Genomic DNA, 72089 nt, shown 5'->3' with positions numbered 1-72089 from the left:
ATTAACCTCTAGCAAATCACATACAAATCGTCGGCGTCGGAAAGATCTACCTTCGTGCACGCCTCCACGAACGTCTCCGGCCTGAACTCCATCGGCTCCTCCCACACCTCCGGATCCCAATTCATGTCCGCCACCATGAAATTCACGTAGGCATCCTTAGGGATTCGGTAACCATCCAGATCTACCTCCTCCTTCAACCTGTGCGCCAACACAAAGTGAGTCGGTGTATGCTGCCGCAGCGCCTCCAGCACCACCGCCTTCAGATACGACAGCTTTTGCATATCCTCATCCTCCACCACGTCGCCCTCCACCATGCCGATGATCTTCTGGTACAGTTTCTCCTGAATTTCTAGGTGCTTTACTAAATTCGCCATTATCCATTGCAGCGCCGTCGATGTGGTGTCGGTGCCGGCGGAGACGAATTCGCTGCATATGCTCACGATTTCTTCTTCGCGAAGCTTCCTCTTCTCCTCCGGTAGGATCAGATCCGCGAATGTGTCCACGTATGCTACCAATACGTTCGAATTCCTCGTATTCTTCGATTCAATTCGACCTTGATGAGCGAAACCATGATTCTATCCTATTCGCTGCAGATTTCAATCAGCTCCTTCCACCGCTTCCGGAATATGATCCGCCCTAGCCGAGGCCAGAAATTGAACGGCGAATCTCTGGAAATTCAACAGATTTTTGCTGGATCGCTTCGATCTCCTTGATTTGACTCTCTTGCAGTTTATCCCTAAAACAAAGTAGCACAAGTAAACATAACATAGCGTACTGGAAGTGATCAATCAACCTCACCGGTGCAGCAGAGGAACGACGACTGAATTACCGAAAATCGTCGGCGGCGGATGTAAAATTTGATGCCAGTGCAATTTTTCGTCAGATATCAGTATGAAGTAGAAGGAGAGAGGAGGAAGGGGAGGGGTGTTTTAGACAACCAGATGTTTAGCACACAATTTGGATCAGCAACATAACTTCAATCACAACCTTCAGCATGGTTAGGCGTATATGAAAATTGTAGATAGCGATCATAGATTTTTCCGTCATTGAGTTTATACCGGGTACTCGTGTAGTTATATCATACCAATCAAAAACTAGATAGAACCTAGATAGCAGCCTATATCTAGGGCTATCATACCACACAAACGCCCCCTAGTAGTACATCTTTTTGGAAAGTGTTTGTGTAATTGTAACACAATATCACAGATATTCCTATATTTTTCTTGATTCGCATCGTGCAACTTATTTATATGAATAAGATTAACTAGGATTGTATGTTGAGTAATTCACTTCTTAAAAGAGAAAATACTAATTTCATTAAAATGATATGCTACATGTATTATATGAGCACTAATCTTTTTAATGGGATTCAATTTAATTAGTTAAATGCTAAATAGGTGTGGCCTGCATTAAAAATATTTCTGATTGATCCCAATATGTAACTTAAAAAATAGAAGAATAAAGGAGCGACAGTTTGTACACACTGTAATTTTCGTCTCTCTCTCCAGACGACACATTCTTCCTTTCCACTCCATGTGGGATTTCTATCTCTTCTTTATTTAAGTCCTATATATTTTAACAAGATCAGCTCAATGTGATATGACAATACTGTTTGGGAACCAGTTAGAAGATATGTGGCTTGGTATTGAAGATCATCACGTGGAAAAATAGTGAGCCATCTACGTTTCTTTGGAGAATAAAAAAGGTTATTAATTCTCTCCGTAAAAAGCATACTTGAAGTTTCAATTAATCAAAAACATGACTTAATTCAAGTTTTATGCATAATACATGTGATAACTGGACGAATATAATTAGTCTAAATAATCTATTGTATAGATCTAGAACTCTGCTTTATTTATTTTTCGGCTGCAGACCCCATCAGACAATTGAAATTACGAAGACGGTCATTTATGTATTCTAAACCTCCTTATGGACAATCTCGATTTGTTGATCACATTCGAGGGCCGATATAAAACATAATATATTGCAACTCCAAAAAAATCTTAGGTTCTCCCTCGTCCTCAGTAGTTAGTCTCAAACGTCTTAGTACTATTTATCTATTTTTCTAGCATGCTACTCCTCTTTTAAAATACATAGCATACCACTTGATAATCCCATAATTTGTAAGAAATTCAGACACATTATCCCACGATAATGGATAAAATAAAACTAGGTCCCGATTTCAAACATAAAAAATTAAATAATGTAAGAGTAGCTACAATAAAATCCTAGAATTCTATAATTTAGTTTTCTATAGACAGGTGCACAAAAATCATTGTTAAAAACAATACATTGTTAAATACTAGACAAATCCCGTCGGTTTTATTTAGAAATTTTCAATCTTATTCTCATTGCCTTGAAATTTCGTCACTGATTGCTCTTTGATAATTGATATCTGATTTTTAACAATAGTCTTGAATGGGGAATGTAGGGTTGGAAATCGTCCAATTCGAATTGGGATAAGCTTGGACTGCAAAGGATATGATAACTTTGAAACCTAGTCGAAATTGGATGAACATGTCAATTTTAGCGGACCATTGATTTCACCCTGCGTCCAACTGGGCGGACTGCTGGATGGGTTCTTCTTTGACCGCTGATACGCCGGTGGACCGCCGAGTTCGACTGTCATTAGTCCTACTCAAAGGACTGCTAACCGGTGTACGGTTATCAGTTTTACTCCGATATGTTCATTCACATTGCATTTAAAACAACTTATGTGTAACAATGTTAAATTATATAAATTCCATGTTTATTAGTTCTTGCTCATTGGAACGGATGTTGCGGTGAAGTGTTTAGTACTATTATCTTTATTATATACTCCATCCGTCCACGATTAAAAGTCTCATTTCTAAATGTTGCGGATTTTTAAAGGGTTTTTGGCTTTTTAAACCAAAATCTTTCTCCGAATTCCGGTTTTTCCCATGAATTATGAGATTTGTTTTTAAAACCACGAACTTTCATTTCGTTAGGATTTTCCCCCGGCGGATCAACGACGAAACTCGGGTTGTCTACATGTTAATTTTAATCCTATTTGTCACTAAATTGATTACTTGGTACCTATTTGGCACAATAATACATATAGTCACAATTATTACATAACAAATGACAACTTTTGAATAAACAAAACATAACTTTAACATTTTGAATTATGCTATTCGGGTCGGGTTGGGAAAATCCTAACGAAATGAAAGTTCGGGGTTTTAAAAACAAATCTCATAGTTCATGGGAAAAACCGGAATTCGGGGAAAGATTTTGGTTTAAAAAGCCAAAAACTCATTTTAAAATGTTAAGAAAAAAGTGGGTGGAAGAAAGTTAGTGTAATAGGGGTCCCACTTGTATATATTAGTTTTAAATGATACTTCTATGTGAGTGGAATGAGTTAGTGGAATGTGGGGTCTCTTTACCATTTATGGTAATTATGAACCGAGACTCTTATTCGTGGACAGACCAAAATGGAAAAATGAGACTCTTATTCATGGACGGAGGGAGTGTTTCAATAGATTGTTAAAATTTGATTTGAGTTATTTCTATTTATTTCCATGCCCGATGGATATCTTATTGGATTCCCATATATTATAAATATATGTGAAGAATTTATTAAGAATCAAGAATCAAGAAATAAATTTTTTTTATCATTCTCTTATTTACGATTTCTCATAAACTATCTTTCTCCTTTTACCAAAATCGTCGCCACTTCCCTCTTGGAAGATGAATATTTCTTTTCATTATTTTATGATCACTTTATATGTTAATTTCTATTCCCTCCGTCACCTATTAGGAGTCACACTTTGACCGTGCACAAGTTTTAAGAAATGTAAAGAAAAGTTGGTTGAAAAAGTTAGTGGAATGTGGGACACATTTTTTTATATTGGTTTTATAATAAAATGTGAGTGAATTGAGTTAGTGGAATGTGAGACCTACTTACCATTTAATTATGGTAAAAATAAAGTGTGACTCTTAATTGGGGATGAACCGAAATGAAAAAGTGTGACTCTTAATAGGGGACGGGGGGAGTAATTTAATACGTATCAATTATTTGGGGAATGGATCCCCTGCTGTGCAAAATGCCACAGCAGGGGATGCTGGGTCAATCTTCACCCTATAAATGAAAACAAATCAAAACAATCTAAGTATTTGAAAATTAATAGATGCTGAAGATTGACACAACATTTCCTGTTGTGGCATTTTGCACAGCAGGGGATCCATTCCCCAAATTATTAGTATCATTCATGTTCTCATTCGACTTTCTTCTTCTCCAATCTTGTAATCAACATCTTCAATGCCTCCCGTGACCCGTCACTCCAAAGGAGCCATAAAGAATCTCGCGGCAATAATGTGCACATAAATATTTATACTCTTTCTGTCTCACAATAAGAGTCACTCTTATTGTGGGCATTAGTTTTAAAAATGTAGACACAAGTAATTGGTACATGAAATAGATACTTATATATTCTTTAATTCTTGTTTCTTTTATGAACAAAGAAGAGTACTATTTATAAAAAGTTTATATCAAGTTGGGAAAGTAGAAAATTTGGACAATTCGATCTCATTTGAAAATGCGGAAGAATTGAATGTTTCTAGAGGATTTGAGTGGATTTTTATGCCGTAAAACCTAAGAAATAAATACTTTAATTCGCTCCTTTACCAAGCTATAAAGAAAAATAAAATTGTACATTTTCCACTGTGACAAGACAGCACTACCCATTTAACTCTTTATTACTTTTCATATATTCTACCTTTGACAATATACGAGTCATCTACGATTTTCATTCGACGAAGAAAATTAGTTGCTTTTTTGAATTTGAGTATTTATGTTTACGAATAACTTTGAAAATTTCTAGCTATTCCAAAATGGAGTAGTTAAACTTGATGCAAATTTTATATTTGTTTGATTTTTCTTTTCCCACTATGCATCCAAACTTAATTAGAATAGTTTTGATTATATCTATGTCTAAGCAATTAATTAATTTTGGTGTATATATTTAATTTAGGACGTTGGGCGTTATAATTTAGGGGTGGATCGATACGATATATCGTATCGAAAACGTTGTATCGTGTATCGTATCGAAAATATCGATATGAAAGAATTTCATATCGTTATCGTATCGAAAGTTTTCGATATATCGAACTTTCGATATAAAAAAATTTCATATCGTTATCGTATCGATATTTCGATATATCGTACCGAAATTCGATATATCGTTAAATATCGATATATATCGAAAATTTCGATATATATCGATGTATATCGAAAATAAAATATCGATATATATCGAAAATATCGATCTATAAAATTTTTTCGATATATATCGTATTTTCGATATAAAACGATATATCGCGATATAAGGAAATTCATATCGTTATCGTATCGAAAACTAACGATACGATATCGTATCGTATCAAAACTTACGATATATCGAAAATTCGATAATTTTTCGATATTTTTCAATACGATACGAGCGATATATCATTTTTTCGGTATTTTTCCCAGCCCTATTATAATTCAACCCAAATTTTACTTTTCGATGTGTAAAATTTATTATAAATTTAAATATTGTCCCAAGCCCTTCAGGCTGGATGAGCATCCAATTAAAGTTCTTCGAATAAAGTATTTTATTGTTTAATTTGAGTCTTGATGTCAAAAGTTTGAATGTTAGACTATTTTTTTGTGGGAAAGACTGAAGCCATACCAAATACTATATGTCTTGATCTTGTGAGTTTTATATATTTCCATTTGCCGAACAAATTTTCATCTTCACCTCCTTTAAAAAGTACAATAAAAAAAGTTGAAAAGGTCAACATAATTAGACATTTTCATCAATATCGCAAGACCGTCTTGAAAATTTATAACCCTTTCATATTATTTTACTGGAAAAGCATGTCAGGAAATCGTCGTCAATTTAATTTTAGAGTTTATGTTAGAGTTTATGTTACTCGAAAGAGTAGTCAATTTCAATTTAATTTTAGAGTTTATGTTAGAGTTTAGAGTATCTTCGATGCAAATAGGTCAACTATAAGCTAGCCACTCTCTCTCCCTGCCATATCAGCAGTACTAAAAATCCACTTGCCACATCATATTTAGGCCAGTCATAGGCAAGCCGCAATAAAAATAATTCAAGAAATACTACATTTACGGAATTAAAATTACGATTAAATTACGGAATTAAATTTACGAGACATATACGGAAAAATTCATTAATTGCATTAAAAAAAAGGTACATAGATAAAAAAAAAATTACATAATAAAGAAAAAAAACTATCGGCGTGCAGTCCTCCGTACCCACGACTCTTCAAATATATCCTTTTGGAGTTGAATATGAGCATCCACTTGGCGCATGTCGGCATATTCCTTGAGGCGGTCGACTTCATCGAGAGGTACCCCACGTCGTATGCTAGGGGTGGCCATTCCGTGGCTTGGACCGGCTTCATCGTCATTGGCCCAACTAGTCAGTTGTACGCCTTCGTCTTCGACGATCATGTTGTGCATGATAATGTAGGCGCACATTATTTGGGAAACGCATTCGACATCCCACAAACGCGTTGGACCCTTAATTGCCGCCCATCGAGACTGGAGCACACCAAATGCGCGCTCCACGTCCTTGCGCGCCGACTCCTGCCTGTTCGCAAAGTAGGCCTTCCTTTCATCACTTGCGTGCCTGATCGTCTTCACAAAGACAGGCCACCTAGGGTATATCTCATCCGCCAAGTAGTAGCCCATATCATGCCGGTTGCCGTTGGCCACAAATGAGACGGCTGGACTGATGCCCTGACACTTCTCGTTGAAGAGGGGCGACGAGTTCAGGACATTGATGTCATTGTTCGACCCGGCTACCCCAAAAATACGCATGCCAGATCCACAGCCGGTAATCAGCTACGACTTCGAGGATCATCGTGGGATTCTTTCCCTTGTAGCCGGTCGTGTAGGCCCCCTTCCAGACAGTCGGACAGTTCTTCCACTCCCAATGCATACAATCTATGCTGCCTAACATCCCGGGGAACCCATGCTGCTCCCCGTGCATCTGCATCAAATTATGACAATCTTGGGGAGTAGGGCTTCGAAGGTACTCCTCACCGAAAATGTTTATCACGCCCTGACAGAAAAACTACAGACATTCCAGAGCAGTCGTCTCACCGATGTGGAGGTACTCATCCCACATGTCTGCCGCGCCTCCGTAGGCCAACTGCCTGATTGCCGCCGTGCACTTTTGAATAGGGGTGTGGCCGGGTCTGCCAACCGCATCGTGCCTGAAGCGGAAATACAGATATCGACGCTCCAAAGCGTCAACGATACGCATAAACAACTCCCTGCGCATTCTAAAATGCCGGCTGAACATGTTTGCGGGAAACCGCGGGTTCTCTGAAAAGTAGTCGTCATATAGCCGCTGATGTGCAGCTACGTGATCCCGATCAATCACTGCTCGACAGTGGACAACCCGTGGAGGGCGAGGTATCGCCTGCTGTTCCACCCTACGCATGTACCGCTCCATCTCGCGGTTCATGTAGGTCTCCGTAGCCTCGTTCATCCTCTGTTCGTACTCCCCAGCATCCCCACCACTACCACCACTGCTACCACTTGCTTACTCATCGCTCGATGATGCTCTTGTACAGAAATTTAGAGAGAGAGAAAACTCGTTAAAACAAGTGGTGCAAATGAAAATGAAACTAAAATCGCATTTATATAGGTTTTCAAAAAAAACAAAAAAAAAACGGAAAAGGGCGCTGGGCGATCGGCACGCCACAATGGCGGCCAGCGCATCGGCCAGCGTCAGGCGATCGGCTAGCCCACGCCGCTTTTTTCGACGATTTCGGGCTGGCCTGCTGCAATGGTTCGGCTAGCCGACCGACTAGCAACGTGAATCGACTAGCCAGTTGGCTAGCCGGCATTGGAGATGATCTTATGTTATTCCGGCTAAACAAAAACTGGTCAATGTTAGAGTTTATGTTACTCGAAAGAGTAGTCAAAATAGTGGATTTTATTGGAAAAGTGAAATCATAATTAGGTAGGGCAATAGACATTTTGAAATGAAAATAGAATTTAATCTAGGAAAATAAAAATAGAAAAATATGAGGTGGTGTCAATAAATTGCAGTCAATAGACATTTGTTTTAAATTGGTATTTTTCCAGGAGCTGAATGTCCACTACATTTAATAAATTGCAGGTTTGATTTTGACCCAAATCTACATTCATGATCACCTTCACCAAATGAGGAGTTGCATTAAATTGCGTAACATAAATCCATTTATTTATCACCCTTTAAAATTTTCAGTACCTAATAGATCAAATTAGTGACTTGACATGCATGCATAAAGATGAACTTTTTCTATGACAAGTAAGTTCAATGATGTCATTTGAAGGTATAAAAATGAAAAAAAGGAAAAAAAAATGTAATTTCCTCATAGGTTATGGAAAAAAATTTACGTAGGGAATTGAATTGCATATTTATCGTAGTTTGTGTCTCATAAAATCGATAGATGGCTCTTTTTATTAATGGCATAAATTTCATGAAAAGTGTGTGTTTTGTTGTTGGTGGAAATAAAATAAAGGAAGTTGATAAAGTGTTTTGTTGTTGGTGGAAATAAAATAAAGGAAGTTGATAAAATAAAATAGAGATAAATGGAACAGTTGAAAATAGATCTAAATAATTTAAAATTTATGATATATTTCTGCATTTGATCTATGATTTTGTTAACTTGTAAGTGGATTACTAATAGTGTGGGAAAAGGAATTTATGAACTTACAAGTTATAATAATTTAATGTACTAAAATTATACGACGGATCAAAATGAAAAAATGTGACGATTATTATGGAATGGAGGGAGTATTTTATTTCATATAAATGTTTTCAATGATCCTATTATATACATATCAAATTATTTTCCAAATGTTAGATGCCAAAATATTGATTATAACATCAGAACATTTTCGACTGATACTTTAGACATGATATAGAAAAGAAAGAAGATAGTACTACATCCGTCCACCAAAATAAACTAAATTTACCGTTTTGGACCGTCAACCAAAATTTGACAAATTCTAAATATGGAAAGTCTAAAATAAATATTATTCCTATACATCATTCTAAATATGAATTCCATAATTCAGTAACACTACTTCATCCACATTTTTTCTCTCTTGTATCTTATTTTACTAATTGAGCATTAAAATACGTATCATATTTATAATTTATTCTATTTATTTTTTGAACGGACGTAGTATGATATTATTTGCAATCCCACGCGACGACCCAATAGAATAGCCCATTAGATTAATAGAATCAATCATTAAAGTGGGCCTAATCTCTATGAAACCCCATTAATTCTAAATCCATATTTAGGCCCAAGAAATCTCCGACTTATTCTAGTAGTAAAAGGCGTCAGTTCCACGTCTAAATAGTTAAAGTTATCACTTTCTCTCAGTTTACCAATTATACATTAAAACTAGTGTCAAACTAAATGTTCATATTTTTCCGGCAATGAAGGAAGTAATTGATATCACAAATATAAAATTTCTAATTGTTTTCGATCCAAAGAACTGAGGAGGTATATTCGCCCTGATTATATTTGGTTCAATTTTTGTGGTGAGGTTGTAATAGTAATTTGAAAGTAAATAGTACCCCTTCATGCCCATTAAAGATGACCCACTTTATTTTTTGGTTCGTCCCAACAAAGATAACTCATTACTAAAAATGAAAACATTTTTATCTTTATTTTTTGTCTCTCTTTTACTCTATTCTCTCCGCTTAACACTTTGTGGTTATATTTAGTATTCCCTCCATCTAAGAAAAGTATGAACATTGTTAGTTCGTCACATATTTTTATGTATAACTGGTAAAGTAAGATAGATAAGGAGTAGTGTAAGTAGTGTTAATGGAAATATTAACAAGTCTTGTTTGAGGATTGGTCTCGTAAGAGGATTATCGTTGTTTTTTCAGTTTATATTTCTATTTCTGTTTTCATGGCTGTTTGTGTTATGCTTATTATGCGAACATTAGCAAGTGAATTCAGTGGTGACAAAATTGTGTTATTATGTTCTCTACTATGACAGCATACTCAAAAATCATGCATGTCCTGGAGAAATTTTGGATTTGATGCATTTTTTATCTTTTGGATATATACAGATGGTGTTTATGGTTTTCTAATGGTATGGGCCAAGCATTTTTGTGATCATTGACGTTAGTGATGATGAGGTTAAGGATCAACCTTCGTTGGCAATCAGCAATCTGAACACATTTCTGGCCAATATGAATGGACCAAGGGCGAGTTAGATTGCAGGTTAATTCTTAAGAGACTGATATTAAAGGTTGCATTAGATCGTGATTAATGGCATGATTTGTGAGAAATAATGGAAGCTTTTGTAGTAGAAAACAAAATGGAAACTTCTCTTTTTAGGAATAGGATGGATATAAATGAGCCTTTGGTTTTCATCGGTTCTCAATTTCTCGTAATACATTGACTCTTTCGTAATTTTGAGGTGGGACATTTATAAAGGAAACAAAATTTTGTTTTTAAATTGAATAACAACTTAGTGAGAAGGGGCAATTTATAATACCCAAATAAATCCACCATTGATTAACATATCGGAAAATGACTCAACTATAAGAAAACATTCTGATATGAAAAAACAACCCATCTATTAAGGAATGGTGGAAGTAATTTTTTATCAATCATTAGGCCATTTACAGTAGAACTCTTAAAATTTGTGCTATAAATTCGTTCATCCCCGTTTTCCCCCTGTCACGTTGGCATTTTATCTTCCTATCCCAATACCTGCAATAATGCTCTAAATTCAACCCTTAAAATCTGCATATCCTCATTTTTTTTAATGTTTGTGTTACCAAATAAAATGAAATAGCAAAATAACATAAATTGAAGGAGGGAAACATCGAAGTTTTGTTGGGAGATTACCAGGATTCACTTTTTCGCTCCTTAAGAGAGATAAATGAGTTGCATGAGATAAGAGACTAGAGTGAAGGGTGCTAAATGTGGTGTAACTATGGTGTGTAGAACATCCACAATGGGGGGTCCTATACTTCACCACATAAGCATTTTATCCTCCATCCCATTTATCTGCAGTGGGGCGCCCTATAGCCCGGCCCTATAGTGCTAAAAATGAAAATGTGTTGTATCGTTCGGACCTATCCGGACCTCCGAAATGGGGCGGAGGATAGGCGCGGATGCAAAAAATGGTTCATCATCCGTGGATGATGGGTGAGCATCCTCCCGCCCAACCTGCAGTGGCGGAGGATAGGGCAGAGGATGCATCGGGTGGGCTCCGCCCATTGTAGGTGCTCTTATAGAGTGAGAGTAATTCAAATGAAAAAATTAAATGAAAATCAACAAAATTTTCGGCCGAAGGCACTACAATAACGCCGATCAATCTGCACTGTCCCAAGAGCGAACGTCTAGACGGGTTCATTATCCGAACCCGTGCAATAGCACCTATAAACTCACCAATGCTTAGGACGGATTTATGAGCGCTATTTTCAGTGGCCTTAGTGAGAGTCGGATGAAAGGGCCTACTAATTTTGGTTGTTAGGACGCGTAACATCTATATATATTGCATGCACAAAGCATAACATAAGTGAAAGAAGTCGGTAACTAAAAAAAGAAATTTTTCTCTTAAATATGTATCTACTACTTAATTACGTTATCAAGTTGTTCCTGCAATCAGTGGTGAAGCCAGAATTTTAAAATTGGGGGCCCAACTTACTCTTCTTGGTTGTGAGATATTTTTTTTCTTTCGTCGTCGCCAAAAATTGATGCAACCTAAGTGGAGACTTCAAGCAAGATGGATAATATGTGCGAAATAACTTTAAAATTGAAACAATTAATAATATTTATAAGATAAATTTATGGAATTCTTAGATTTCTATGAAGCAAAAAGTAAGGATAAAACTTAAAAAATTGGAAATTTGTGAGCTACAACAAACAAAATATATATAAATTTTTTTTAACATTGTGGCTTATAGGAGTCAACCACTAAATTTGATCTAATAGGAAAAAAGGGCAAAGCACAATCAACCATCTGCACTATGCATCCACATTTGTGTTATTGATAAAAGTATATATAATATACTCCTCCATCTAAAAAATATATGTGCATTTGAAATGATACAGAAATTAAGAAAAAATTGGTAAAGTAAGAGAGAGGATAAGAATGGTATGGTAAAATAAGAGAGAAAAGGAGAATGATAATTAAAGTAGTATTAGTTGATAGTGGGACCTACGTTATTCAATTGATAGTATAACTTTCAAAAATGGAATCCACATAGTTTTGTGGGACGGACGAAAATGGAAAGTGCACATATTTTTATAGGACGAAGGGAGTAGTAAATACTTAAATTGGTGGGGGTACCATGGGCCCCCCCGGCCCCTCATGTGGCTTCGCCGGTGCCTGCAATGATTATTATAAAGAGTCGTGATTGTCAACTACTCCCTCCGTCCGCGAATAGTAGTCCCGTTTTTTCATTTTAGTCTGTCCGCGAATAGGAGTCCCGGTTCATTAATACTATAAATGGTAAAGAGACCCCACATTCCACCAACTCATTACACTCACATATAATTTAAATACTAATTTATACAAGTGGGTCCCATATATACCACTAACTTTCTTCCACCCACTTTTCTTAACATTTCTTAGAACTCGTGTCGGAATGAAATGAGACTCCTATTCGCGAACGGAGGGAGTATATTTTAAGGACGTGTTTGGTAAGATAATAATATCAAAATAGAGAATTATTCTTGGATAATTCTAATTGTTTATTATCATATTGAAGATTAACTCAAAGCCTAATATAAGACAATGGCCCGCCTCAATCTTGCCAAAATTATAACTTTAATCATGTTTCTATAACCACCAATTTGTCAAGTTAAACCGTTGTTATCTAATACTACTATATAAATTTAGATAATTTCTTTTCTATTAAGAACAATGAAATTTTTTTATCTCCTCATATCTTGACGTGAAACCCAGATTTTTTTATCTTGTTTTACATATCTTTTAATAACCCATCTACCCAGATTTTTTATCTTGTTTTACATATCTTTTAATATCCCATCTTTCTTATCAAACATGGCTAATAATATTAAATTATATTATTTAATCCAAACTATAATTACGCTTTCCTGGGATTGAGTAATGGAAGCCCAATCATGTCCTTAAAAAAAGTGAATTAAAATCCACAAATTTATTTTACCACTACTCAAACCTCAACCTCAGACCTCTCACTATTCATAGAGAAGGTTCACTCCTTAGATGTCTCCAAATGGACGTTGCTCACCACACCATCGTCGTCGTCATCCGAACACTCGTCTTGAAGAATGACCGCGGACCCCTTAATAATGTCGAGCCATTTCTTGACCTCGAACTTCTTTTGCGAACACGGCTTTCCAGAGCCTACCGTGGTTATCTCGATAGATTCGCAAAACCAACTATCGAAACCATCTAGCACGATAATTATGCTGCAGACGGGGCCACGTAAACACGGGCCTTTGCCGGCGAAGAGGTCCACTTCCCCGTGCCCAAAGTAGTTGTAGGAAGAGCCCATTAAGCCCCAATCTTTAAGATTAACAATGGGGAGTTGGGCCTTTGTGCTGTCGCTTAGGAAGAGGGTTATGTTAGATTTTGTTCCAGCCAATGGGATATTGCCAGTTTCCACATAGATGGTGTAAACACAATCTAATGCATTTCCCTGCTCACACAAATCAACATTTTTCATAATCAATCAAATATGCTACTACTACTATTCTTACATAACACTTTTAGCCTCAAACATTAACTTTATATTTCTTTTATATTAATGATAGATTAATATATTAAGATGACATTTGATTTTCTAAATTAAATAGTATCAAGATATAATTTATGAGTAAATTATGAGATTATTTTAATCGGAGGGGGTTGACTATGACCAATTATCACATGACTATATACACATCTAGGATTGAGTTATGGATTCAATCTCATGAACCAAACACATTACATATTTAATCACGAGATATAATTTTGCAAATCAATCAGTCCCTTAAGTGAGCTAGATACTGGCACACACATGTATTCTCATGATATGAAGTTATACTTAATTTCATCATGTATTTTTATGTTCTATGCGTTGAGAAGGAAAAAAAGGTTAAGGTTTATTTCTGTTCGAAACGAAAATAAGTAGTGGCAGAAGTAGAGTGATACTTACATATGTGTAGGCGATGCAGGAGAAAAAGATAAGGAGTTTGAGGCTAAGTTTGATCTCCATTTTTCTGCGTGAATCTTGTTTCACTAAATTACTGGGAAAAGTATATATAACTTGGTTTGCTCCCTTACCAATAAAAGGTCAAAAATAATCATCTATCGTATATTTGTCTTAAGGACAGAATTAAAATTGGGCAATATACTTGTCACTCTACAGCTTCTATAGAGAGGATAATGATATAGACTTCAGTTAAATTTAGGCCACATATTAAACAAATATATATTATTTCTGCCGACGCCATATTTCAGATCAATGATTGCGTTTCCAAACAATCTAGATACACAAAACATGTGAATGCTCCATTTCTAGAAAATTTTTTGTGTTTTTGCCTTGGTGATTTACATGTAATACAGTTTTGTAATTCGAATTCCTTTCGTTCACAATTTTAGCTCGTTGTCATCGATTTTTTTTTTAATTGACAATTAAGGACTTTTAATGGCTAATTGTGTTTTTGATAATTTAGTGTAATGTGAATATAAATTAGGGAGTATGATGTCCAACATTAAGCATCCAATAATAGAATACTATATGATCTCATATGGAGTATATAGTTTAAGAGATCAAACACACACAATACTTACAAAATTTCCTAAAATTTTGAATTGAATTATAATGAGCATATTGAAATATATTTCAAATAAGGTGTTTTAGTTTTGTTTGTTTCCATTCATTGCATAGTTATCTAATTTTTGTGAATACATATGCGAATAAAAATGTAGAAACTTGATGATATTTATATGAAGTACTAACAATTTATGTGTACAATTTCATGTATTGGCTAGATGGCTCTTTATCCATTATTTTAAGTGGACTATAGGTTCTAGTATTAGAATTTTCTCGAGGTGTGCAGAAAATCTAAATTGAAGAATAATGAAATAATATAAGAACTTGTTAGAAAGAGGGTCACTACAACGTTCACATCAAGGAACAGCAAAATATGGGATATGTGAATTGAAATATGCCACCGCTTTATTGATTGATTGAAAGCCAGAAGACTTTCAATAACTTAGACAAATCAACATTATTTTTTCCATGCATGTTAATCAACACATATAAGGAGAATCACTAAGAAAAACAATATATGTAAACTCCAAAACCCTAAACATTTTTAATTTCCACTCCTCAATCTACTTAAAGGGGCTCCATCATCTTCACTTCACTTACACACTCATCTTGAAGAATGAGGGCTGATCCCCTGTTGACGTCGAGCCATTGTTTCACCGCGAAATGCTTCTGAGAACACGATTTTCCAAGTGCCACAGTTGTTATTTCAATCGAGTCGCAATACCAATTATCGTAACCACTTAGCACGATTATTAGTCTACATACGGGCCCACGTAAACATGGGCCTTTCCCCGCGAAGAGGTCTGTTTCTCCAACCTTAAAGTAGTTGCCGCCAGGGCCCATTAGACCCCAATCTTTGAGGTTGATGATAGGGAGTTCGTCGTTGTAGCTGTCCCCGATGAACACGGTTACATTCGATTTAGTACCGGCCGACGGAATATCGGCGGTTTGCACATAGATTGTGTAAATACAATCTGAGGAATTGGCCTGTATGGAGTCAATTAAAAAAATGTACTAAGAACAAATATTATTATATACATATAAAAATGTGACATGCTCGAACAAAATATTATTGTATACATATAAAAGCACTGATTAAGAGAAGTAGATTGATACTTACATTTGTGTTGATAATGAAGGAGAATATGATAAGGAAACTGAAGATGAGATGTTTGATTTCCATGTTTCTTTGGATATTCTTATTCTGAGACAATTATTGGAGTATATATAATTAGGTTTTCCTTTTATAATTATAATTACCAAAAGTTGAAAAATATTGAAAATGAAAGTGAACCTGTAACGTCGCACTCTATATAGATAATATAGATTTTTGTTAAAAGGTAGTCCACATATTAAACTATAAATGATCCTATTATTATCTTGCAAAACAGTAGTATAACATTTTTTCGTCCTTTCACTAAAAAGTTTTCTTATTGATTTGATTATTTATTTATTGTGTTGAAGAGATTTCTCACGTTTTATTTTGTTGCATAACCGGTCGAGCTGTCATCTGGTTTTTATTTCATAACAATTAACAAGGTCATTTTTAATACTACTAGTAGTATTTTACAAGAATATGAGGAAAATAGATGAATTATGAAAATTTATGTTCCTCTATAGATCGAATAATAAATGTCAGGGCCATAGCTACTTTGGAATATGATTAATTGATAACTATCTTAAATTATTAACTGACAAGTATATCAATAACTTATATTATGAATGACAACACAAAGATATTTGTATGTCAATTAGTTAACATGTACATATCTTCTGTTGACATTTATAAATAATAAATGTCAACTATATCTAGTTGATATACACATGTCTTCGTGTTGGAATCCATAATATAGATTGTTGACATAGTTATCAGTTATAAATTTAAGATAATTGTCAATCTAATAAGATCTTAGGAACATAAACTAAATTATGGCATAAAATTCACAATATTTGTAACACTTCATCGCAGCGGTACACCTAATTATCTCATCATAGATCAACACAAATACATCAATCCATATGGCAAGGAAAATCCAATTGGATTGAAATCCACAACTAAAATCAAAAAAGAATACAAATTCAAATCCTATCTCGTCCCACATTATTTATTTCACTGGACATCTATGCCCTCATAGATTATCTAAATTACAATACTTACAAAAAAAAAACATAATCAATCTCCGCAACTAACATAAGCAATAAAACTAATATACATTCCTCAAACTAATACTTCTTGGGACATTATCAATGTAACACTCATCTTGAATGATCACCGCCGTTCCCGCATTGACATCGAGCCATTTGTTGACCACAAAATGCTTCTGAGAGCACGATTTTCCAAACCCTACGACGGTTATTTCGATACCCTCGCAATACCAACTATCGTAACCATCTAGCACGATTGTTAGGCCGCACACGGGAGCACGTAAACAAGGGCCTTTCATGGAGAAAAGGTCGACTTCCCCCGGCCTAAAGTAGTGGTATTTGGAGTCCATTAAACCCCAATTTCGAAGGTTGACTACGGGGAGTTCGGCCTTCGTTGCATCATTCAAGAAGATGGTTATGTTAGAAGTAGTAGCGGCGTAGGGAATATTTCCGGTTTGCACGTAGATGTTGTAAATGCAATCTGAAGCATTGGCCTGATTTCACAAATCAAGAATTCCAATATATGGTTAACAAATTTGATAAATGTATAATAGAATGAATTATTGATGATATATACTCTACAGATAAAAGAGAAAGAGAGTTGTTTAACTTACATTTGTGTGGACGATGAGGGAGAAAAGGATAAGGAGATTGAAGATGAGGTGTTTGATTTCCATGTTTCTTCGGATTCCTTTTATTTTTTTTGAGTAGTAATGTAGTATCGTATAGTATATATAATTTGGTTTGCCCCATATAAGTACCAAAAGGCAAAAGAGAAAATCAAATTGTTACAATAATTTTGGGTAATATCGAAATTGGGTCTCAAATGTCACAATCATACAGTGTAGATATTTGGCGAAACTTCATGAGGACCATTTTAATCAATATTACTCCTTTAATAAAAAAAAATAGTCCTATTTTGCCTTTTTGAGATATCCACAAAAAGTAATCTCATTTCAAAAATGAAAACTTTCTCTCATATTTTATTTATTTTTCTCCTTTCATATCATTTGTTTTCTCCTACTTTATTTATTTTTTATTTCATATTCTCACTTTTATCAATTTCTCATTAAAAAAGTGAACTACGTAAATGATATCTGGACAGATAAAAAAGTGAGAGTGTAATTATAGGCACATATGCCCTTGAAGCCAAAAAATTGAAAAAGGGTAAAAATGTCTCAAAAATATGCGAAATGACAAAAAATGTGATTACCCGATTACCCCGTTGTTCATGTATAACTGGAGCAAATAAAATTTACCAAGTATTGCAAAAGTGCAAATGCAGTTGTCCAGGTAACATTTATATAGTTTACTCTATAATACCTCCTCGGTCCACCAATAAACGGATATTAGTATGTTTTGACTACACATTTCGAATTCCCTAGTGATTTATCTTCTCATGATATAAAACACCAATTCTTTTTTTTTGTTCGTTGCATTTGGATTCGATTCCAATCTATGTAGCACCTTATACATACACAAAATATGATGGATGCGTTCATGAGTCTAGCATCCACGCGGCATTACCGGATTCGAAAATTGATGTTGGTGTCGTGTCACACTCAAGGCCCCTGCTGCTGCTCATTCAACTTGATAGTTGATACATCTCGTTGTTGTGTATACGTCTCGTTCAAGTTACCTTGTAGTGTCCACAATAGAGAGCCGTGGCTGCGGCTCACTTTAGGGGAGGATGAGGGCGGCAGAGGACGCAGGCGTGCCAGGTGCTCCCTGAGGACGGGGCGCAGGATGGAGGGCCGCGGCGCTGCCCGCGGCGACCTATAGCAGGGCCCGGCGAGCCGCCGCGGCACCGGCCACTTCTTTTTTTTTTTCTTTTAAATTTCCAGTAGTTTTGGATAAAATAATGTGATTTGTGATAAAATAATGTGATTTGTGGCTGTGACAAATCTACTACTCCCTACGTCCCACAAAAGATGTCACACTTGTGGGACGGCACGTGATTTTACGAGGTTTTGTTTTGTGTGTTAAATTGAGAGAGAAAATGTTAAACTAAGGTGTCGTCGTACCTTATTGATTAAATATTAGACACTATCAAATATTGATTAAATTTATTAATTTATTATTTAATAGTAATTTGAATAATAAAAAAAATTATTGATATTTAAAATTTGAAATTTAAAATTTAATTTTAAAAATTAAATCTGATATAGAAATAAAGAAACAAAGTGAAGGATGACAAAAAGGAAGAAAAATGATAGTTTTGAAATAATATCATATTTAGTAAATCACTGAAATAATATCAGATTTAAAATGTAAAAAGACCAAATTGCCCAAACCTCCCAAAACCTCCCAAAAGGGTATTTTCGTCACGAAACAGTGAAAAATGACCATTTTCGAGATAAACGCTTAGTCCAGGGTTGTCTGGGGATATTTTTAAAGTCCAGGGTTCATTGACGAGATAAACGCATAGTCCAGGGACTATTTTTGTAGTTCACTCTAAAAAAAAATAGTGTACGTACTTAAGTGATAAGTAGAATAAAAACCACCGATCTTTTATTACTGCTCCTTCTGTCCAAAAAAAATAATTACTCCACATCCGTAAACAATATAAATTTTTATGAGAAATTGTTAATAAATACTCCCTCCGTCCCACTTAAAATGCAACATTTGGGAATCGGCACGGGATTTTATGTAGTGTTGTTTTGTGAGTGAAAGAAGAGAGAGTAAAGTAAGAGAGATGAAAAAGTAGAGTTAGAGTTGTTTCCATTTTAAGAAACGTTTCATTTTTAATGGGACAGCCAAAAAAGGAAAACGTTTCATTTTTAATGGGATAGAGGGAATATTAAGAAAAAAAATTTCATTTAAATAAGATCATTTTTGTATGATGCATGAGCATCAAGAAATGATAAAATGAGACTTTTTATGGACGGAAGAGCATAATACTTGTACTCCATAATATAGAAATGCAACGCATCTTAATAAATCTACCGACACTATCAGGCTTGAAATCAATCATCAATGGTGCTCAAACAAAAATCATTGTAAAAACTTTGATGAACGGACCACTTTACCCCTCGCCAAATCACGTCACTCAAACAACAAATTAATCCCTTTCCACACAAGAAGGTCATTCCTGTCCTTCGCCGCATTTATTTATTCCCTCCAACAAAAATTAAAATCCACACACAAATTCGGATGCAATCCATTTTTTAAAAAAACCCGCAAATCCCGGGCCGAGAAATCCGACCCGAACATGAACCCCCGCATCTCTCAAATTACATCACATCACATCACCGCCACAAGCCTCAAATCGCGGCCGCCGCCGATCGCGCGCCTCTTCCCATAGGACTCGGAGCAGTAATTCCTAATCGCAGAGAGCTGATACGGCGACGTATCGGTGGCAAGCCACTGCTCCACAGTGAACTTCTCCTGCGCGCAGGCTTGGTGGACTCCGGTGGTGCTGACCTCGACGTAGTTGACGTACCACCCGTGACCCGACCCGGACCCGTCGGAGGTGAGGTTCATGGCGCAGACCGGCCCGGTCAGGCACGGGCCCCTGCCGCTGAAGATGTCGAGGTTTCCTCTCTCGAAGTAGTTGTATCCGGCGCCCATGAGCCCGCCCCACGCCTCCAGATCGCGGATCCGGATCCCGAACCCGTCCGCGTCGTACAGAGTTAAGGCGATGACCGAATCGGTGCCGCCTTTGATGATCGATCCGGTTCTGACGTACACCGAGTACACGCAATCTGGTTCATCCTGCGTATTTTTGATTCAATTGTGGATTGCATTGTTTCTAATGAGATCGATCGATTCACCGGAAATTGATACAATTGGCGATAGATCTGATCTGGAATGGTGAACATTGTTTCAGTAGAGAGAGACAGAGACTTACTGATTTGCATATGGTGAAGATGGAGAGGAAGACGAGGAGATTGATGCTGCGCGCCATTGATGCTTGCTGTGGAAGCTTCTAGTGTTTTTTTTTTTGGTGTGGGGTGAAATGAGAGTGTGTTTATAATTGATTGGGAAAAATATAGAAAAGGTAAGAATATTAGGCGATGCTGATTCATTGTTTTGAGGCAGATTTTTATTTTTAATTTAATATTTGTATAATGCTGTTTCAATTGATCGTGTGATTGGATCTGATAATTTTGTCTCCAAATTCTCGAGCTACTTTTTAAATTGCATGTGGGATGTAGTACATATTATTATTAGATGAATCTGCAATTGGATGACCTCATATTTTGATATTTCAGAAATTAAAAAATAAATGGAGGTAATAGTATAAAATAAAATAAAATTGAAGAGAATAAAATTTTAAAAAAAAATGTGTGAAATGAAGCAAATAAGCCTTTTTACTCATTTTAGAAAAAATAAGGGCTTGATGAGCTTAACACCTGGTGCTGCATTGCTGCTTAAATGTTGTTTTCACAGCATCCTTTATTTAAACAATAGTTCCATCATTTTGTTTAATAGAGCTATAGTTGCATTTTGTATTTGAACATTTCAATATGTAATCTAAGAAATCTTCCAATATTGAAACGGCGACTTATAGAGATATTGATAACTGTAGATATAGATAATCACTAAAAAAAATTGACTAAGCCTACAAATTAAGTACTCTAAGTATTTTCTTAGTCCTTTAATAAATGTCATATTTGAATAACGACACAGATTTTAGAAGTTGTTAATTGTTATGTTAAATGTACAGAGAAAAAATAATATATTTATATTAATTTAAAAAAGAATTTTTTTCTTAAAAATAAATATAGTAATATATTTTATGAGACAAACTACAAAAAGGAAGTATGACATCTACTATGAGGTCGATAGAATAATATTTAAGGGGGTGTTCGGTTTGTAAGATTGTATACGAGATTAAATTTGTAGTATGTTTGGTTCATGAGATTTAACCCCACAACTCAATCCTAGATAGATTATTATGAAATAATTAGTCATAGCTAACTTCCTATGACTAAAATAATCTCTCAGCTCAATTCTAAATTATATTTTGGTATTATTTTATCTTGAAAACCAAACACCATCTAAATGAATAGTTTTAATCTGAATACTTCAGTTCGATAGTCTCTTGACTTTGACATAGAATATTGATACATCTTTGTACTATTTGATAATAAGAATTAGAGCAAGATATATCACCACTCAACTCTAGACGTGCGTGCCGTTTAAGGGGCACAACTACTAGTTTTCAATAAATTAATTTCGATGCATTTCTTATTAATTTGTCAACAATGCGTCTAGCTCGTCTGATCATGGTATTATAATTTGTTTTCCCTTGTCAATTACTTATTGAATACTCTGTCGTTTCCAAAAGAATACACCCAATTTTCTTTTTAGTCCATATTAAACTTTTTGTTATTTTATTTTATTATTCAACGGTTTTATTATCCATTACATTATTTCAGTTATTTTATAGTATTCTTTTCATTTTTATATACCGTATTAAAAATATATGTCAATTGTCATCCCAAGATAATCTATTTCTACGAGTATTAATTAAGAAAAGGATACATACTAAATAGGAGTAATTGTTGGTTCGCTGACATTGAATTCAGACCATTCCACCTCAAACTTTTGAATAATTGGAACATGCTTATTAGTTACTTATACTACTCCAGTTATTAACATAATCAAAATTTAATAAACTAGTAGTAATAGATTTTCGGAAAAATTTGTCCTAGAACTTTCAACGTTTAAATAAATCCAAAAAACTTTCGCATCATATTATAAAGTCTAAGCTGCATATTTTCTGTATCTATCTTTCTCTACTCCACATTCTCACTTTCTAGTTTCTACACATGCGCCGGTGCCCATTGGTAGAAGCAGCAACGGACGCAGGATTTTAATATTGAGGATCCCAACTATTGTTAGTAATTACTTATTGCACATTTTTAGTGTCAACAACACCCTAAACAACCCTGACATGAATAATACGTAGACAACGAGATATCGTATATAATTTGAGAATGAACAATATAAATTAAAGATACATACGATGACCATATAATCGCACAAATGAATTAATGTGAAAGATTATATTTATGGAGCATAATTTATGATCTTAAAATAACAAGATTTACACTAATGTGAAATAAAATAAAATTTACTCAAATTACTAGGGTAAAAAACCAAGAAAATATATATAAATGAATTAACTATGAGCATTGGATAAATAAATTAATTTATCTATAATAAAATCTATTATCATGACTGAGAAATAAAAAATGTATACATAAATAAATAAATTGCAATAACTGTGTGAAAAATTTATAGCCTTAACAACTAGGCAATTGATTCCACTCATGTGAGAAATTATTAATTACCAAACAAAAGTAGTTATCCTAGCCTTAATAAAAAATACATATGATTAGTGTGAGAAATTAAATATATTAATTAATCACCAAAAAATACACAATATACGGAAAAAAAGAAACTGAAACGCTGCCACACGGAATCGACTGCCGACTTCTAGGCTATTAGCCGCATATGCAAACCAGCTCCATTGCAGGTAACTTTTTTAAACTCCATATGAATATAATATACATAGGTATATTTCAAATGGCTGGGGTTCCATATAGCCCTATGCCCCAACATGGATCCGCCCCTGGACAGAAGGGTATCGAGAATCCAATATTAAAAAATAAATACAGATAATCATAAATGAAGTATATAAAATAGATGAGTTTAAAAATTGTTTATCCAAATTGATACGATATATATTTATATCTGTGTCAAATTACGGATTTCATTATATTATTCTTGGATTAAATTTACAATAGGAAAGCAACTCTATATATAAGAAAATGGAGAACTTTAATTTTTAGCTATACTAGACAACATATTTCCAATAAAATGTACTACCTAAACAAACAAATCATATATACTGTAGAAAATATATTAGTCTTGTTTATTTTGTTTCAAGGTCTAAATTTTAACAATCTCCCTAGTATTGGAAATAGGAAACTGTTAGATTATAGAAGTAAATGTTTTATTCCAAGGAGTATAACATTTATAATGCTATAAGTCCCAAGTATGTATAGTTCATATGCTCATTTATTGTGTAAGATGGAGAGTCTCCAACACCCCTCTAAATACATGGGTGTTGGACATTCACAAGATATACAATTATGTCTTCTATCATCTCTTCCCTCTCTCGGGCTGTCACCAAACTAACATGGCACCAGAGCAGGTTCAGGACTCAGAATTTCATATCATCACTGTCCAAATATACCAAATCTCAAATCTTTCTACCAAGAGGCAGAAAACCTGCATCAAAACCTGCACAAATACAACAATGTCAGATTCAGAAGATTTTAAGGAGAACTCGAGTTCAATCATGAACTTCCCCGACAATTTTGCAGCAAAGTTTGCCGAATTTATCCGGCAAAGCACACAGAGCACCCCAACTCCGCGGCCACCACCTCCAAAACCGACAACCATCCCGGACAACCTAGGGGAGATTGTTGTCTCAACCAAACTATCGGGAGACAATTATCCCCTCTGGGAAAACCCTCATCAGACGAGCAATTGGTGGAAGGCGACTATCCTCCCACATCTCGCGAGATTCAGAACCACCACCGATCACTGATCCAGGCCATGAAACATGGCAGAAATTGAACCGCTGCGTGTTTCGTTGGATTATCAACAAAATGGAACCCAAACTCGTAAACGAGGTCTCACAATATCTGATTGGTTGTGAAATGTGGCAGCGCAGGGGATTCATTGTAGGTTTATTATCTACACCGGAAGGCAAACAATATGAAACAGGGGGAGATGACACTCGAACAACTATGGAACAGACTCCAGTGCATCTGGATGTCAATCGATCGAAAGAAACCCAATCCAATGAAGTATGCGGAGGACATTGCAATCCATAACAAGAAGACTCAAGAAACCTGACTCTTCCAATTTCTGATGACGCTCAACGATAGCCACGAAGCCACCAGAAGGGTAATCCTCAAACGGGATCTTATACCATTGGTGAGGGACGCCTGCGCCACCGTCCGCCGTGAAGCCACCAACGATGGAGTACTCAAACCAGCAGCATCAGATGCTCAAGAAACCCAAGTAACTGGGGGCATTGGAGTGGGACTGCAGCACGTGGAAGCGGACGGCATGATCAGAGCCCAAACCGATGGGAGGATCGCCAAATCGGTGATGACCGGAATAAATTGGTATGCAGTCACTGTGGAGGGAGAGAGCACACCCGAGAAGGTTGCTTCTTACCTGGTCGGATATCCCGACTGGTGGGACGAAATGAATAAGAAGAGGGCGGCTCGCAATTGGCAAAACAAAGGGAACCGATGGACATAGTGGGCAGCTCCGGTGCATCGACGACGGGAAGAAATGAGGGAGAATAAAATGGGGCAGCGGCGGAGCATGAATTCGCCACAGCTAGCGTTGCGAAAGGTATTGAGGGGTTTAATTCAAGATTAAACCCCTCAGCTTCTATACCCTCTCACTTTTTACCCCAAAAATTGATTAATTACTCTATGAACCCCATTGTTTGCAAGATCAGTATCCGGAATATCCCAATTATGAAAATGCCCCCCGGTATTCACATATTATTGGAAAAAGGCCCACTGAAAACCCAAAATCTGAAGTACACTCTCAAATAAATTGCACTAATCGTTTCTAGGTCCTCGAAACATTATCCACTGCCTGTATAGCCTCTGAAAAATAGTTTAGGGACAAACACTATGTCGTTTGATATTTCTAATTTTATTGGTGTTATTGATTCTAAAAAGAAATATGTCTAGACTGCCAATGGGGAGTTACTCTCAGTCCAAGGAGCAGGCACAATTGAAATATCGCCTACCTTGAAAGTTACGAATTGCCTATATGTCCCAACATTATCTAACAAGCTACTGTCGATCAGTCATATCACAAAAGAATTGAATTTGACCTTACTAATGCAACAATCTTTTTGCATGCTTCAGGATATCGGGACGGGGATGATTGTTGGGCATGGCACTAAGCGAGATGGACTCTATTACTTGGCTATGGCATCGCCGTTTATGGCCTCCATCGTTACGGTACCTTAAAACTTTATTTCCTAATTTTGGTAACATTGGTCGTTTGGATTGTGATACTTGTTTTTTGGCTAAGAAGCCACAAACATTCCTCTAAGATTAACAACACCCGAATGGATCATGTTTTTTCTCTTATTCACTCTGATGTTTGGGGACCCGCACCAGTCACTGGAAATAAAGGTTTTAAGTATCTTGTGCTTTTTTATTGATGATTGTTCTCGTATGACATGGGTTTATTTCTTGAATTCTAAATCTGAAGTCTTTGAGAAATTTGAAATGTTTTATACTTATGTTCAAACCCAGTATAAGAAGAACATCCATGTCTTTAGATCCGATAATGGGGGGGAGGGGGGTAATATGTCAATAGCTGAATGCAATAGTTGTTTTCCAAATATGGCCTTGTCCACCAAACCACCTGTCCTCACACTCCTGAATAAAATGGGGTAGCAAAAAGGAAAAATAGGAAATTCCTTGAAATGACACGAGCCCTCCTTATCGATTTGAAAATCCCAAAATCTTTTTGGCCTGAAGCCCTAGCAACATCTATCTATATACTTAACCGTCTCCCTACAAAAGGCCTTGACTATCAGTCATGTTGGGGTTTGGTGCCCCTTGCACAGTGAAAGACTTGTATAAAACAAACAAATCAGACACGAATCTATTTGACTGATTATGCGATTAATCAATTCACATGTTAAACAAATAATTGCATGCTAGAACGCAAATAATTCATGCTCAAAGAAAGTAAATCCTAAAACATGAATTCTACGGTTTAGAGTTACCGATTTGATTCTCCAATGAATCAACGATTGCTTGCTCCTTCTCCACGATGATCTTCAATACTGGACCAAGGATCTTCTGACTGGTTCCCAAACTGTATCTCGATATCAGGGTGAGCTGATCTTATCAAAATACTATGACTCGAATAAGGAAGACAGAACCTTTTCACTGAGGAGAGCTGAAAATCTCACGGAGGAGAAATATATAAAAAAATCATTCCCTACTAAAAGGAGGAGAGGGAACGCTATTTTTCTCTCTTGGAAAAGTGATTTCTGTCTTATTTATTCTCCTATTTATATTAAGTTCATATTGGGCCCAGTCAGGGATCTATGGAAGGTTTTGGATATTGGCTCATCCAATTAGCTTTTTTCTAATTAAATTGAACCCGAATTTAATATAAGCTTTAAATTGGAATATTACGAGCAGCCACTACAGAAGTAATATTGCACTCCCCATCCAAATCCGAAATTACAAGTGATCCGGGTTTCCGTTATTTATATTATTTATTTTCCGCGCTTAAGATATAAATGTCCATTAATTAATTAATGTCTGCTATGGACTTAATTAATTAACATCTTATTAATTCCAAGAGTGGACTTAACAAGAAACACTTATTTATTATTCATAGAGTGATAAAACTCCAACTGGCCATTTTTCTGAATAATAAAACCTTGTTCGAGCTCCTCTTGAGGACATTATCAAACGAGACTCACTTCGCGCACGATTCAACACAATAGCAATCCTAGCACCGCTAGATATCAATCACCACTGCCCAATAAATCAGGATTATAGGGTTGCGAAAAACCCGCACCATTTGATAAGTCAAAGTAGCGCATAATCAATACCGTATGCTCAATGCTAAAGTATGTAGATTAAGAAATAGTATTTTATCAAGACCTAGTCTTTCAGTAGATAGCATAAAGACAAGTCTTGCTGTTAGATCCATTCAGTGCTATACCACACCAACGTCATCTTATTTCAGAAAGGCTTAGAAATAATCGGACTGACATTGCAACCTTTCACGATAGGTAGTCTAAGCCTATCTGGGTTGTGAAATTCTTCTTTTTCTTTTGCAAAGCATTGCATAGAACTGACCGTGTTACCTTAAAGTGGACGTCACCCACAATCGGTCTACTAAGCAAAAGACTTAGACTTTGTTTGCTTCTTATACATTTAAATGTTTATAAAACATCTTATAAATGCACAAGCAAACACAATGTAATAATATATTGATCCTTATTCGTGCGAAACTGCTCGAATAATACTGAATCGGGTTAAAAGTGGATTGTAGAGTTTTTCGTATACAAGCAAGATTCAATTCGCGCGAAACTTGCTCGAAACATGCTTTACAGTATACTAAACCTAACAAGTCACCCATTCAAGTCTTGTCTTCTCACACAAAACTACCCTTACCCTTAACCCCTGACCATAGAATTTTTGGGTGTTCCGTCTTCATTCATATACCCAAGTATGAAAAAACCAAGTTTTCTCTGTGTGCTATAAAGGGAGTTTTTGTGGGTTGTGGTAAAAATTAGAAAGTGTACCGCTGCTATGACCCAAAATCAAACGCCTATTTATCACAATAAATTATGATTTTGTTGAAAACGAATACTTTTACAACCAAATTAGCAATCAGGGGGAGAAAGATCAGACAGAAACTTTGAGTGACACGCTCAATTTGTTGCTTAACCCCATTCCTACTCCTACGCCAAGCCTTGTCCGTGAAGATAGCCCAACGAAAGAAGTCCACTCTATCACCGGACATGTCCCAGAAACACCAGTTGAGTCTATCTCGCCCAATGTCGATGCTCCAATCACTCCACCTGAGAGTCCCGAGATAAGGAAATCTTCTATTCCTAGTGAAATACTATTGACTGAAGCTAATCTAGATAATAGGGAAGGCTCTAGTGGCGAAGAAGCTGGAGAAACTGAATCTGGGCAACCTAAACTGCCTCCAAGGACAAACAGAGGGGTACCACTAAAAAGGTACTCCCCGGGGCAAGTGTGCCGCCTCAAGAAGACATTGTATGGACTGATTCAGCCAAGTCACGCAGAAGTATGGATACAAACTGAGCAATGCTGACCATATACTTTGTTCCTAAAACAGTCCGATGGAAAAGTGACTTGCATACTGATTTATGTAGATGACATGATTATCACATGCAAAGACACTGCAGAGATCGAAAAACTAAGGAGCCAGCTATTCCAAGAATTTCAGATGAAAGATCTAGGAGCACTAAAATATTTCCTCGGGATTGAAGTCCAAAGATCGAAAAAGGATATTTTTTGCGGCGAAAAAAAGTATGTTCTCGAGTTGTTAACTAAAACTGGTCTACTAGATTGCAAGCCAGCTGAGACGCAAATGGTGCAAAATCATGGCTTGAAGATAGAAGAAGGAGAGCAGACCACAGACAGGGAACACTATCAACGCTTAGTGGGGAAATTAATTAACTTAGCTCATACTCGGTCAAATATAGCATATGGAGTGGGAATCATATGCCAATTCATGCACAAGCCACAAGAAGAGCACATAAATGCCGCAATGAGAATAGTCAGATATTTGAAAGGTACTATTGATTATGGAATCTTACTGAGAAATGAAGGGCATCTGGAAGTCTCAGGATATACCGATGCAGGATACTTCCCCTTTATAGGAGAAAGTCTTGTCACATGGAAGAGTAAGAAACATAAGGTAGTAGTACTATCAAGTGCAAAGGCTAAATTCCGAGGGATGAAAAGTGGAATTAAAAAAATTCTGTGGATACGAAGGCTACTAACAGAGATTGGGTTTCCTCCCAAACAGACAAGCAAATTATTCTTCGACAACAATGCTGCAATCAGTATTGCCGAAAATCCAGTCCAACATGACATGACGAAGCATGTAGAAATTGATCGACATTTCATCAAGGAGAAGTTAGAGAAATGAATCATTGGGCTGCCATTCGTTCGTTTAGAAGACCAATTTGCGGATATCTTAACCAAGGCTGTCAACCCAAAGATATTTGAAGAAGTTCTTGGCAAGTTAAGTATCGGAGATGCCGTTACTTGACTTGAGGGGGAGTATTGAAAATATGAAATTGTTAGATTATAGAGGAAAATGTTTTGTTCCAAGGAGTATAACATTTATAATGTTATAAGATGGAGAGCCTCCAACACCCCCTATAAATACATGGGTGTTGGATATTCACAAGATATACGAGAAATCCCCAATTATCCAATTATGTCTTCTATCATCTCTTCCCTCTCTCGGCTGTCACCAACCTAACACCTAGGAGACTAACAACTCGGGCAGTTGACTAGTTGCGAATAACTTCTATTTCTCCAAGGTCACCACTTTAGTAACCACACCAACGCCTTACTTTTCTTAGTCATTGCTACATATTGAGCCTTTATAGTAGCCAAAGCGACGGTCTTTTGCAACTTACAAGTTTATGAAATAGAAGTACTACTATAAGTAAATTTAATATATATCCAGTTGTGCATTTTCTCCAATTAAGATCTTTAGAGCATCCTCAAGTGCATTCCTTAACTATGGAATGTCATATTCATATACTCTTTGTCCCAAGAAAGTTGAGTTATTTCTTTTTTGAACTCATTTTGAAAAAATCGTAACAAATAATTAGAGTGGGTTAATAGTAAAGTAAAAGTGAAAAGAATGTAATTATGTAGATAAGAGTTTTCTCTACATTATTCTCTCTTTTACCTTACTATTTATCTACTTTAATTATTTATTATGATTTTTTCAAAACGAGTGCAGAAAAGAAGTGACTCAACTTTCTTGAGACAGAGGGATAACTATTCACGCCACTTTTATCCATTTTTAATTTCATTCCTTAACTAAGGAACAACTACTCCATCGATCCATTTCATTCCTTTACTATTCATGGATCTCACGCTTGGTTCTGTTCCAGCAAGCGGAGCGCGCTCAGACAGATGCTCCCAGAGAGGTGCCTTCAATATCGTTCCGATGCCATTTCGTCCCAATGGGACGATACCGCTCGATGCATTGAGCGGCATTGAGGGTGCTCTTTGATGTTAAGTTTGAATCAACATAGTCTGCCATATCAATATTTTTGTCATTGAAACATAAGATCTTCTTGATGGTACCTCTTAAATATAAAAGGATCATTTATCTATTTCATAATGTTATTTGCTTATTTCATTACTTCCACTTTTAGTGCAATATCAACCTCCGTACCTATTAGGTGCACGCCTTTCTTTAGTCGGTCTACGAAGCGGAATATTAAGTAGTGGAGTGCTTAGTTCTTCTTCAAGCACCTCTTTAATATTACAACTCTTCCTGTTCCCGCTCCAATTTGATGTCTAGCTCGACCACTTGGTCATCCGAACTGCTAGAGTTGATGCTTTCAATCTGTCTTTATACAACATCTATTCATTGAAAGCCATATCTCTACTTTGAATAACCTTTTGATTATGCTCCGAAAGCCTATAAACGAGTATATCGTCTTACAATCAATAAATTTACACTTAACAAATTTAAAATTAAACTTACTTCACTCAACAAAATTATTATAAATATAAGCAGCACACCTTAAAAATCAAACAAAAAAATAAATTTACCTCATATAAATATAATACTACCTCCATAAAAAAATAGACTAATTTTTATCATTTTGGGACGTCTACCAAAATTAGATAAACTACAAATATGAGAAGTTCTAAACAAATGCTAAACCCTACACATCAGTCTAAATATGGACTCCACAATCCACTAACACTACTTGCACCACTTTTTCCCTCATTCTCTCCTAGTTTTCAATTTGTGCATTAAAATTTGTGTCATTTATAACTTTGCCTATTTTTTGTGGAGTGAAGTAAGTTTGAATCCTTAACCGATTCAAGCCTCTAAATCCTTCTAAATGTGGACTCCACAATCATTCTAAATGTATACTCCACAATCCACTAATACAATTGTGCATTGTCAATCTCTCAAGCTAACACACTGAGAACACAATCCACAATGAATACAAATGCAAGATACAACAAAGAACTCTAAAACATGTCCGAATCCTTAACCGATTCAGGCTCCACAATAATTACATCTTGTATCACCTGCACAACTTAAATAGAAAGGTTAATAATAGTACAAAACAACAAAACAAGATCCGGAATGATTGCACGGTTTTAAGGCCATTATTTGGTCCGTTTTTTATGTCAAAGTCACTCTACATGTCTATTATTTTCATATTTCATCTATTTTGGTATTTTGACGTGTTTTGTGAGAAATGTTTATATATGAGCCGAAAAAGGGAGTCAAAACGCAAAGTCTGGAATTCTGGAGTTAAGACGGCGACCGGCGAATGCCGCAAGTTGTAGGCGACCGTCGGCGCCCGGCGATCAGAGCTATGTAGCGGCCCGCCTCGGAAATTCACGCTTGGAAATGAGTCTCGCCCGGCGACCGCCGGAAGTCATGCGGCGGTCCGCTGCCGAAGGAAGAGAGACTCTGGACCGCAACGCGACGACCGCCGACCAAGGTACGGCGGCCCGTCGGAGAAAGACGGAGAATCCGATTAGACCTAGATCTGCTCCAAGATTTACCATATTTTGAAGATCTTTTCCTTTTTGATGCAATATTTTTTAGCTCTAAATAAACCTACAAGTATACAGAGTATATATAGTATAGCTAAAGGCCAGTATCGGATATCGAACACGGGGAAGGCAAACACAAAGTGTCTATCCTCTACTAAAACTTAATTACTATTTAGAAAATCGAAAGTTTTGGGAAATTTTTAAAATAGAAAACAATTATGGAGATAACTACTGATTGCAAATAAAACACGGATATAAAATATAGAGGTAAGAAAATTCCAGGGATGTGCGTTCACGGTTATGGTTCTACAAATTCCAATTACAATACCCTAGCACAGTTATTACTTTGATAGAACGATTCACCTAGCTTATGCTCATGTGATGCAAACATTGATTACAAGATTAGGGTTGTCAATCCTAACACGTAACTCCAAAAAGCTCCTAAGACCCTTGATAATTCCTCACTCTCAATTAACAATGCCGTTTTAAGGGAAGCTAACTCTAGCGTCTACTAAGTGAACCTAACTCACTAGAATTCTCTCACAGTTATGAAGCAAGTTGTATTAAATCCTACAAGATTGTGTCACTCAATCATGCAGCATCAGAATTACTTAGGGAAGAAACAAAGTAAAAATAAAACGGATATTAAATAGAAAATTGGAATTGTATAACCAAAGTCACACATACCTAAAATCCTATGGGTTTAGTTACACATAATGAAATATGATAAACACCTAGATTGGAGGGAAGACAATTTGAACATAAAACTAAAGCAAATAAAACCCGTAGGATGAATCCTTGTCATTCTTGATGTTTTTGAAATCCTTCTTCAACTCCTTGCACAATTGAAGTACTCTAGCTTTTGATCTCTATGAATTATTTTGCAAAAAGAAACTCTAATTTGATGAAGCTTGAGGTCTTATTTATAGGGAAGAGCCAATCCTCATTGTAGAAGGAAAAGATCTTCAAAATATGGTAAATCTATGAGCAGATCTAAGGCATTTCGGATTCGGCGCCTTTCTCCGGCGGGCCGCCGCACCTTGGCCGGCGATCGCCACGTTGTAGTCCAGAGTCTCTGTTACTTCGGCGGCGGACCGCCGCATGACCTCCGACGGTCGCCGGGCGAGACCCTCTTCCAAGCTTAAATTTTCGAGGCAGGCCGTTGCATTGCTCTAGCTGCCAAGCGCCGAAGGTCGCCGTACAACTCCGCGGCGGTCGCGGTCTGACTCCAGATTTCTAGACTTTGCGTTTTGACTCCCTTTTTCAGCTCAATTATGCGCATTTCTCACAAAACACGTCAAAATACCAAAATAGATAAAAATATGCAAATAATGGACGTGTAGAGTGACTTTGACATAAAAAACGGACCAAATAATGGCCTTAAAATAGTGCAAAATCCAAGTGTATCAACTCCCCCAAGCTTACATTTTTGTTTGTCCTCGAAAAAAACAATAAAGGCACAGATATAGACGCACAGAATGCACAAGGACTAGACTTCATAATTGCCTCAAAAGATGAAAGAACAGATTAATGTAATCAAATCAAGCAAGGCTTATTAGTGCACTTTCATTACTAACTCGTGGAACACCTTGAATTCACGCACTCACATGTAGCAAACTTCCAAAGACAGGAAGTGTTCTCTCACTCTCAAAGTGTATAGAGGTAATGTGTATAAGCACTCAAATCATGCATCATGCAAAGTTTACCATAGGCTTGCTCAAATTCTAATCCCTCCTCTACTAGATGTGATTAAGTATCAAAAGTCCGAAAGGTCTTTATTTTCGGTTGTAATATAGGCTCTTTGGTAGGTGAGGAAAATTTGGCTAAAAAGTGACTCAAAAAAAAAAAAAATCCCAAGTAGAGTTAAAGTGACTCCACTTTTCTATTACCCAAGGCACTTCTAACACTTTATTTTCTCCTTCAACTCACTTTCCATTCCTTTGATTATTTTTTTTTCATAACCTTTCACACTTTTCCTTTTTATTTCAACCTTTCTTTCTCTTTCATAAGCATCTTTTCTAAGATTAAGCACATATTTGGAATTTTTCTATTTCACAACTTTTTATACTTTTTCCTACATTAAGCACACTACTTTTTATACTTTTTCCTTATCTCTCTAATTCTTTTACAAAATAAGATAACAAAACTAACTAACCCAAGGAATTGTCCCATTTATTTGGCTTCCAAAGAAAAAGGCTTAAAGACTCAAAATTGGCTCCAAAGGGGAAAAAGTAGGCTAGAAAAGATGGTCAATCATCCTCCTAAATCAACTTAAACACTATGTAAACTTAGGCAAGACTAGGAGCAAGTTCTAGAAACATATACATGAATGCAGATAAATCACACAAGAAAGAAATTAAGTCTCAAATCCTCACAAGGTATAAAGTATGATTCAAGGCGAACAAGAAATTAACTAATTATGCACCTTTTCACCAAACTATCAAATCAAAACGTTAAGCGACACTTAAACATAGATGGAATGTAATATCATTGGCAACTCGGTCTAAAGTGTGTCCCTAAGCATGCGTGTTTCTAAGTTCTTCATATTAAGTTCACGACATGGATTCAAGAAAATATTTTTAGAATACAAAATTCTTCTAAACTCACGGTCCACCACTTCATCCCCCCAAACTTATTTACAACAAAGTGTAAGATAAGTTTGTAGAGTCGGTTGGGACGTGAGTGAACTACTAAAAAGAAACATACCTTGAAAAATTTCACGTAGAGGCTTGACGGGGCGAAAATTCTAAAATATTTCGAAAAATCGCGCTGGAGACTGTGCCCAGGTGGCGGGCCGCCGCGGCCTGTCCGGCGGTTGCCGCACGATGTCAGATTGTTCCAGCGTTCAGGTGGCGGACAGCCGCAGCGCTTGCGGCGGTTGCCACGTTGAGGTCAGAACCTGCGGAAAATTTTTCAAAGCAGAAAATTGAACCAAAACCCAAAATACTTATAATTAAAGCAATAATTGTCAAAAATATGGTTGGGTTGCCTCCCAACAAGCGCTCTTTTAAAGTCATTAGCTTGACGTTACCCTTCTTTCACTCCTTGGGTGGTTCCTCTAGATCAACCTCTTCCTCCAACACCTTGTCTGAACTGTAATATTTCTTCACGCGATGGCCATTAGCATGAAAAAACTGTCCATCCGGGATTAGCAACTCCATTTTTCCACTGTCATATATTTTCTTGATCATGTAAGGGTCGGTCCATTTAGTTCTCTTGGGCTGATCAACCGGTCATGGTAAGCCTTCATTCGTTCCTTGTAAGTGGATGAACTATCATAGGCTTCCATCCGAAATTCGTCCATTTCATTAAGAAAAAGATGCGTTTCCTCACCGGCCTTATGGAAGTCTTGGTTCAACTTCTTGATTTCCCCATACGACCTGTATTCCATCTCAAGAGGCAAATGACATGACTTTCCAAACACAAGTTGATAAGGAGACATACCTATAGGGCCCTTGTAGGCGGTACGATACTCCCACAATGCGTCATCTAACCGAAGTGCCCAATCTTTTCTGTTCACGCTCACCGTCTTTTGAAGAACCGACTTGATCTCCATATTTGCTAACTCGGTTTGCCCATTCACTTGAGGATGGTAGGGTGAAGTGACTCCATGCTTGACTCCGTATTTATCCAACACGTTGTCCAACCATCTATTGTTGAAGTGAGATCCTCCATCACTAATAAGAGCACGGGGTGTACCAAACCTGCAAAAGATGTTTTTTTTCTAACAAATGCAGTGACAACTTTCGAATCGTTAGTTCTGGTTGGAATTGGTTCCACCTATCTAGAAACATACTCTACTGCAAGTAAGATGTATTGGTACTCTCTTGATTTTGGGCCTGGTCCCATAAAATCTATCCCCCATACGTCAAACAATTCTACCTCAATGATGGTGTTCATAGGCATCTCCTTCTTCTTGGATATTCCTCACGTTCGTTGGCATTCATTGCATTGGAGAACAAAACTAGCAGAGTCGCGAAAAATGGTAGGCCAGTAGAAACCGCTCTGCAAAATTTTTACAAAAGTCCTTTGCACACCAAAATGCCCTCCTGTTGGGGACGAATGACACCTTTCAACTATGGCCGTCCAATCCTCTTGAGGTACACACCTTCTAAGTATAGTATATGCACATCTTTTGAACAAGTAGGGCAAATCCCAAAAGTAAGATCGTACAACTCTATAAACTTTCTTTTTCTGATAAGGAGTAAGATCGGGAGGATGTACCTTGGCTGCTAGATAATTAACAATATCAGCGTACCATGGAAAAGTGTCTTGAGTGAAGAACAGATGCTCATCGGGGAAGTCCTCATTGATTTCTTGTAATAAATCTTCTCCTTCCACCGGGTGTTCCAACCGTGACAAATGATCCGCTACTACATTTTTACACCCTTTTTTGCAGGATCCATCGGATAAGCCTGGGCTTTGTATCCTTCTTTGCAAACAAGTGCCTATTAGCTGCATGATCAGTATAAACAATAGTTTTAGTCCCAACAACATAAGTAATAAGGCTAATTTCATGCATCGGTTATGTGGTGAAAAACACTTTATTTTGCTGGGTCTAACGCAGTTTTTAAGCCAGGTGTGTGAAGGAGACGCTAGATCCAGGAAGAGCTGGAGGCAATGGACTAGCAAAGGACTCTGAAAATCTTGTCCCTCTTCTGCCCCAAAGCTGAGCCAACTGCAACACCACTTGTGTCGCACATAATTTCAAATGGTTGGCTCCAATCGGGTGTGATGAGGATAGGAGCGCTTACTAGAGCTTTCTTCAAGGTCTCAAAAGCCTGCAAGCAATCGGAAGTAAAATTAAATTTCACATCCTTCTCAAGTAATTTACAAAGAGGTTTAGAGATTTTTGAAAAATCCTGATGAATCTCCGGTAGAAGCATGCGTGTCCTAGAAAACTTCTTACTCCCTTTTCATTGGATGGAGGTCTCAATGGCTGCAATCTTTGCCCTGTCGACTTCTATCCCTGCAGAAGACACTTTATGCCCTAGAACTATACCTTCCTTCACCATAAAGTGACATTTTTCCCAATTGAGAACGAGGTTAGTTTCTACACATCTATGCAAAACCTTAGCTAGATTCTCAAGACAATGATCATAAGATTTGCCAAACACAGAAAAATCATCCATGAAAACCTCCATCACTTTTTCAATCAAGTCATGAAATATGGCCATCATACATCTCTGAAAAGTATCAAGAGCATTACATAAACCAAACGACATCTTCCTATAAGCATAAATACCATAACGACATGTGAAAGCATACTTATGTTGATCTTCGGGAGCAATTGCAATTTGATTATAACCAGAATAACCTTCAAGAAAACAGTAGTAATCATATCCCCTTAGTCTGTAAAGCATCTGATCAATGAAAGGCATAGGGAAATGATCTTTCCTAGTGACCGCATTTAACATCCTATAATCAATGCACACTCTCCAACCTGTAGCTACTCTCGTGGCCATCATCTCTCCATCCTGACCGGACACTACATTCATCCCCCCTTTCTTAGCTACTACTTGTGTAGGACTTACCCATTCACTATCAGATATTGCATATATAATCCCTGCATCTAGTAACTTTATCACCTCTTTTCTCACTACATCTTGCATGATAGGATTAAGTCTACGTTGATTTTGCACACGAGGTTTATGCCCTTCCTCAAGTAAAATTCTATGCATGCATGTGATTGGGCTAATCCCTTTTAAATCACTAATAGACCATCCTATGGCAGACCTATACTTGTTCAACACACACAAAAGCTTTTCACATTCTTTTACACTCAAAGCAGCGGACACAACAACTAGAAAGGTGTTATCTGGCCCTAAGAATGCGTACCTGAGATGTTCGGGGAGTGGCTTCAGCTCTACCTTTGGCGGTCCACGTAGTTTCCCTACTGCTTTCTTTCTCTCTGCCTCCTCTTCGGGAGTGCGTAATGGCAAGAATGTGTTCCCCTTTTGAGGGATTCTTTCCGGTAGCACTTCCAATTCTGCAATTATAGCACACACATTAGCATCACAAGAAGATAGGTCAGCACTAGGTGTGGAAGAATTTATAAGACAAGATTCGAGGGGATCCTGGATTTGATGATAAGTGACTTCTACTTCTCCCACACAATCGGTGACGACTTGGATGACACTACATCCTTGGTAGCCTTCTGCCCCCTCCTTTCCATGGAATTTCAGGGCGTCGTAGATGTTGAATGTAATGCTTTCATCGTTTAATTTCAATATAAGCTCTCCTTTCTGTACATCTATCATGGCTCCTCCAGTAGCTAGAAATGGTCTTCCAAGAATCAAAGACACCTTCTTGTCTTCCTGCATGTCTAACACAACAAAATTAGCTGGGAAAATAAATTCTCCAACTCTAACCAAGACATCTTCCACTATTCCCATTGGTGTAGTTGTGCTCCGATCTGCCATTTGCAACGTAATTGAGGTGGGGCGGATGTTATCAGCATCAAGTTTCCTGTAAATAGATAAATGCATCAAATTAATACTAGATCATAGATCACATAATGCCTTACCCTTCACATCATTCCCTAAAACACAAGATAAAGTAAAACTCCCTGGATCCTTGTGTTTAGTGGGTAATCCCTTTTGGATGATAGCACTGCAGTTCTCTGTTAAGCCCAATGTCTCGTACTTTCCCTACTTTCTTTTCTTGGCCACCAAATCTTTCAAAAACTTAGCATAATTGGGCATTTGTTGCAGGGCTTCCACTAGTGGGATGTTGATGTGGACCTTACTCATTGCTTCCAAGATATTGGCAAACTGGGCGTCAAGCTTCTTGCTTTTCAATCACTTGGGATATGGGATGGTGACACTGCCTTTCAGCCGGCGGACCGCCGCAATGGAGTGTGGCGGCTGCCGGGACTTCATCAGTGTCCGTTCCAGAGCCTGTCTCGACTTGCTGGGGGGTAGCCGGCGGGTCGTCGTGTTGTGGCGCGGTGGGCTGCCGCACGTCTTCGACAGACTTGTTGCTGGGCGACTTCTCTGCCTCCCTTCTTCCCCTGCCTAGGTCTCCTGCCTCCGGAGATTGATATGTAGTTCCGCTACGCAACTGCACAGTTTGACACTTTCCTTTCGGGTTTACCTCTGGCAGGCTAGGAAGCATACCTGGAGTGTGCTTGCTTCCTATGGTTGTGGCTAGAATACCAAGGTTAAATTCCAGTATCCCGACTTGAGTGACGAGGTTTGCCAACCCTCTTTCCAAGGTGCTTGTATTCCTTTCCAAATTTTCCAGCCTCTGGTTCGTCACCTTTCTATGTTCGAGAACTTCAGCAATGCAGATTTCTAACAGATCCTTCCAATTGGAGCGGGATTCATCCTCCATACCTGCCCATATTTCAGAATAATTATAAGAACAGTAATCTTGTGCATCGTAGGAGTAATCAGAGCGTTTGGGTCGTAGTATGATCCCCCATGGTCGGGGTTATAGCACTCCTCGTAATATCCCCCTTGTTGCTCATCATAGTAACCATATGGATTCTCCATGCCTGCAGGAAATCCATTAAAACAAAAGAAAATAAAAATAAAAATAAAAAATAAAAATAAAAACTGAAAGCATTTAAAATCCAAAGTAGTAAAATTGTCCGTTTGAAGATATCACTCCAAAGTGAATTGTCTTCCCCGGCAACGGCGCCAAAAACTTGATGCACTATTTTTTAGAACTAAATAAACCTGCAAGTATACAGAGTATATATAGTATAGCTAAAGGTCAGTACCGGATATCGAACACGAGGAAAATAAACACAGACTGTCTATCTTCTACTAAGACTCAATTACTATCTGGAGAAACGAAAGGTTTTGAAAACTCTTTGGAAACTGAAAGCAATGGAAAGCAAATAACAACTGATTGCAAATAAAACACGGAGATAAAATATAGAGATAAGGGAATTCCAGGGATGTGCGTTCATAGTAAGGTTATACAAATTCCAAACTACAATACTCTAGCACAGTTATTATTTTGATAGAACGAGTCACCTAGCTTACGCTCATGCGATGCAAACGTTGATTACAAGATTAGGGTTGTCAATCCTAATACGTAACTCCAAAAAGCTCCTAAGACCCTTGAAAAGTCCTCACTCTCAATTAACAGTGCCGTTTTAAGGGAAGCTAACTGTAGCGTCTACTAAGTGAACCTAACTCGCTAGAACTCTCTCACAGTTATGAAGCAAGTTGTATTAAATCCTACAAGATTGTTTCACTCAATCATGCAGCATCAGAATTACTTAGGGAAGAAACAAAGTAAAAACAAAACGGATATTAAATAGAAAATTGGAATTGTATAACCAAAGTCGTTACTAACACATCCCTAGAATCCTATAGGTTTAGTTACACATAATGAAATAAGCTAAACACATAGATTGAAGGGAAGACAATTTGAACATAAAACACGTAGATGAAACGACAGTGCAGGGCAATCATGGTCACGGAATTGACAAAGGCTCATGATTAGTTTGAAGTGGAGGACCCTTCAACCTCTACAATCTACATTGTCAACAAGGAAAGTCCTTCTCCCAAAAAGGACAAACCTAGAGCACGACAAGGAAAGTCAATCTACTATGAGGATTGACTTTCCCATATAAATAGGACCTCAAGCTTCATCAAAAGATAGCTTCTTTTTGCAACATAAATTCCCAAAGATTAAAAGCTAGAGTACGTCATTGTGCAAGGAGTTGAAGAAGGATTTCAAGAACATCAAGAACGACAAGGATTCAACCTACGGGTTTTATTTGCTTTAGTTTTATGTTCAAATTGTCTTCCCTTCAATCTATGTGTTTAGTTTATTTCATTATTTGTAACTAAACTCATAGGATTCTAGGGATGTGTTAGTCATGACTTTGGCTATACAATTCCAGTTTTCTAATTAATATCCGTTTTGTTTTTACTTTGTTTCTTCCCTAAGTAATTCTGATGTTGCATGATTGAGTGACACTATCTTGCATGATTTAATATAACTTGCTTCATAACTATGAGAGAGTTCTAGCGAGTTAGATCCACTTAGTAGACGCTACAGTTAGCTTCTCTTTAAACGGCACTGTTAATTGAGAGTGAGGACTTTTCAAGGGTCTTAGGAGCTTTATGGAGTTACGTGTTAGGATTGACAACCCTAATCCTGTAATCAACGTTTGCATCGCATGAGCGTAAGCTAGGTGACTCGTTCTATCAAAGTAATAACTGTGCTAGAGTATTGTAGTTTGGAATTTGTAGAACCATAACCGTGAACGCACATCCCTGGAATTTCCTTACCTCTATATTTTATCTCCGTGTTTTATTTGCAATCAGTTGTTATTTGCTTTCCATTGCTTTCAGTTTCCAAAGAGTTTTCAAAACCTTTCGTTTCTCCAGATAGTAATTGAGTCTTAGTAGAAGATAGACAGTCTGTGTTTATTTTCCTCGTGTTCGATATCCGGTACTGACCTTTAGTTATACTATATATACTCTGTATACTTGCAGGTTTATTTAGTGCTAAAAAATAGTGTATCAAGCAGTAAAGACTAAAGAAAATATAAAGATTAAAATATGGCTTAGGTCGCAACAACAACTGCATTGGGCAAAAGACCGCCTCAATCTTCACTAATAGTCACAAGGTAAGCACCATGAGATAGTCAGACCACAAACCTTAGGGTTCAATCGATAGCACATCGTACAGGACAACTCACAAACACGAGAACTAACAATGCATTCTCATAACCACAACCAACCAGGACACTCAAGAATATGTGAATCTCTCGGAATACACTGGATCGACTGAAGATTCCTCCTCCAACTTAGCAGGTAAAACAAAAACATTCAACCAAGCGCCAGACTTCATGAGTCAACAAAAAAGTTGCCTCCGCTAGAGATACCCGTTCAAATCTCATAGGAAAAGAGAAGAGAACTATCCAAGTGGAAGGTCAGAACGAATCAGAGAGAGGAGGAGAAAGGAAACCCAAATCCGAAGACAGAGAGAGAAAGAGAAAGAGAATGAAAGAATGAGACATAGAAGTGGTTGGTTTAACCACACTCAAAACAAACACACTCTAAATCGAGCAGCCATCAATCGTGATGCTAGTGGAGTGCCATGCGGTGGCCATCGGAACACACCTGGTAAGTCGCAGGTTGAACACGTATATGGGCAAACACAGTCAATTAGGCCTTCATTAATTCAAATATGACCGAGCCCAATATAATTAATACTGAGCCCAATTAATAATAGGTCCATACATCCCACAACAACCCTACCCATCATTTTACTAAATTTTTTATAAATAACACTGTGACATTTTTTAATGAATCGAAAACTAGATGTCACATAACATAATTTTAATAGTTCATTTAATGAATTAAGTGATAAGGATTAAATTGTTGTATAATAGAGTCCAAAAAGGGCATGGTCACATAACATCCCTCAAAAAACACATATATATTTAAAATGCATTACCACCCAAAGCAAATGATAACCACCATTTCCATGCAAAGAAAGAACTCCCCATATTAGTAACTTCCGATACACATACCAATCTAGCACCCAAAACTCTCTCCATCATCCGCCGCTCTTCTCCCCTGATGGAGGAGCGGCACCCACCGTCCGACACCAATGCCGAAGCCCCAATCCGCCCCCCTCCCCTCCCCCTCCCGCCCGGCCACGAGACCTACGTGGTCCAATTCCCCCTCGACAACGTGTGCCGCGTCCCTCCCGCGGACCACGCCCGCATTGTCGAGGAGCACACCCGCAAGACCGCCCTCAAGCTATCCCAGCCCCGGCGCCGCCGCTTCCGCTGCTCCCTCGCCCTCCCCCTCTTCCTCATCGTCTCCGTCCTCACCCTCGCCGCCTTCACCGCCCGCTCCACCCTCTACCGCCCCCTCACCCCCTCCTTCTACGTCACCTACATCCGCGCCTACAACTTGACCAATAATTTAATATTTAATTCCAATTCCGATTCCGGTTCCAATTCCACGCGTCCCCCGCCCGAATTTCGTGTGGGGATTCGGGCGGGAAACAGGAACCCCTGGCTGACGATGCATTACATCGGCGGGGGCGCGGCCTCGCTGGAGTTTAAGGAAAAGTGGATCGCGCGGGGGAGGGCGCCCGCCACGATCAACGAGAACGACGAGGGGAACGCGAATTTCACGGTGTGTTTGGCCGGGAATGGGACGGCGGCGCTGCCGAACGCGGTGAAGGAGAGATTGGGGAGTGAATCGGAGAAATACATGGAGCTGGCGATGGATTTGACGGTGGAGATGAGGAGTTTGTTGAGAAATGAGGAGTTGATATTGCAGATTTTTTGCGATTTTAAGGTTCGGCATTCATTGGCAAAGAATGCCAAAATTTCATGGCAAAGTTGTGTAATTGGTTTATAACGTTTGGATTGATCTATATGCGTCACATGTACATTATTATTGTGCTATTTTGTTTAATTATGACATGATAAATGTACGTTTGAGAAGCATGTTTTTATGTTTCTAGAATAGAGGATGGAATATTTGTTATCTAAACCGATTTTGTGACTATTGTTTTTGTCGTGAAATTTTATTCTCTTGTCCATTTATGGACTATGAATTTTGTAAAAGCTCGTAGTATGTATTTTGAAAGATAATCATCAACTAGCATTTGCAGATTTATGTATGTTTTTTTATTTGCATTTTTTTGGGTTTTGAGATTGAACCGAAATGTCTCCTTGTATAATCATTTATATCACGAAGTTCGGTCAAAATTTGGTCGGTCCTATAAACTATGAAACTGGAATATTAAATCATGAAATTTGAATATTTATTAATTGTCTCATCGATGCACAAATCGACATCCTTTTGTGATGTTAAAAATGAAAATATTTTAATAACATAAGAACATAAATGAGAAAATAAAAGAATATAAAAGAAAAAATACACACGTCCTTTGAATATCGTAAAAAAATGATTTTTGTGCATGGATGAGACAATTAAGAAAAATTGAAACATTAGGATTTAATATTTTAATTTCAAAATTCACAAGGCATATTTAAAATTGACCAAACTTCATAATTTGAATGAATATTAACCCAATTTATTAAACTAAATAAGGGCTGGCTCAATTTATGGGCCTAATATAGGCTAACGGGCCTTCATTTTGACCCAAACTGAAATTACATGAATCCCCGTATCGTATCCTTGTGAATAAGTCACTCATGATATAAAAATAATTATAGATTTAAATAGGTTGGATGCAAAATGGTTTCGTGTTTGAGTCCAAACGGTATTTAAATTTTTTTTTATCATCCATAAAATAGCAGTATAGATTTTGAAATAATCCCATTTGTAATACGAGGTTAACTATCATTTTATACAACACCAGTAATAATTTATACGCCTATTAATTTTAAATTGAAATTGACTTTTTATAAATTATAAACTAGTTTTATTATAAAACGAATCATTAGAAAATTGCGATTAGTTTTATTGTAACAACGATTATAATAATTGCAACCATGGAGGTGTATGGGTTAAGGTTACAAATGTATGATTGCTCTGACAATAATTATTTGCAAAGTGCTTCTAATCCCTTTTCCTTTTTCTAATTTTTTATTCGGTAGTATGCAAGTTTGGATGTCTCCCAACTCCAAAACTAATAGCATGATAGTTGCTTTATACACAAAACCAGTAGGATTAGGATATATTTCCTGATTAAAGTGGTGGAGTAGATCAATAATGAGATCATTTTAAAGACTATCATTATAAAAAGGCTCTATAACTCTTTAAATTAGGACTAATCATTGCTATGCTAAAGGCGTGACGCTTTTGTTAGTGGTTATTACTTTAAAAGAGCTCTATTAAGAACCATTAATTATGATATTCAAAGATATATTTTTATTATATTTTTATTTTTATCGTTACCTAAGTATATGTAATAATAAAAAAAAAAGTGATATTGTAGTGTTATACATGTGTAAGTACTGATATACTAGTACCGATTTTATAATTCATTATATATTTGGGTCTTTTATTTTTGGATTTAATTATTTTAATATTTTATTTAATATGAAAGTACTCCATTTATTACAATGAAAATGAAGCATTTTCCTCTTTAGAGTATTTCAACAAAAATAATCAATTTCTAAAAGTAGAAATATATTTTTCTCTACTTTATTTTTATTTTATTTTATTCTTCCATTATTATGGTAGTAAAATAATTTTTAGGTTATTTTATATTTTGTGCTTCGCACCCTAAAAAAGAACCGATTTTTGTTTCTTCAATTTTTCTAAATATACTGCATTGCAACTCTAGATCTCTCTTTATGCTAGTAGTCTAGTACTACTATTATATACTCCCTCCGTCCCGGCTAAGATGACACATTCCTTAGTCGGCACGGAGTTTTAGGAGTTATTGGTTAAAGTGTTTAATTTGAGAGAGAAAATGTGGGTGTAAGTATTAAAGTAGAGAGATAAAGAAAGATGGATATTTTAATAGGAGTGAGAAAAAGTGGTTGAATGTATTAATTGGAGAGATAAAGTTTCTAAAAAAGGAAATGTGTCATCTTAGTTGGGACAAACTAAAAAGGAAAATGTGTTATCTTAAGCGGGACGGAGGGATTATATGTGCATGCACCTAGGGTCATGTTAAAATTCAATACATTTTTCTTGAATAAATATACAAAGATCCGTATATTTCACTTTTTCTAGAGGAATCTTGTGATTTTGTTGCAATATAGGAGTATTAGATTCTGTACAATTTTTGTATATAGAAGTAATTATTTTCCAATTTAAATAAATTGGAGATATGCAGTTGTAATCTACTGTTTCAACTTTTATAAAGTGACGATTTGTTTTTATGTATTTATACACCGCACGTACTTTTATTCAATTGGTGATAATTATATAGAAGCAATTATTTTCCATGATATTCACCGACTACTCGCAAAGCGTTCCAAATTTTGGTGCCATACCTAAAAATAAGGACTAAAAAAGTATAGCTAAATAAATGTTGGAAGGCTTTAGAAATCATTCTTATAAACAATAAGGGGAATTATTAAAATACATCATTTAAGGCACTACTAAAAACAGCTTCTAAATACAGAACTTAATTAGAGGCACGATTAAAAACTATTTTAAATATGGATAACTGTTCCAAAAAACATGAACTTTGTAAAAAGTTTGGTTTTTCCATCAACTTCAAATGTTGCACCAAAAATCACGAACTTTGTCGGGTTGTACAAATATCTCATCCGATCCGACTCGATAGTTTTCTGATAAAAACTTATCTAACGTGGCACAACTCTGGCTTGACCTGGCAAATCGTAAATTGCACGTAAAACAACGTCGTTTTATTTATGTTTCTTGAATTAAATAAAAATAAAAATTAGGTATTACGCGATTTCACTCTCTTCCTTGACTGCGATTTCCTCTTCCTTCGTTGCGATTTCACTCTCATCTGAGGTGGAGAAGTTTCTCAACAATAATCCAGACAATTGGACCTTGTTCTCATCCTTCGCCGTCGCGAATCAACTTCCAGATTCATACAATCCAAATCGAGAAAACTGACTACAATTGAGCAACGAATTTAAAACGAAATGCATAACTTTCGGAGGTTGCGGTCGCCGTCTCGGTCACGGTCGAGGTCGCCGCCGCTGAGCAGAAGATAGGATTCAAAGGGTTGAAGTTTGATTTTTGATGTTAGGGTTTGTCTGGTAGTTTTTTACATCTTCCAATTTGGGGGTGGGTGGGAAAGGGGTGTATTTTAGGAGAATTAAAAAAAATTAATAATTTTATTTAATTATTCTAATTTTTATTCCATGTCATTGCACACAACAACATCCACGTCAGACATATACACACGTCAACACACTACTTAGCCGGAAAACCCGACTTGGGAAATCGGAGCACGTTGGCAAAGTTCGTGATTTTTGGTGCAACATTTGAAGTTGATGGGAAATACCAAACTTTTTGCAATGTTCATGCTTTTTGGAGCAGTTATCCCTTTTAAATACTTCCTTCATCCCTAAAAGTTTGTCACACTTCTTTTCTGAACTCGTTTTATAAAAATAATAATAAATTATTAGAGTGGAGAGAAGGTAAAGTAAGAGAGAAAATAATTTAGTTAAAACTTTTCTCTGCATTATAATTTCTTTTACCTTACCCTCCCTCCATGCTTTAATTATTTATTACTCTCTTCATTCAGAAACGAGTGCAGAAAAGAAGTGTGACAAACTTTCAAGAATGGAGAGATTATACAACTTAGAGACACTATTAAAAAATATCCATAAATACAACTTCGAGACACTGTTAAAAACCATCCATTAATACAATTTAGAGACACATTGGAGGGGATGTATTCATATTCATAAGGTAAATATTGGTCAAAAACAAAACACTTGTTAATCCATTGGATCTTGTGATTTAACGGTTAGATTAATGTCATGTGTCATCTAATAATGTAGATTATCAGTCTAATAATGTAATTAGCTAATAATGTACTCCCTTCGTTTCTTCAAAGTTGAGGCGGAACTTTTCGGCACGGAGTTTTAGAAATGAATGTTGGGTGTGTTAAATAAATAGATAAAAAAAAGTAAGAGAGATGAAAAGGTAAGAGAATAAAGTATAAAGTGAATAAAGTAGAGAGAAAAAGTAAGAAAGAGAGAAAAGTTACCATATATGGAAATGACTCAACTATGAAGAAACTTCCCAAAATAGAAAAATGACTCAACTATGAAGAAACAGAGGGAGTACCATTTTAGTAAAATAATGTAGTTAGTCTAACAATGTAGCATCTTAGTCTAATAGTGTATCTTATCGCAACCATCCATCCAAGGGCTTTGATTTTTGTGTTGTATACTAAGGATGTGTGAGAACCCTAATACACACATTAGAGATCTCTAATTATAACATTAATCTAGAAAGATATCTGTTACATCTAATATTGAATTGTGATATAGGGCAACACCTCACGATTAAGATCATCTCCAATGGTAAACTAAAACCTAAAATGGATAGACAATTAGCTCCAGTAGTACTCCAAAATCAATCCTCCATTCGTCCAACTAATTTTGGAACATTTGCTTTTTGATATATATCAAGTTGTTTTGTGAACAAGTGGAGAGATAATAAAGTAAAAATGTTGTTGTTCCATTTGAGGAAGTACTCCCTTCGTTCCCCAATATGTGTTTCATTTAACTCGACATGAGTTTTAAGAAAAATGTAATTTAAAGTGAGTTGTAAAAGTTAGTGTATGTGAGCCCTACTTTTATATATTACTCACCTCGTTCAGGCCGATCACACGTTTTTTAGCCGGCACAGGATTTTACGAGTCGTTGGTTAATGCGTTTATTTAGAAAGATAAAAGGTGGATGTAAATATTGAATGAAAAGAGAAAAAAGGTTGAATATTTTATTTGAAGTGAAAAAAAGTGGTTAGGTGTATTAATTGGAGAGAGAAAGTTATCAAAAATATAAATGCGTCATCTTATTTAGGACAAACTAAAAACATAAGTTTGTCATCTTAACTGGACGGAAGAAGTAGTTTATAATAAAATGTAAGTGAAGATGAATAGTGTGATATGAGATCCACTACCAAAAGTTGTAAAAATGATGTGAGACAATTAATATGAGGACCAAAATGGAAAACTAGGACACACATTGACGAACAGAAAGAATACATAATTTCTAGTGGGACAATCAAACACAAAATAATATATTATTTTTAATGAGACGAGAAAGAATACATAATTTTTTGTGGGACAATCAAACACAAAATAATATTTTATTTTTAATGAGACCAGAGAGTATGTAAAAATAAGACACGCAATATATTACTCCTCTGTTCCTCTGTAGCTAAGTCGTATTCCTCTTTAGATTGTCACACTATAGCTGAGTCATTTCCTTTTAGGCAAAATGTACTTTACGCTCACTTACTTTACTCTCTTTTCGTCTCTCAACTTTTTTACTTTTTACTTTATTCTCCTTTTACTTAACTCATTTAAAACAATTTTTTTTTAAATATCGTACCGAAAAGAAATGACTCTGCTACATAGGAAATGAGAGAGTACTTACTAGTACTTTTTACAACCAATTTCTATTTCTAATAACTTGAGACAGGTTAAACCATTTATGATAATTAATGGGACGAAGAAAGTATTTTTTGGAAGAAAGATATAATATAAAAATAAAAACATGAAATTACAAACGTTTATTTCTGGACGAGACGGCGACGACTAGTAACACAATAAATGAAATCAAAATGTTTAATAATAAAATAATACTAATAAAAATAAAAAGAAACTGTCAGAAGGATTCAGAATGAATCCAGGCAATGAACTTCAACCACATACATCCCTCCAATCGTTTTCCCATCACATGCCACATGCTAAATCATGTGAACCCGCGTGACCCAATATAATAATTTTGGTCCATAATTATATCACAGTCTAGTCCATGCTACTCATTAGAAAACAATTGCACCACAAAATGAATAGTCTAAAGAATCAGAACAAAATTTAATGCATATAGAGATAGAGGTAATTAATGAGCATATATAAAATGGAAGATATAGCATGGTACTAAGGGGTTCGATCACCAATGTGCAATAGCGCCCAAAATCCGGTCGACCACTAGTGTCGAAATTTCGACGCTATTGCAAGAGGGGAAGTGCGACACTATTGCATGAGGAATCCGTCTTAGGATTTCAAAAAAAAAAAAAAAATTCTTTATGAGTTTTACTATATAAATAACCCACTTCACATCTCATTTATCCCTTTCCACTCACAAAAAATGAATCCTTGTGGCCCCAACATATCCCGACGGATCTCAAGTACCCTAACGGTCCCCCAAAGCTCCCAACAACCTCCGCTAAGTTGCGAGATTTGATCTCAACTTCGCCAATGTGGGGAACTATGGAGACCTGTAGTGGCTGGTCATGGAACACTAAGATCTGGGTACACTAGGATCGCATGGCTCCACCATAGACCCGAATGACAACTTCCCGATCAACATTAGCAAGCACGACATTTCAGATATGGAGCCGTCGCTTCCTAAGGAGGCTAAATGGCAAAGCAAAGACCCTTCACCCCGTTAGTCGCAAGGTCTATAAAATGGAGGAGATGATGGTTCTGATTAGGTGCTAGGTTGCAAGTATGAAACATTTGTTTTTTCACACGTGATTATATGTAGTGTCATTTTCTGAGTTAAGTGAAAAGAGAATAAAGTAAAAGATAGAAAAATAGAAATGATATTTTTTCTATTTTTAGAAAATGTGTCATTTTTAGTGAGACAATCTAAAATGAAAAACGTTTTATTTTTAATAGAACATAGAAATATCTTATTAAAAATATAGCTTGTGTTCAATATGACATTTAAAATGAGCATGTATAGATATCTTGAGTGCATGTGCTCTAAGGGATTATACTATCATTTTGTCTCAATCCATCCTAAAAGTTTAGTCAATTTTTTATTTTGGTATATCACTTAAAATTAAATATAGCTTGTGTTCAATATGACATTTAAAATGAGCATGTATAGATATCTTGAGTGCATGTGCTCTAAGGGATTATACTATCATTTTGTCTCAATCCATCCTAAAAGTTTAGTCAATTTTTTATTTTGGTATATCACTTAAAATTAATCAACTTCCATTTTTGATATATTTTTTTAATATAATAAGCCATATTCCTTAACAATAATGCTCTAATTATCTTTTAATCTTATCACTTCCACTTGATGAATTCTTCATTAAAATCTATAATATTTCCAATTTCTTTGTATTTGAAATGGATGCATTCACATTTTTACACTTATACCTGTAGAAATTTGGTTCTCATATGATACTCCTCCGTCCATTCACATATCTAACACCGCACCCGTCCTGTTCACTTTATCTAACACTACGTTCGTCCTTTAAAATTAGGAACTTTTAAAATAACATAGATTTTAACGCGCAATTGATAAAGTTAAAAGAAGAAAAAATAGTAAAAGTAGTGTTAGCGGATTATGAAATCCACATTATTAGTAGTATTTAGGTGTACATAACTTAATGGCCTGGTAAAAATGGAAATCATTCATATTTTAAAAGGAAAGAGATAGTAACTTGGAATTTTTGTGAATTTATTGAGTATAGTTTATAATGTGAGTGAATTTTTTTTATTGCAAATATAAAAAAAAGACATCATAGTTGAGATAAATTCAAAAAAAATATGGAAATTTGTGTATACAATCACTACGACATCCTTATATACATTGTAACACGACGACATGACTCTAGGTTATTATTTCATATGTACATGATAAGTAAAAGTAGTAGGAATTTAGTCGTTTACCGATATTCAAGCTCTCTCTTTCCTTCTACCTAGTTTCCTACCAAAAATCGACGAAGCTTGGTGTTGGACTAGTAATCATGATTACCGAATAAAGTGGCATACATCTTTCCACATCTTAAGGTTGTCAAATAAATTGGTGGCATGTTAGTGTCACATTACCATGCCTTTTCTTCACATCTACAAACACATTTGCAAATTATGGAGTGGATTCCAACACCTCATTCAACCAATTTTGTATAATTAAGATTCCCTACACCTAGCTAATTTTGGTGGTTTTCCCTTTCAAAACCTAACAATAAAGAAGGGAAATAAAATTAAAGTTTACTATCACTAACATGGGAGGTTTTGGTAACTAAGGTTGTATTTGATTAGACTTCTATGTGGTATATGTTCCAAATCCAGCTTTCTAATGACATTTGGCATCGTGTTTGTGGTGTATTTTTGTTTCAAAGAATATTAGGCGCCTATCGTATTAATATGATATTTGTAGTGATTGTTTATTGTACAAAATATTCAGAATGATATATAATTATATTGCATGATGTAACAAAAAATCACATATATTATCCATATCCAATATATAATAATATTAAACGTGATGTCTAAAATACCATAAACCGCCGTATTTGGTGTATTAATCAGCATCATTAAATTAATTATTTGTAATATGCAATGTCATACTTTCATTGGTCACGAAATAGGGTGCAAGTATAACTAACGTATATGTAAAATGGGACAGCCTGCTAACATAGAAAAAATAGTTATTTTAGAGAAATCTATTATAATAATCCAACAGCATCAAAAGGTGAATCCTTATATTAAGGTTTTATAGTTTATAGGGTGCATCCCTAGGTATTACATATTTGCATTATTAGTAATTTATAAACCTCTCGTGATCTCCATATAATTTTTTGTAAGTACATTTTAATTAATCTTTTTTATGTTTAATCTCTGGAACTATACAATCCCTCACCAGATTTCAATAATGACTACATGTTACGAAATTAATATCTGAGTATGTCAAGTTCTTGTATATTACTACTATAGAGTATAGAGGATAGAGCAAATGAAATGTCACTAAAATCAATATCAAAAATTAAATTAAATTCTATTATTTGTCAAACGTGACTATATGATCTTGCATGTCTAGTTATTGAGAGGTATCAAGATTTTAGAGGACTTTGCTATGAATTTTACTTGTGACTAATAAAGAGAAAACTATCTCCAGCATAAACCAGAAGGATTAAGAAAATTGAAAACTAAAATAGAGAACAATGACAAAAACATCTTTTGAGATATAAGTATAATGGACATAATTAAGACTCATAACATTACCCTTTTGACTCAGCATGGGTCGAAGGGTCCACTCATTTATTACATTCACAAAAAACAAAATGTCAAAATCAAATATAAACTGATCTTTCATTTTTTTAAATATTTTTCTCAGTTAGATAAATTTGATCACGCACGCGGGTTGTTTCACTTTAGCCGCAACCGTTTAGATGAAGGCCTAAATTATTTGTTGTTGATGAAGGCCTAAATTACTCTTTCTGCTTACAAGGCAAAAATAATTAACTATAAAATTTACGGTTTAATTTCTAAGTTTACAAAACTTGTTTGAAAAACCTTGTTATATTACAATTGATGTTTGTATTTAATGCTTTCGTATAACTGACTATTGTTTGGATGGCTTATGCATTTATGTACAATTCGAAAGATGAGTATTTATTATTATTATTATTATTATTATTATTATTATTATTATTATTAAGATTAATTGATATATTAATTCAAAAAATTCGACAGGTTTGAGAGTAAGCATGATGACTTAAGATCTTAGGAGTTGCTTAGTAATTGTTCATAAATTATAATGTGTACACCATGTGGTTTAATTAGATACTTCAAAATACGGTTAAAACTAAAATTGTGATTGTTTTGATCAAGGATGAGTTGGTACGATATACCATATCGAGAACGTCATACCGTATAACATACTCAAAATTGTGATATGACAAAATATTATACCGATACTGTTAGAGTTTGTATACTAGAAATCACGTTTCGAGTGATTGAATACTGTAAAACTCTTATTTTATTTTCCAAGGAATAAAACAGATTATTTTTGTCATAATATTTTTATATTTTACATTTAATGGATGTTAATTGCATGTTTAAATGTATAAGAAAACTTAATAAAGTCTAAGTCTTTGTTTTAGTAGGCCGGTTGTGGGCGTTGTCCACTTTAAGGTAACACGGTCAGTCCTAAACAAAGAAAAAGAAGAATTTCACGACCTAGATGAAATTAGACTATCCATCGTGAAAGGTTGCAATGTCAGTCCGCATATTTTTAAGCCTTACTAAAATAAGATGACATTGGTGTGGTAAAGCACTGAACGGATCTAAGAGTAAGACGAGTCTTTATGCTATCTACTGAAAGACGAGGTCTTGATAAATATTTGTTTCTTAATCAACATAGGTTAGCATTGAGCATACGGTATTAATTATGCACTAATTTGACTTATCAAATGGTGCAGGGTTTTCGCAACCCAATAATCCTAATATATTGGGTAGTGGTGATTAATATCTAGCGATGCTAGGATTGCTATTATGTTGAATCGTACGCGAGGTGAGTCTCGTTTGATAATGTCCTCAAGAGCAGCGTGAAACAAGGTTTTATTATTCGGAACCTAGTTAGTTGGAGTTTGATTACTCTAAGAATAATAAATAAGTGTTTCATGTTAAGTCCACTCTTGGAATTAATAAAATATTAATTAATTAAGTCCATAGCAGGCATTAATTAATTAATGGACATTTTTATCTTAAGTGCGGGAAATAAAAGTTAAAACGGAAACCCGGATTACTTATAATTTCGGATTTGGATGGGGAGAGTTCAATATTACTTATGTAGTGGCTGCTCATAATATTCCAATTAAAGCTTGTATTAAATTGTGGGTTCAATTTAATTAGTAAAAGGTAAATTGGGTGAGCCCATATCCAAAACCTTCCATAGATCCCTGTCTGGACCCAAAAGGAACTTAATATAAATAGGAGAATAAAGGAGACACAAATCATCATTATTATTACTCAAAATTTGCGTCCCCCTCTGTCCTTTAGGAGCTCGAAATTTTCTCCTCTTAGGAGTAGGATTTGTTCTGTCTCTTTTATTTAAGTCGTAGTATTTCGGTGAGATCAACCCACACTGATATTGGAGTACAGTTCGGGAACCAGAGAGAAGATTCGTGGTCCAGTATTCAAAGCGTCACGTGGAGAAGTCGCTAGCCATCGTCAATTCTTTGGAGAATCAACAAGGTATTATTTCTGCTCCGTAGAAAAGCATGTTTTAGGTTTCAATTATACTTAAAGCATGATTAATTCAAGTTTTGAGCATGATACATGTGAAAATTATGCCAATAGAATTTGTCTAAATAATCTGATTATTATGTGATTTATTTATTTGATTTAATTCGAACGTTTCCGCTGCCAGTTCCTTCAGATACCATATCGAAAATTAGGTATGGTTAATTTTTTACACCGTTGCTTTACCGTTATTGCGGTATGCCGCACTTTTATGGTATACCGAAGTACGGTATGATTGACCGTAATAAAGTTATCAAAAAATCTATTTTATATACTTAAAATATTTAAAAGTAGGATTTTCAAAGATTTTTTCTTTTTAATTCTATTTATGGAGTATATAAATATATTAAATACAATATAATATTTACTATAGTATTGTTAGTGGAGAATAAACTCACCTTATTAGAGAGAAGGAAGTTACCAAAAATAAAAGAAGATATTTTTGTGTGACATCCCAAAATGAAAAATGTCATTATTTTTATGGGATGGATGGAGTATACTATTTTAACAATACTGATTTTTCAGTATGCACAAAAGATTGTATACCGAATCTACGCTATACCACAATATATCATGGTATAGGAAAATTGATACTGTTTCCATACCGAAAAGTGTTGTACGCCGAAAAGTGATGTATTTTGGTACTTTTCTCGACCCCTAGGTATTTTATTGTTTTTTGGAAAATGAGCATTATTCTATCTTTTACTAGTAATTTGTTATAATAATGCGAATTATTTCTGTAAATCACCTGATGCAGAATGCACAACTAGGTATTTTATTGTTTTTTGTTACTTTTCTCGACCCCTAGGTATTTTATTATTTTTTGGAAAATGAGCATTATTCTATCTTTTACTAGTAATTTGTTATAATAATGCGAATTATTTCTGTAAATCACCTGATGCAGAATGCACAACTACTCAACTACTCATGGCGGAATGTCACTAGCAATTTTAGAGAAAGCAATTGTGACTTTAGAAGAAGAGTTTCTTGCTTTGGCTAGTAAAAATCTCCCACTATTGTTGGAAGTTCTCAAGGGGCGACTGACTGGGCTTAGACGACTCGTCCAAGCCAACACATTATCAACCAACCATGATAATAGTATTCCATTTGGTCACGATGAGCTCTGGAGACAGCACACCAAGAATGTCCGTACAAATGAGTATCCTCTAGTAAAGAGCTTCACAAAGGTAAAAAACTAATTTTAAAATAGTTATTATCTTCTAGTATTAGATATACCAAGAGTAAAACTGCTTTTTTTTTTCAATTCTCATATCAAGATCAATTGGTGAAACATACTTGAAGACAACGGAGTTAAACAACTGTCCACATTTGCCGGAAAGATACAAATTGAAAGATAAACTTCGCTTCCCGATTATTTTGCATAAACCTTTGACAAACACACATGTGATTGGGCAAGATGATAAGTTCATTATTTTTGCTTCGCATGACCTTCCCGATAAATTCATTATTTTTGCCGTACAGTATGGTATACCGAACTTCAGTACGATATACCGTTTACTATACCTTTAGTATACCTTTATACCGAAAATTATATTTTAAAAACATAAAAATATATTATCTATTTAATCTATTCAATTCAATTTTATATATAAATATATTAAATATACTACTCCCTTCGTCCCAAGATAAGTGAGCACAAACTTTTCGGCACATGATTTAAGGAAATGATGTTTTGTTAGTAAAGTGTAAAGTGAATAAAGTAATAGAGTTAATAAAGTAGAGAGAAAAAGTAAGAGAGAGGATACCAAAAAAGGAAATTGCTCACTTATCTTGAGACGTCCCAAAAAGGAATGTGAATCGCTTATCTTGGGACGGAGGGAGTATATATTATGTATATTATTTCGGAATATAGGTATATACCGGTTTTGGCCATATACCGAATATTCGGTACACCGTGGTATACCGATTTTTTCGGTATATATCGTATTATCGGTATTTTATAGTATACCGCAATATAAGAAAATTCGTATAGTTATCATAGCGAAAACTTACGGTACGCTATCGTACCGTAATGAAGATTATAATATACCGAAAATTCGGTAATTTTCAATATTTTTGGTACGATGTGATTGATATACTGGTTTTTCAGTATTTTTACCAACTCCTAGATAAAGTTTAAGTTGATAAGGAACATTTATTCAATATTTAATTATATGGATTGATTAATGAACTTGAAATCCTAAAGTTTGTTTAATTTCATTTGATCTTCTCCCAATGCTATATCTTCTTTTCTACAATGACAAATCAACACGATTTTATACAGATTTATTAGTCTTTACAGAATAATGATCGTCCTAATAAAGATTTCACAACCTCCTCAGACAATTTTAGTCATCTTGTATTTTTACTAAACAATTTCATGGCAACCGGAAACTGAAACATATCGTAACCTCCCATTAATATCTATACATTTTTTAAGCGAAATTCTATACCTTTTTGCTATAATTTTTCAAGGAAGTTGTTTATATTTAAAAATCATAGAGAGGGAAAAATCGAGTGAAGATAGTTGGGTAATTTCTGTATATTGATGTTATATGGAATTCCTCTCAAAATAGAGGATTTTGTAAGATGTATACAAGATAGGAAATCAAATGATATCAATCTACTTTATATTACAAGTTGAATATCATGCAAATCTTCTTCAAAATGTAATCTTTCTATAATATAATACTCCCCTCAAATTAAGTTACAAAATTTCCGATACTCAACTTATCTAATAGTGTCTTCGCCACTTTGGAATTTACTACTTTCATAGGACATCGTCTAATTGGTCTTCTGAATGATCTTTTAACATGTTTCGCGCAGTCATGATGGACTAGGTTTTCTAATATGCTAATGATTGCCTATTATCACAAAATAAACCTAAACCTCATTAATTTTTGAAGCCATAAGATCTCAGTCAAACCACACTTAATTCAATGAACTTCTGCCTCTTCTCTAGATTGTGCAACCAATTTTTGCTTTTTACTCATCCTTGTGACTAGGTTACCTCCAACAAAGGTGATGTATCCGGTCGTTGGTCTTGATAATATCAATGGGATTGCTTGCCCACTCTGTATGAGTGTATCCATGTATTCTCAAATCGTTTTCCTTTTTGCGGAGTACTCCATAACCAATTTTACCCTTCAAATACCTCACAACATGCATGGTTGCTTCCGTATATTCCTCTTGCGGTCGATGCATAAACATGGCTATTAAAATTGTTTGACTCTCGAATCTTCTTCATGAGCTTCAGTCTTCTCCATCCTCTTGGCCTCAGCTCCTTTGTGATAATAAGAGTGATATCTTTCTTAGCCAAAATCCTGTGGCTCATAAACGAGCTAAGCATATATTGACCAAGATTATCATTTTGTACGAGAACTTGTAGCTTCAGGAAACTTACTACGCACTTTGTCCCATCTCATCTTCAGCTTGCTGACATCTTTACCAAGAATCTTCCTCGACCTGCACTTTGTCCCATCTCATCCCACGCAACGCTTGAGTGGGGATGATAAGGAAAATAGTTAGACTAATCTTTTCTATAATTATCTTCCCCTTAATCATGGGAGGTTACTAGAAATTATGTCATATATCTATAAATACAAGTTTCTCCCCTACCAATTCACAATGATTCGTATGTAAATTGTCTCAGATGTTCAATACTTCATTTACATAGTCTGGTTCTATGCGATAATGCTTCTGATTACTTGACAAACAATAAAAGCATGATTTAAATGTATGTCGAGGAATCGAGCGAGGATCCACATATTAGATCGGAATTGATAACTCTATAGTCATTATATTTAGAAGGTTAAATCAAAGAGTGAGAATTCACGATAAGGTCGGCATTTCCGGCCGTCGATAATAATACTCCTTCCGTTCCAAGGTAGTTGAGTCATATTCCTTTTTAGGTTGTCCTCAGGTAGTTGAGTCATTTCCCTTTTCTAATAAAAAATCTTTTTATATCTCTTACTTTACTTTCTCTTCGTCTTTTTTAATTTATTCCATATCTTACTTTACTTTATCTACTTTAACCTTATATAAATATCTAATTAAAAAGGATTACATATTCGGAGCGTAATCAAATATACAATCAATAAGAAATAAAAAACTTGTCACTATCTAAATATCTAATTAAAAATTAATGCTTCATTTAATTGGACAACATTTAAAGCAAGTACATAAAATGCTACAACACCAGGAAGATGCTGCAATCACGTGACAGATCCTAGACAAAAATTCAAGAATTTGGAATGCAATTCTTCCATCACTTTACTCAAATCCCATTCCCACTTGCTTAACTAATGATGGCTTGTGAAACATACACAACACAATAAATATCTCATGTCACCTCGCAATATATTTCTTTAATGAGTAGTGATAAATTAACAAAAATTGTATATACAAAGTTGGACATTTTAGGAATTTTATATTTACAATAAATGAATCATAATTAATTACAACAATGTAGTACGTGATTACCCTTCTAAGAGCATTTAGGAAAAATTAAGTTTTCCATAATCGGCGTTTTCACTTTTAGGAAATAATTTACTACTACATCTTTGCAAATTGCAACGAATTACGTACATAATATACTTTAGTTGTATAATTTATTCTTCCATTAACAATAATGAGGATATTTCTTCCTTCAACTTAATTTTTTAGTTTTATCATCAAATGAAATAATTATTTTATTAATAAATATTTTTTATAATTTCTAATTATAAAATGGTACATGCATATATACTTAATTCTTAGAATTATCATCAAACGAAATAATCATAGTCATTAACATCCAATTAAATTATGTTCCAATTAAATAATTTTTAAAATTTGTAAATTATCTTCTATATGAATATATTCTTAATTAATAAGTGTTACTATCAAAAGAAATAACAATAGTATTTCGCATCTAATTAATTTTTTAGTACTACTAAGTAATTCTTAATTAAAATTCTAAACTTACAAAAATACTACATGCATATATACTTAATTTCTTAATTAGTGCTATCATCAAACGAAATAATCATAATCATTCACATTCAATATTTTATAATTAAATAATTTTAAAATTTATAAATTATACACCTAAAAAATGACTATATGAATATATTCTTAATTAATAAGTGTTACTATCAAAAGAAATAACAATAGTTTTCACATCCAATTATTTTTTTAGTACTAAGTAATTCTTAAAATCTAACTTATAAAAATGACTACATGTATATATACTTAATTTCTTAATTAGTGCTATCATCAAAAGAAATACTCATAGGCATTTGCATCTAATTCTTCTTATATGATTTTTAAATTTCTTATTATAGAAAAATGACTATATCAGTATATACTTAAAATAATGACTATATGCATGTATACTTAATTACTAAGTGTTACCATCAAATAAAATAATCATAGTCACTCGTAATCAGTGACAATTTTATTATTAAATAATTCTTAAAATTCTATGCTATAAAAATAACATGGACGGACATATGCTTGATTTTTTAGGCCATGTTTATTTGCCAAATATCTATGAGAGACAGTAATCTGATTCGTTAGTTTTTAAATTCTTATGTTTATTTTGATTCCTTAACTTCTTAGTATTATCATCACATGAAAAAATCATAGTTGTTCACATCCAACTATTTTATTATAAAATAATTTTGAAATTTCTGAATTAAAAAAAATAGCTACAAGCATATATACTTAATTTATCAGTGTTATTATCCAAATAAGTAATACTAGTATTTTTAATTCAATTATTTTATAATCAAATCATTCTTAAAATTTTATGTTATAAAAACAACTACATGCATATATACTAAATTTCTTAGTGTTATCATCAAACAATTTATTCATAGTCATTCATATCTGATTATTTTGTTATTAATTTTTTTAAATAAAAATTTTAAGTTATAAATATGACTATTTATATACTTAATTTCTTAATCTTTATCATCAAATGAAATAATTATAGTCATTCACATTTAATTATTAAATAATTGTTAAAATTTCAATTTATAAAAACAACTAAATGAATATGTAGTACTTAATTTCTTAGTATTGTGATTATCAATTGGAGTAATCGTAGTCATTTGCATTCAATTATTTTATTATTAAATACTAATATTTAATTTGCAATTATAAAAAATGCTACTTCATTTGTACATAATCTCTTATTGCTAATCCAACGAAATAATATCAGTATTTTTTTCATCTAATTATTTTATTATTAAATAAGTCTTAAAATTATAAGTTACATTGTACTATATAAACAACTACGTGTATGTATACTTAGTTTTTTAATGTTATCATTTAACCAAATAATAATACTAATATTTTGCATTCAATTTTTTTTATTAAATAATGTTTAATGCTTTAGGAAAAATGGTATCAACCAATTAGTGTAACCTCAATTTATGCGATCTCTCCAAATAAGTGGCACTTTATTTTGAAGTGATCATCCATATTTAATATTTTCATACTCTATTTCCATATATATTAATGTAATTTGATATTGATTGAACTTTACGAATATAGCAAAAGGGCAGTTAAGTAAAGAAATAATAATTAATAAGATAACCGGTTTAAATAAAAACTGGTTTAAAATTTGAGTGTATTTTATATGTACAATTTTTTTAATTTATCTTTAGCCTTCTTGAATATGGAGTACTAAATATGTGAGAAAAGCCATTGTATTTACTTAGTTTAATCCAAGTAAGGTGGGAAATTACAACTTCACCCCGTACAAGCTTAATTATCAATAAAAGAGCTAGTATTTTTCTCTAGAGAAATATACATATTAATAATGTAAAAAATATAGTAGTAATATTAATTTGGGAAGTTGATTTTGATTTCTTGAAGTCGTCTTCTCATCCTGAAGTGGCGTCTCAACGACACTTTCTTCCACTCTACCAACCGTCTGAGAAACGCCATAACCTCGGAGGGCTCCTGCAATGAATATGATGCCTTTGTATCCTTTGGCGTCTTCGATACCACTATTCCAAACCCTTGACCTCTCTCTCTCAAAACCTAATAAACATACCAACCAAAACCCGTCATTATATTTTCTTATACTTAGTCCAATCAAACTTGTGCTAATTCCGTTTTAAATACCTTAAAAGCATCTTCATCAGTTCGATCATCACCGATGTAAACAGGGAACACATCAGCACAATTAGCATACCCTGTCAAAATTAATTAAGTTTATTAATATTACTATCATTTTGGGACCATTCACTATAAAGACATAATTAAAGAAAAATAGAAATAATATCAACTTACCAAGTGACTCTAGGAGGAACTCAAGTGCCTTGCCCTTGTCCCATTTAATAGTTGGCCGAATCTCAAACACCTAAAATCAAAATTTTACATGGATAAGTATATAGTGAATAAGAAATATACTCTACAAAGCATGCTTGACGCATAAACTATTTACTTTGTGTGTAACTGAAATTACCTTCCTGCCCTGAGATAATCTTAGGGTCGGATAGCCTTCCAACACTATTGCAACTTGTTTCGCTAGTTCAATCCATTTCTATAAAAAGTAATCATAAATAAGTTAACAAATTAGGAAAGAAAAAAAAAAAGAAGGTATAGAGGTTGTGTTACCTTCTCATCAACACAACGAAAATGTACAGAGACACAGAATTTGTTGTGTTCCACTCTAGCCCCCTGAGTGGATTTTGTCACCTCCAAAAGGGCTTTATAAACCTAATATTCATTTTAATAATAAACGGTATATAAATATTTACTCACCCAAAAAAAAGGGGGTTTTGAATTTAAATGGAAATAAATAACTAATTCCTGACCTCATTGATCATTGGAATAAATTCACTAGCTGGCTGGAAAAGAACAGCTTCAGCATCCTGATCATTATTAAATAAAAAAATTGCATGAAGAGGGATGATAATTAGTAGAGAGAGAAGATATAGAGAGTGGTGAAAAGTGACTGACCTTGTTATAACCTTTTGATGGGCCTTTTATGTCCATGCCATGGCTTCCAGCATAATACAGCTCTCTCAAACGCACAAAACTGTACACCTACACACAAAACTAGAAAATTTAAATAACAAAACAATGATACAAATTGTGCAAGAAACAAAATACTTCCAATTTTTAAAATTATTATTATTTTTTGTCTGTTTCGTAAAAATATAAAATTTTCCAATTTAAGAAATGGCCCGCTATTTTTTCTATTTTTTTTCTCTTACTTACCAATTTTGCATTAAAATCTCGTGTCATCTCCAAAATTTCTATTTTTAGAAACAGAGGAAGCAAAGATTATGTATGTACCTTGTCTCTGCACCTCCCGCTCACTATAGCAGTTGGAAAATATCTGGCCACTTTCCTCACAGTTGCTCTCATCTGTACTCCAAAATTAACAATGAACAACTTTACCTCTTTTTTCACACAATATGTTGTGAGTTTTTTTGTTTATTTTTTTAAAGAATGCTCTTACCGATTCGGACATGAAGGCGCGATCAGGGTCATCGACGATGGGGGAGAGGGTGCCGTCGTAGTCGAGAAACATGACGATTTGCTTCCCTTTGGAAGACATGGTGATTTGGTCGAACACGTCCAGCGCCGAGGGGTGCCGCAGCTGCCAACAATTAAAAAAATAAATTCAAACACTCTTGTTTGTGTGTCGAAACAAATTCACGTATGTATGTGGCTTACAATCCAAGAGTTGTGGGCGTCGGAGAGGGGCGGCGCTTTGATGTGGGTGGGAGAGGATGCCCTCATGCTATCAAGCCACGTGTTGTTGGTCGCCGCCGCCACCATATTTTGATGCTCACTACAAAACAGAGCAATCTAAAGATTAAAAATTTCTTGACAACAACTGATCGAGTAGAAACTAGAAAGTGTTTTTGTACCTAAAATACAAATAAACGGTTGGAATTGAATTGAATTGTTGAAGAAACCGAGGTCAAAACAGAGGACTATTTTTTGTATGGATTCAATAGAAAGGGTGTTTTTGGGCACTGCAAAACAAAACGAGAGGCAGGAGGAAAGAGAGGGAAAAGCAGTGGGTGTTGTGTGTGAAATATTCGTGGTAGATTGCTTCTTTTATAGTGTAAACAGAGGAAACGCCCAACTACTTTGGCCCCCCAACCACGCCTGGGCCCCACCTTGGATTCGTGTGAGCTCTGTGTGGACCCCTCCTTCTTTTCCACGCTGTGCATTAACCGACATCGAACATACGACGCTTGTTTGTCTTGTTTGTACATCGTGGGTTAGCTTTAGATTCCATTAAAAGATTATGGTAAATATCATACTCCTCCAGCCCTCATTTCTCTCGTTAATCCCTCCGTCTTAAAAATGGACTTAATTTTCTTATTTTCCCCTTTTCTTTTATTTTATTATTTATGTACCCTATCATTCATTACATTATTTCAACTATTTGTTTTCATTCTCTTACTTTACTAAATGAGCATTAAAACTTGTGTCATTCTCAATTAGTCTATTTCTATGATGATATAGAGGGTATATTGGAAGTCAATTTTTTTTTTATAAATTATTGAAGTATAATTATCTTTTGACGTAATATAAACACAAAATAAATTAGAGTTTGATATAGATAGTTAAAGATTATATTGTGTAATAGAAAGTGGATAAAACAAAGACTGCAGTTCTCATCAAAGAAATAGATGAAAAGAATCTCACTTTAAAATTTTCTGACTGGCTTTTCTTTTACAAAAATTAAGCTTTTGTATTCCCTGATTATCTCTTATTTTTTTTCATAATAAACCCAAATTGAATTTGGGCTCCCTCTACCCATTTCTCTCACAATTTTTCGGTCAACCTCCTCCTCCCCCCATAAATAATACTCCCTCCATTCTATATTAATAGAATATATCTTTTTAGCCGGAAGTTAAGAAATAAATATTTAATGTGTGAGGAGAGATCAAGCAAGAGAGATGAATGAATCTCATATCAACAGGAAATAAAATTCCTTTAATGGTATGAACTACTTTAGAATTAGTTCTTATTTTTAAGGGAGTAATAGTTATCTTCTTTATTTTTAAATTCTATGACAAAAATTCATTATAATTAGAACCAATTTATCCATTTTTTTTAATTTAAAGAAAACTATCACTCTAAAATCCTTCACTTATTCTAATTTTAATTATAATTCTCTAACATTACAATTTGTATCCAAATTATATACTCCATTTATCCCATTAAAATAAGCCATTTTGGATAACACGATTTTCAATGCGCAATTGGTAAAGTAGTAAAAGAGTAAAAATAGTTAAAATTGTGTTAATGGAAGGTAGACTCCATAAGTGATAAAGTAGGAAAGAAGAAGAAAGTGCAGTTAAAATAGTACTCCCTCCGTCCCATAAAAGTTGAGTCGTATTCCTTTTTAGTCCGTTCCAACAAAGTTGAGTCATTTCCTTTTTTAACAAAAGACAAAACATCTAATCACTCTTACTTTATTCCATCATTTACTTTATTCTCTCTTATCTTTCATACTTTTTTCATCTCTCCTATTTATTTAATATAAATTCTTAATCTTCGTGTCCAAAAGTTTTGTCTCAACTTTTATGGGACGGAGGGAGTACTAGTAAATGGTAGACTCCGTAAATAATAAAGTAAGATAGAGAATAAAAGGTTTTCGTAAATCGATATGGACTATTTTCATGGATCAGACGAAAAAAGGAAATATGATCTATTTCTATGGGACGGAGGGAGTATTTTTTTAAAAAATTCTAATTTTTAGGTTTTGCAATTTCAACGAGCAATCGCCAGACTAGATTCACAATCGTTGTTTTCCACATGTATTCTTCTCCATTACATTTGGATGGCCTTTATTCGGCGGCATCCACCTTTCTATCAGACTTGTGTGCTCACCAAATACCCCTAATTGTAGACTCATTTCTCCGTCAATGTCGACATTGGTATCTCCATTGTTTTGTAATGGTAGTAGAGTGCTTGATGATGGTGACATAGATTTAGGGTCTTAAATACAGAGTCGACAGAGGAGGAGCTACTAGAGAAACGGATTGGCGGGTGCGGAATTGGCATGATTATCTGACCAATGTTTTTTGATGCCATTGTATTATTGCCGACCACGTTGACATTGAATAGAGATATTTGATAGAAATACTTCTATTTTGTTGCTTTTTTTTCTTAAATTTTGAGGTAATTAGGTTTTTGAAAATTTCATGTTAATTATGCTGATTTTTTCCGATCTCCAGGACAATAAGTGAGTGTGATAGAAGAATCATATTGGAGTTGTTATTGCTCTATCAATTGAAGCTCTAAGTATAATGGTGGAAATCAAATGGGAAGTGCTCAGTGACGGAAGGTATGGCTATTTGTGTCGTGATCAGTGGGATGCAGAGGATAATTTTTGGGTCTCGATCTAGAGTTATAAGGTCCCTCAAAGAATTCGACACTTTATATGGCTTGCTTTCAAGGACCGATTACTCACTAATGTCAAGAGGTGTCGCCGACATATTCCTGATGATGCAACTTGTATTGGTTGTGGGGGAGCACAAGAATCCATTGATCAGGTCTTAAGATGCTGCCCGACTGCCTCTTCCGTTTGGAGCAAGATAGTCCGAAGAGATATTTGGTTCTAGATTATCGCTATCATATTTGAGGCTTGGTTAATTGAAAATTTAAACTTAAGAAAAATAGTAGATGGTTACTCCTGGAGTACCATATTTGGTTTGATTTGGTGGAGATTATGAAAAAATAAAAATGCTAAAGTGTTTGAGGGTGAGACTTGGTCGGTTGATAGCATGATATTCTAGAGCAGGGATTGGGCACGAGTTGTGCAAAATTATGCTTCACGCAAAGCCAAGACCAAAGTTCTAGTGAGCAAGTTAGTAAGTTTGTCTTTTCCAACATTAGGTAGCTGGAAGCTCAATACCGACAGGGCAGTGAAGGGAATATCCCAAGAGGCACCAGTTGGTGATGTTATTAGGAATGATATCGGAGTCTAGTTTAAAGGATATCCAGAATTAAGTCATGGTTTGGTAATTGTGGCTAAATTATGGGTCATAGAAAGTTATTTCTTTGAGTTTTTTTCATCATTCCATGGCTAGTTCCACCTAAATACTCCTCAATAGCTAGTACCCAATTTGATTTGTTCCTTTCTGTTCTTCAATTTGTGTAGCTACCCGATTTTCTCTTCACCATCCTTCGTACTAAGATATTTTTTGGTCAAAGCATGGACATATCCATAAACTGGGCAGTGCCGGTAATGATGTCCCCAATCTGTTTCTTCAGGTGTGATACATGGAATACCTCTCAGGATTGCACGATTATAATTTCTTGTATACAATAACTCTACTATATGCAAGAAGAAGTAATTTCATCATGTTGGTGTTTGCTTATACATTTATAATATGTTTTTAAAAAATTTAAACGTAATTGAAGCAAACAAGTCTAATTCTTATACATATTGGACAAACTTTGAACGTCGTTCATAGAAGGTTCTTTGTCGAACTAAAACAATACTCCCTCTGTCCCGGTTTACTATTTTTTAGTGTCCCACTTTAGTAGTCCCGGTTGAAATATTCCATAAATGGTAATAGCCCTCACATTCCACTAACTTTTTTCTACTCACATTTTATTATAAAACTAACATATAAAAGTAGGACCTACATTCCACTATCTTTTTTCACCAACTTTACTTTATGTATCTTAAAACCAATGTTGAACTCAATGAGACTCTTAAAGTGAGACAAAGGGATTTTTTCACAACCTAGATAGGACTTGAATACCTAAACCCGAAAGGTTGCAGTTTCAGTCTACATGTTTCCTATTCTTGGAAATAAATGGCATTGGTATGGTAAAACAATAAGAGCACTGAAAGACTTTCATAGCTATCTACTGGAAGACGTGGTCTCAGGATAGAAATTTCTTAATCATTGTTGGCATAACAATGAGAAAACGACATTAATTATACACTACTTTGATTTATCAAATGGTGCAGGGGTTTTATAATCCAATAATCCTGATATCTTGGATAGTGGTGATCAATGTCTAGATGTGCTAGTACTATTATTGCAATTAATTGTGTGCTATTTTAGTCCAGTTCGATAATATCGTCAAGAGGTGTTCGGAAAAAGGCTTTTTATTTTTCAGAAACCTTGCGGTTGGAATTCATTCCATGAATATAAATAAAGGTTTTGAACTAGATAACTCTCGGAAAAATATATTTTTAATTAATTATAGTCAAATAGCTGATACGCTCGGATTTTGCACTGTGTTAAGGCCATTATTTGGTCCGTTTTTAATGTTAAAATCACGTTACATGTCCATTATTTGCATATTTTATACATTTTGGTATTTTGACGTGTTTTGTGAGAAATGTGCATATTTGAGCTGAAAAAGGGAGTCAAAATGCAAAGTCTGAAAATCTGGAGTTCAGACGGCGACCGGTGACCGCCGGCGTCTAGCGGCCAATAATGTGTAGCGGCCCGCCTTGGAAATTTATGCTAGAAAATAAGTCTCGTCCGTCAACCGCGGAAGGACGTGTGGCGGCCCGCCGCCGAAGAGGCAGAGAGTTTGGACTACCACGCTGCGACCGCCGGAGAAGGTGCGGCGGCCCGCCGTGAAAAGGCGGCGAATCCGATTGCCCTAGATTTGGCCCAAAGAGTTACCATATTTTGAAGATCTTTTTCTTCTATGATGAGGAGGGACTTTCCCCTATAAATAAGACCTCAAGTTTCATCAAATCAGAGCCTCTTTTTGCAATATAATTCCCAGAGATTAAAAGCTAGAATACTTCATTGTGCAAGGAGTTGAAGAAGGATTCAAGAACATCAAGAACGACAAGGATTCAACCTACGGGTTTTATTTGCTTTAGTTTTATGTTCCAATTGTTTTCCCTTCAATCTGTGTTTAGATTATTTCATTATGTGTAACTAAACTCATAGGATTCTAGGGATGTGTTGGTAACGATTTTGGTTATACAATTCATTTTTTCTATTTAATATTAGTTTTGTTTTTACTTTGTTTCTTCCCTAAGTTATTCTTGACGCTTCACGTTTGAGTGACACATTCTGTGTTGATCCAATATAACTTGCTTCATAACTGTGAGAGAGTTCTAGCAAGTTAGGTTCACTTAGTAGACACTACAATTAGCTTCGTTCAAAACGACATTGTTAATTGAGAGTGAGGACTTTTCAAGGGTCTTAGGAGCTTTTTGGAGTTACGTGTTAGGATTGACAACCCTAATGTTAGTAATCAACGTTTGCATCGCATGAGCATAAACTAGGTGACTCATCCTATCAAAGTAATAACTGTGCTAAGGTATTGTAGTTTGGGATTTGTATAACCATAACTATGAACGCACATCCCTAGAATTCCCTTATCTCTATATTTTATCTCTGTGTTTTATCTGCAACAAGTTGTTTATTTGCTTTCTATTGTTTTAAGTTTTCAAAAGTTTTCAAAATCTTTTGGTTCTCCAGATAGTAATTGAGTTTTAGTAGAAAATAGACATTCTGTGTTTGTTTTTTCCGTGTTCGATATCCGGTACTGACCTTTAGCTATAGAAACAAGTATAGCTACTCTGTATACTCTGTATACTTGCAGGTATTAATAGTGCTAAAAAATAGTGCATCAATAGCATACTTAAATTAATTAATAGATATTGCATTCCACTTCGCCAGCTAGATCCACTTCTCTTAGGAGCAAGAAACAATTTTATTTACAGCTTTAAATGTTTTATCTTTCCTTTTTGTACTCAGATCTTCAGACTTGGTTATCTCTAGCTAATTGTCTTCGTACTCGTGTTTTGAGAAGTTATTTTGTTGTTGAAGTTGGGTATTCTCTAGTCCTTGCATCATGGAAGTTTACGTTGTTAACGTAGTGTTTGTTGTTCATTTCTGTCCGGTTGGATGTTTTTCGCAATTGTTAGTTGTTTGATTCTGTAGATCTAGTTTTTTTTGCGGTAAATATGAGAGAAGATGGCATAGATCTATTTCACTTTGCATAAAATGCATGGTTAGACTTTAGTTCGGTATTTTTATTCGCATGCTAGTTGATGTTAGAGTAGATCTGGTCGTTGCAACTTTCAATTTCGTATTTACATTCGAGCGAAGTATACTCTGTTTTCTTGCGTTATGCTCGTTGATGATTCTTGAGATGCTCTATTCTTTAGGCATTTGAAGACGATAAGTAGGGAAATCATTATAGGAAATCAGATTTGGGATTTCAGTTTATTGGCAACCCCTTTGATTTAATGTTGCAATAGAGCCGCGAACGCAATTGTGATCGACCTAACTAAAATTTTCACATTGAATTTGTAATTTGGTATCAAATATTCTCAATAGAGCTGCCTATATACAAAAAGTACTCCGATTTCCACAAAAGAAACAATCAATCAACGATACTAAAAAGTTAAACGAACGTACTCCCCCTGTCCTATAATATAGAGACTTTTGAGACGATATGAGTTTTAATGCACTATTAATAACGTGAGAGAGAGATGGATAGAAAAATTAATTGGAGTATTGTTAGTAGAGAATAGAACGCATTTTATTAAAGAGAAAGGAGTTATAAAAATAGAAGTGGACTATTTTTATGGGACGAATCAAAATGGAAAAAGTCGTCATTTTTATAGGATGCAAGGAGTATTGAAAAACATATTTTAGCGGTGGGTTGGAGATAACTATTTGTTTTTTTATTTTTAAACAAGAAAAATCCAAAGATTTGCAACACAGCCCTAATTTGAGAATCATTGAAAATAATGATAATAAATTGGGTGACATTAAAATGATATGACGTGATTGAATGACTTTGAATAATACACATATCCTTTTCTTTACAATATGAAGAATTAGAATTAATAATATTGCAATTTGCTAATATGCCTTATTCGCTTTACTTTATCCACGTGAGATGTTTAAGTTAGCATTATGCTAAGAGTTATTAGTGGGAAATAAAGAAGCTTATAAAACTTTTCATTTCAGCAATTGGGTGAGGTGATGCCCTTTTTGGTTATTGAATTATTTAGTGTTAACCTGACTACTTTCATAATGTTGTTTTAGTAGGTTCATATTGTCATAGGAATCGTCAATGATCAACGTGTTGTGACAAATTATGGTGTCGATTTGATGCATAAAGATTCAGAAGAATATGTGATCGAGTCCTCATGAACAAGTGGAGGATTGGGGATAGGAGGATCCGACCATCTGAAAAACCTAATTTTCTCCAAGAGTCGAGTTGAACATAATATGACCGTCCCCTCTCATTATAAAAATATATATACCTCATTCAGGATACGTTAAAATGACAACACCTCTTAAAATAACATCATATCACATTCCTAGCTAATCATTTGTACACGTGGACGAATAATAAGCTGCCATGTGGCAATAAAAAAAATGCTCAAGTGTAAAAATCTCGGACAACAATATACAACACTGTATACAACAATTTTTTCTCGGCCAGCAATATCCAACACGCTATACAACAATCTATAGATTGCCGTGTAGCGTTTATAATATTGTTATGTAGCGTTTATAATATTGTTGGATATGTGGTGTCACAGTGTCACTTTAAGAGATGTTGTCAATTTAACACAAACCTACCTCATTAATCCTATATAAATAAACACTTGAGGGACGACACGGGTGCTTAAATACGCAGTTGGTAAAGTAAGGGAGAATGAGAAAATGTAGTTGAGATATTGTAAGTGGATGGTAGGACTCTCATAAATAAATATGGACTACTTTTATAGGACAGATAAAAAACAAAAGAGTGTTTATTTCTAGGATTTTCTTTTTGGCACATAATTTAATAAATTGATATTTAAATCTTTGTAGTATTATTTAAATTATTGCATTGTAATCAGGAAATTAATATGCATTTGTAGTATTATTTAGAAAATATTGAATGGTTATTGTTGCAATCAAGCATTAAACTAAAAATGAATCCTTTAAAAATAAATCGTTTAATATTTTTTAAATAATACTACTAAATACGTAGTAGTTTCACGATTGTAATGCAATAATTTAAATAACACTACAAATTTATTTTGAATTAATACACAAAGCTTTATTAATACCACAAAGATTTTTGGTCCTTAAAAAATCGCAAAATAAGTATATAAACATTCAAAAATCACAAAGTTTGGTCCTCAAATAAAACTAAATGGACAAATTACCCCTCAAGGGCTAAATGGTAGAATAATAACAATTGGGAC

At 35.1% G+C, this 72089-nt stretch overlaps 7 protein-coding genes and 1 long non-coding RNA gene across 8 annotated transcripts; 1 reads left to right on the top strand and 7 right to left on the bottom strand.

Annotated features, from left to right (window-relative positions):
- Window positions 1–13131: 13131 nt before the first annotated feature.
- On the bottom strand, window positions 13132–14364 carry LOC125215981 (PLAT domain-containing protein 3-like). Its single transcript, XM_048117574.2, has 2 exons — window positions 14190–14364; window positions 13132–13691 (listed from the first exon to the last, which is right to left on the bottom strand). The coding sequence occupies exons 1-2, from the start codon at window positions 14247–14249 to the stop codon at window positions 13245–13247; spliced, it is 507 nt and encodes a 168-aa protein (XP_047973531.2). The 5' UTR covers window positions 14250–14364; the 3' UTR covers window positions 13132–13244.
- Window positions 14365–15193: 829 nt separating this feature from the next.
- On the bottom strand, window positions 15194–16068 carry LOC125212913 (PLAT domain-containing protein 3-like). Its single transcript, XM_048113208.2, has 2 exons — window positions 15931–16068; window positions 15194–15797 (listed from the first exon to the last, which is right to left on the bottom strand). The coding sequence occupies exons 1-2, from the start codon at window positions 15991–15993 to the stop codon at window positions 15378–15380; spliced, it is 483 nt and encodes a 160-aa protein (XP_047969165.1). The 5' UTR covers window positions 15994–16068; the 3' UTR covers window positions 15194–15377.
- A 707-nt stretch (window positions 16069–16775) lies between these two features.
- LOC125213006 (PLAT domain-containing protein 3-like) lies at window positions 16776–17723 on the bottom strand. The gene is made up of 2 exons (XM_048113340.2): window positions 17570–17723; window positions 16776–17449 (listed from the first exon to the last, which is right to left on the bottom strand). The coding sequence occupies exons 1-2, from the start codon at window positions 17630–17632 to the stop codon at window positions 17015–17017; spliced, it is 498 nt and encodes a 165-aa protein (XP_047969297.1). The 5' UTR covers window positions 17633–17723; the 3' UTR covers window positions 16776–17014.
- A 2209-nt stretch (window positions 17724–19932) lies between these two features.
- Window positions 19933–21018, bottom strand: LOC125211582 (PLAT domain-containing protein 3-like). The gene is made up of 2 exons (XM_048111446.2): window positions 20806–21018; window positions 19933–20669 (listed from the first exon to the last, which is right to left on the bottom strand). The coding sequence occupies exons 1-2, from the start codon at window positions 20860–20862 to the stop codon at window positions 20199–20201; spliced, it is 528 nt and encodes a 175-aa protein (XP_047967403.1). The 5' UTR covers window positions 20863–21018; the 3' UTR covers window positions 19933–20198.
- Window positions 21019–23905: 2887 nt separating this feature from the next.
- Window positions 23906–25378, bottom strand: LOC148931171 (uncharacterized). Its single transcript, XR_016136875.1, has 2 exons — window positions 25161–25378; window positions 23906–25025 (listed from the first exon to the last, which is right to left on the bottom strand). It is a non-coding gene; the product is annotated as an uncharacterized LOC148931171 (long non-coding RNA).
- Window positions 25379–35483: 10105 nt separating this feature from the next.
- Window positions 35484–39048, bottom strand: LOC148931170 (uncharacterized). Its single transcript, XM_089066740.1, has 5 exons — window positions 38951–39048; window positions 37249–38764; window positions 36934–37077; window positions 36555–36751; window positions 35484–36000 (listed from the first exon to the last, which is right to left on the bottom strand). Exons 1-5 carry the CDS (start codon window positions 39046–39048, stop codon window positions 35484–35486), a joined length of 2472 nt encoding a protein of 823 aa, XP_088922866.1.
- A 3736-nt stretch (window positions 39049–42784) lies between these two features.
- Window positions 42785–43909, top strand: LOC125210480 (NDR1/HIN1-like protein 13). The gene has a single exon (XM_048110031.2). The coding sequence runs from the start codon at window positions 42850–42852 to the stop codon at window positions 43642–43644; it is 795 nt and encodes a 264-aa protein (XP_047965988.1). The 5' UTR covers window positions 42785–42849; the 3' UTR covers window positions 43645–43909.
- Window positions 43910–61595: 17686 nt separating this feature from the next.
- On the bottom strand, window positions 61596–63942 carry LOC125214841 (putative trehalose-phosphate phosphatase J). Its single transcript, XM_048116020.2, has 11 exons — window positions 63793–63942; window positions 63596–63713; window positions 63378–63518; window positions 63212–63283; window positions 62873–62959; window positions 62728–62784; window positions 62528–62629; window positions 62376–62453; window positions 62201–62270; window positions 62033–62103; window positions 61596–61948 (listed from the first exon to the last, which is right to left on the bottom strand). The coding sequence occupies exons 2-11, from the start codon at window positions 63698–63700 to the stop codon at window positions 61748–61750; spliced, it is 984 nt and encodes a 327-aa protein (XP_047971977.1). The 5' UTR covers window positions 63701–63713; window positions 63793–63942; the 3' UTR covers window positions 61596–61747.
- Window positions 63943–72089: the final 8147 nt, after the last annotated feature.

Source organism: Salvia hispanica, chromosome 3 (assembly GCF_029641045.1).
Source record: "Salvia hispanica isolate PSC_SH4W2 chromosome 3, Shi_PSC_v1, whole genome shotgun sequence".
NCBI lineage: Eukaryota > Viridiplantae > Streptophyta > Magnoliopsida > Lamiales > Lamiaceae > Salvia > Salvia hispanica.
Note: the sequence above shows the minus strand (reverse complement) of the source record. Positions and strands in the feature narration are given on the sequence as shown.

Excerpts from the sequence above, each read along its gene's own strand:
- LOC125211582 (XM_048111446.2), bottom strand. The coding sequence starts at position 20,862 with ATGGCGCGCAGCATCAATCTCCTCGTCTTCCTCTCCATCTTCACCATA. Across the intron at positions 20,670-20,805 it reads TCTTCACCATATGCAAATCA|GATGAACCAGATTGCGTGTA; the intron begins GTAAGTCTCTGT and ends AAAAATACGCAG.
- LOC125214841 (XM_048116020.2), bottom strand. The coding sequence starts at position 63,700 with ATGGTGGCGGCGGCGACCAACAACACGTGGCTTGATAGCATGAGGGCA. Across the intron at positions 63,284-63,377 it reads GCGCCTTCATGTCCGAATCG|ATGAGAGCAACTGTGAGGAA; the intron begins GTAAGAGCATTC and ends TTTGGAGTACAG. Across the intron at positions 62,104-62,200 it reads GTTCCTCCTAGAGTCACTTG|GGTATGCTAATTGTGCTGAT; the intron begins GTAAGTTGATAT and ends TAATTTTGACAG.
- LOC125212913 (XM_048113208.2), bottom strand. The coding sequence starts at position 15,993 with ATGGAAATCAAACATCTCATCTTCAGTTTCCTTATCATATTCTCCTTC. Across the intron at positions 15,798-15,930 it reads CCTTCATTATCAACACAAAT|GCCAATTCCTCAGATTGTAT; the intron begins GTAAGTATCAAT and ends GACTCCATACAG.
- LOC125210480 (XM_048110031.2), top strand. The coding sequence starts at position 42,850 with ATGGAGGAGCGGCACCCACCGTCCGACACCAATGCCGAAGCCCCAATC.
- LOC125215981 (XM_048117574.2), bottom strand. The coding sequence starts at position 14,249 with ATGGAGATCAAACTTAGCCTCAAACTCCTTATCTTTTTCTCCTGCATC. Across the intron at positions 13,692-14,189 it reads CCTGCATCGCCTACACATAT|GGAAATGCATTAGATTGTGT; the intron begins GTAAGTATCACT and ends TTGTGTGAGCAG.
- LOC148931170 (XM_089066740.1), bottom strand. The coding sequence starts at position 39,048 with ATGAGTAAGGTCCACATCAACATCCCACTAGTGGAAGCCCTGCAACAA. Across the intron at positions 37,078-37,248 it reads CAGGGATAGAAGTCGACAGG|GCTTTTGAGACCTTGAAGAA; the intron begins GCAAAGATTGCA and ends GATTGCTTGCAG. Across the intron at positions 36,752-36,933 it reads AGAGGGACAAGATTTTCAGA|CTAATAGGCACTTGTTTGCA; the intron begins GTCCTTTGCTAG and ends CTGATCATGCAG.
- LOC125213006 (XM_048113340.2), bottom strand. The coding sequence starts at position 17,632 with ATGGAAATCAAACACCTCATCTTCAATCTCCTTATCCTTTTCTCCCTC. Across the intron at positions 17,450-17,569 it reads CCCTCATCGTCCACACAAAT|GCCAATGCTTCAGATTGCAT; the intron begins GTAAGTTAAACA and ends TTGTGAAATCAG.